Below are 60,948 nucleotides of genomic sequence, written 5' to 3'. Positions count from 1 at the left end.
ATGAAGCCATCATACTTCATCTAGAATCATCCCTACTCATCCTTGAAGAAAACTCGTTCTTTCCCAATTTTCTTTCCTTGAGATAGGATGTCTTAGGACATGCTTTGGTTTTCACTCTCCTCATGTTCACCAAACCCATGTGGCACAGTGGATATTTCTGTGAGAGCTGTATCTGCCCATGGTCTTTGATGAAAGCCTGGCTTGGGTGTCCATGTTTGTTTGGGTTAGGAGGCATTGGCTTTAAGTGATAGTAAATCCCAACTGAAATTAGTAAAGCAATAAAGAAGGTAATTATCATATATTATGAAGAGATCAGAGATGGGATGTCTGCAGGTGAGGAAATAGTCCAAACTATTGAAGAACAAATATTCAACTGTATAAATTTGAAGATCTAATTGGCTTTATTCAATAATTGATAGTGATCTTATCTTTAGTGAAAGAAGCTTGCATATAAGAAGCTCAAGTATGTCCTGGAATGGGTGCATCTGTACGGAGTACCTACCATGAAGCCCTACAGTTTCACTTATTTCAGACAGTTTTTCTCTTTCTTTGATGATTAAAAAAATTTCTTCTACATGATTCATAAATATTGTATTTTAACAGCAAATTTTCTTTATGTTGGTGTAAAATAGACATTAAATACATATTTATTCAGTAAGTGAGTACAGTGAATTTTGAAAATATATTATGTGCAGGAAACTCAATTTGAAAAACAATAAATTCAGTGCCAATCCTCAGGTTCAGACAAAGGGGAGCTAGTGTCCCTATAGAAAAGAAGAAGTTAAAGGGTTGCACCTAAGTGGAGCAGTCCCATGTTCAACTTCTTTTTTTTTTTTTTTTTAAAGATTTTATTTATTTAATTGACAGACAGAGATCACAAGTAGGCAGAGAAGCAGGTAGAGAGAGAGAGAGGAGGAAGCAGGCTCCCTGCTGAGCAGAGATCCTGATGTGGGGCTCGATCCCAGGACCCTGAGATCATGACCTGAGCTGAAGACAGAGGCTTAACCCACTGAACCACCCAGGTGCCCTGTCCATGTTCAACTTCTTTTTAGAGTTTTCATTCCATAGCAACATGAATCAGAGCAGGGGATGGGAGGACAGCCAACCATGGGGCTCACAGTAGTGTCTTTATTCCTGTCCGTCCTGCCCTCTTCTGCAAAACACACCACTCAGCAGCTCCCTGAAGCTAAGCTGTCCACTGCAGGGGCCCAGTCATTCCCTTAAAACAGTCTGGCCTGACGACTGTTGCTTCAGAAAAGCTTTCCTTCCACATCCAGGAGGGAAATATGCTTAAAGGGAGGGCAGAGTTGAACTATTTGCCATTAATGGTGGTGACCAGTTGACACTCTGTAATCCTTTTGTGAAACAGTTTCTTGGTGATTAAAAGCAGAGTGAAATTAATTTCATTTCTTTTAAAATCCTATCTCCCTACAGCTTTCACATATACACAAAATTCTCTCACTATCACATTTGTGTGGAGAAGTTATTTTAGCAGGTATTTTCAATCAATTCAATGTGCTAGGCATAAAATTACTTTTTTTTCTTTTATTCTTCTAGAAGTCGAGAAGTCTTCCATTACTTAGCACATTCTGGTTGAGAACCAAAGACTATGGAATTGACTTTGTTCTACTTTGTGTCACACAAAGTACTCAATATTAACACACAATAAAGGGGAGACTAAAATGTAAGAGGAGATGTCTAACAAACTGATAGCTTGGGGACAAATACGAAATGAAAAAAGATTTTTTTTTTAAAGTTGACCTTACCCCCTAGTGTGGGACAAGACATGCAGAGAATGACCAACTGATATTTCTTTGTCTTTTGTACTGGCTTTTTTGATCATCTAGGGACTTCTTAGGAAATGCCTTTAAGATATGGGGATTGTGAGGAAATTTGCATCCTGGAAGCTTCTACTTCTATATCAAATGTCTACAGAATAACATTTTTACAATTGTTCTTTCAATTGGTTTCCAAAGTTAAGAATTTCCTGATTTAGGGGCACTTGGGTGGCTCAGTCAGTTAAGTGGTCAACTCTTGATTTTGGCTCAGGTCATGATCTCAGGGTCCTGGAATCAAGCTCTGTGTTGGGCTCTGTGCTTAGTGGGGAGTATGCGTGAGAATTCTTTCTCTCCCTCTCCCGCTTCTCCACTCATGCATGTGCACACATTCTCTCTCTCTCTCTCAAATAAAGAAATAAAAATCTTTAAACGAACAAACAAAAATAATTTCCTGGTTTAGTACTGTGTATAGGGACTGCCAAGATTTGCCAATTACTATTATACATAAACAGATATTTGCTTTTTAGTGTGGCTCCATAGAAACTCCCAGTTATGTGGGGAAGTGTGGATCACTGACAGCTGCCCAGAACTGCTGTGGTGGTTACAGTGGGAGGCTAGATGTAGTGCACTGACTGTTCAAATTCTTAGCCTAGAACCTGGCATTATACCTAGTGATATACAATGTCATATATTATACCTAGTGATATACAATGTCATATTTAATAAGGTCTGTTTCTGGTACTCTTCATTTCTTCCTGAAGATCCTAGTTTCCATCTGGCATCATTTCCCTTCAGTCTGAAAAACTTTCTTTCCTTCTTTTTTTTTTTTTTTAAGATTTTATTTATTCATTTGATGGACAGAGATTACAAGTAGGCAGAGAGGCAGGCAGAGAGAGAGGAAGGGAAGCAGGCCCCTGGCTGAGCAGAGAGCCCGAGGCGGGGCTCGATCCCAGGACTCTGAGATCATGACCTGAGCCGAAGGCAGAGGCTTTAACCCATTTGCCACCCAGGCGCCCCTGAAGAACTTTCTTGAGTATTTTTTGTAGGGCAGGTATGCTGGCATTAAATTCTCATGGTTTTCTTTATCAGAAAACTGTATTTTGCTTTCATTCTGGAAGGACATTTCAGCTGGATATAGAATTTTAGGGTGACAGTTTTTTCTCAGCACCTTAATAGTATCACACTACTGTCCTCTGATGTCCCTAGTTTCTTTTTGATATTATCCTATAAGTCCCTGAGGCTTTATTAATGATGTACTATATGTTGGCTAATTGAATTTAAATTTTAAAAAAACTCCACAAAACACCCCTTCTTTATCTCTATTTTTGGATAATTTCTATTGACCTGTCTTCAAATTAATTGATAATTTCCTGTCACCTCTATTTTGCTTTCAAGTTCACATAATATATCTAAAAACTTTTCAGACATTGTATTTTCAGTTTTAGAGTTCTTGTTTTAAAAAAATAATTTCTACTTCTCTGCTGAGATTTTCTGTCATAATGAAAATTCATTATAAGCATGTTTTCTTTTGTATGTTTAAGCAGAGTTACAATAACTGCTTTAAAATCCTTATCTGCTAAATCTAACACTGGAGTTATTTTGAAGTTAGTCTCCCTGATTGATTTCTTTATGAAAAATGGGTCATGTCATGTGTGTATCAAATAATTTTTATTCTATTCTGGGTATTGTGAATGCATGTTTTAGGAGACTATGGATTCCATTGTGTTCTTCCAAAGTGTGTTGACTTTGTTTATTTGTTTGTGTAAACAGTTAACTTGCTTATACTCTTACTACAAACTCCGTGTCTTGGGGGCATCTCAAATCTCCTTTCATTTTATTATCCTAAGCCATCTGTTTGTAAGTCAGCCCTGTGCTTGTATAGTTCAGGATTTAATCAGAGATATGGGGAAAAGTTTACATACAAAATTTGGACATTACCTCTCTGGGTCTGTTTATTCCAAGATTCCCTTCTCATTTTATGGTGGCTATGGTTACCCTAAACCCTGTTCTTTGACTCCTCAGGCCATAAAGAATGCAGGTTTTCTAACACAGTTTTAGCTGCTCTGGATCCATGCTGCCTGACTTTGGTCATTCTTTGGGCCAGAAGCCACCAAAATGGGAAACTTGCCTTATGCTTTTCCTTTCTTCCAAGTGTCACCTATCCTCCAGAATATACCTGTCTTTGTTTGCTCTTAGGTGTCTTCAGGTGGTTGTTTTTTGTATTTTTTTTAAAATAGAATTTATATTTGTTATCTGCAGGAGGGTTATTCTGACAGGAACTTTCTAAGTTGTACTAGAAGCTGAGCTGCCCCAGATGAGTTTTGGTAATAAGTTCTGTGCCATGGAAAAACCCCTAAGCCAGGAAAAACTGGGAGAAGCACAGATTTTAGGCCTTGAAGTCTTGTATACAGCATGGAATGTTGGTTCCTTTTCCTCACAGGTAATCTATTTTCCATCCTTGGTGTACAATCCGTGGCACATTCTGTTCAGTGTTTGTGGGCTAGTGAAGGCAGTATTTCTATTTCCTTTATGTAGTGAGCTCAGTTCAGGCATGGCGTCTGATGCTTCCCAAAGGAGCTTAAAACACAAACTTCATGATGCATATCTAGTGGAATCCCCCTGTGGGTCATATGGCATCAACTCCCACTCATCACTTTGGTTTTGAGTTCTTTCTTCATTTCCAGCACTTGTGGTTTCCATGCTCTAGTTTGGCTAAAGATTAAAAAAATTTTTTTTCCGTTTTTTTCCCAGCATTCCTATGTGTTCAAACTGGCTGTGGGGTGGGGTGGGCTTCTCATGTCAGCTCAGCTTGCTGCCTTGACTGGCAGGCAATGACTGGGACTCCTGAAGATCTTGGTGTCTGTGCTTAGCTGCTTCTGTCCGAGGTTGGGGGGAGGGGAGGCTCTCATGCAAGAGGAACAACACCCATTCCATTCCAGACCCTGCCCAAAATCTTATCATAAGGTCCCAGGAGTTGAGACAAAGGGCAGTTGAGGAATGCCACCCTGTGTTTGATTTTAAAATGTTCTATCCTGAATATGCTGAACCAGTGTTCTAGGACCACATTGGGGCACCTTGCCTCTCCTGCTTCAGACTGACTTTCTTCTGTCCAAGTAGAGCCCCTCCCTTTTTAATTTTGGAGACAGACTGTTCTCTCTTGTCGCTAAAGCCCTTTAAAAAAAGATTTTATTTATTTATTTGTCTGAGAGAGAGAGAGATGAGGGAGGACAAGCACAAGCAGATGGAGCAGCAGGCAGAGGGAGAAGCAGGCTCAGGGTGCCTGATGCAGGACTTGATCCTAGGACCCAGAATCATGATCTGAGCCCAAGGCAGACACTTAACAGACTGAGACACCAGGCCTCCCAAGTCTTTTTTTTCCCCCCTAAGATTTTACTTATTTGAGAGACAGAGAGCTCAAGAAGTGAGGGGGGCAGAGGGAGAGGGAGAAGCAGGCTTGAACCCAGGGCCCTGAGATCATGACCTGAGCTGAAGGCAGATGCTTAATGAACTGAGTCATTGAGGTGCTCCCTCTTACTGCTAAAGCCTAAACATTTTGTGTTTGATCTAAGCATCGATTAGTTGCACAGACATATGCAGTTTTCCTCCTAGATCTTCCTGCAAACAGATCTCCCTCATGGTGGTCTGTTCTATTGTGTGAGAATTCCCAAGGTGGGCATATAGGCTCCACTTCTCCCATCCCCACCTCTCCCCTCCATGTCCCTTCATGTCTCCTAAAGTCCTATTTTCTTCTCTAGACACACAAAATGTGGTAATTAATTTTTCCCTTCAAAGTTGTCTGAAATTTTACTTCCCTAAAGAGTTTGCTGCGGGATCGGCACATTTGCTGTAGCAAAAAGGTTAAAAGAAGGAAATTAATTTGCTCTTTTTCCCATTCCTCTTCGCTGGTGGGTGGAGTATTCACCTGGGATGGGCATGCCAGTGGGAAGAGAGCTGTGTGGGCTCCAGGTCCCAGCCACACCTGGGGAGAAGGGAAAGCCCGCTGATTACATAGGCAGGCAGGTCCTCCTGGCTGTTCTTAGTACAACCTTGCCTCTCTCTCTCTCTGCTTAGTCCTCCTTGTCTCCACTTTGTGGTGTTTTTTTTGTTTTGTTTTTTTGTTTGTTTTTTTACAGCAAAAGAGGAACCAAAAGGGAAATGTGTTGAGAGAGAACCACTGCTTTTAAACATAGTTAACTCTAGCTATGGCAGGGCTTCCCAAATTTCAATGAGCATACAAATTACTTGAGGATCTTGTTAAAATGCAGTTTCTGATTCCAAAGGTCTGGGATAGCATGGAGATATTGCTTTCCTATTTGGTTTTAAAGCTTTTAAAATAATTTTTTAAAAAGATTTTATTTATTTGACAGAAGGAGAGAGAGAGAGAGAGAGAGAGTAAGAGAGTGCAAGAGCATACAAGCAGGGGGAGCTGCAGAAGGAGAAGCAGCCTCCCTGCTGAGCAAGGAGTGGACATGGGGCTTGATCCCAGGACCCTGGGATCATGAGCTGAGCTGAAGGCAGACACTTAACTAACTGAGCCACCCAGGTACCCTGAGATTCTGCATTTCTACCAAGCTCCCTGGTAATAGCCAACCCACTGGTCCTTGAGTAACAAGGTCCTATGGTTGAGAGGTGTAGCCATGTACTAACATCAAGAGGAGGGCATCTGGGGCTGGGGACAGAATGCCATGTGAGATTTTTGTGATACTTGATGGTCTCTGCCACAGTGGGTAATACCAGCGGAGACATAGAAGGGATGAGAGGGCATGAAGATCTCTGTCTTGGCAACAAAACTTACTTTTATATACTTTCATAAATCTGGTCTTTGCTTGGGTGTGATTTCAAAGGGGGAGAAGTCCACACTGAGAAAAGAAATATCTATGTGACCAGTATGTGCTATGGAATTTTATCAGTATTAAACTCACATATATACACACTTAGCCCAGGCTTAAGAAACAGTACAGTTTTATCAGTTAGGAATACATCCAACTTCCAGCAACAGAAAATCCAGTAGCAGTGGGATTGATTGCTTTCACATAAAGGGAAGTCTGAATCATTGGGTAGTGTGGTATTACCTCTGACCTCTTTTTCTGTATGCCTCCAGAACTGGGTTCTCAGCCCTGGCCAAGCCACCTGGGGAAGTTTTAAAAATCCCAATGCCCAGCTGACTGCCTAGACCAATTAAATAAAAGTTTCCAGGATTAGGACCTGGGCTTTTGTATTGACAAAATCTGTCCACATGACGACGGCAATGGTTGAGAACCTCTGCTCTTGGCCTTGCTGCCACACAGTTTCCTCCAATACTTTTCATCATGGTCTTAACAACCTCAGCCACTGGCATTAGTTCAGGGCCCAGCATGTGATTCTCTTGGCCTTCCCAGCTTGGTTCTCAGATGGCTGTTACTGCCCCACTTGCCCACCATGTCTGCAATCTAGGCAGGAAGAAGAAAAAAGGGCAAAGACAGAGCTCAGACTTCCACTCACACCTCACAGCTGGAACTGTGCCTTATGGCTTCTGCCAGGACAAAGATAATTGGAAAAGTGACAATTTGAGCTTTTCCAGCCTCTACAGTAGAAGCGGGGAAGAGCCAAGAGGTTGGGAGTGCTGTGAGGTAAGAGAACATGTGTAGGTCTTGCAAAATGTTTATCATCATTGCAAACATAAAAACTACATTCCCATTATAGAAAATTAAGAAAAATGTAATAAGAGAAAATAAACTTACCCAAGTCTCAGCTTTAAGGCCAGAACTGTTAATAGTTTGATGCATTTCCTTTCAGATTCTTGTCTGTTTCCCCCATGATTCAGATTATAGTGTATTTACAATGATGAATTTTACCCTTTCTTGTAACAAGAAAGGATGAGATTTTCTCCATCTGTTATGATGATTTCTTAAACACAATTTTATCTTCTGTACTTATATTTCATTATGCTAGTGTGCTACAGTTTAACTTCTCTCCTGCTCTTAGGATTGTTTTTTTTTTTTCTTTTCCTGGTTTTACATTATTAAAAATAACCTTGCAATGAACTTCTTTGTGTCTTCAGCCTTTTGTCTCTTTTGTTCTATGTATATGTTTTTTTTTTTTTTTTTGGTTGGGGAGGAGAAAAGGTTAAAAAAAAAGTTTGGTGTTTGCTTCAAAGAGCTTTCCCAAACAGTAGTGATTCATTTATATTACACATCACTGTGGATGAACACTGTACCCCAGGCTTTCATGACAGTTTGAATTCAAGATAGTGTGTGTAGTAAGTGTTTTTCTGAAATCCACTATATTCATTTGCACCTATGAAGCGTGGTTCCTTGTGTTCTTGTTCTCAGATGAAAGATATTGGGATTTTGGTTCCAAGGACAAATAAAAAAAATCACAAATACAATCTATTTTTGATTTGGGTCTAGACTAATTACTAAGGGAGCATTCAGCAATATTAATCTCAAATATTTTTAAAGACTTGTGAAGCAGCAATGAGTTGAATGACTGTTGGCTTGAAGAATGAGGCAACCAACAGGGACTGAGGGAAGAATTTTAAGTTTGGACACCAACTTCAGAGCCAAACGTCAATAACTTCCCACTCACGTCTGCAATATCTATAAATAAAGTGGAGGGAGAGGATAATAAGAATTATTTGAATAATGTTAAGTAATAGTAATATAAAACAGGGGAAATGTTTTTTTCCACTTAATCTGTCACTCATTCCATTACAATAAAATGCTTGTAAGCCGAATAACAATTTAATGCAGACGACTGTATTGCTGCTGATCAGAACTTCTCTAGAGCAAAAGAATGAATATTGATCAACTTCCCTGGTTTAAACTTAACTTTATTTATTTATTTATTTATTAAAATATTTTTATTCTTTATCTGTCAGAGAGAGAAAGAGCACAAGCAGTGGGGAGGGGCTGAGGGAGAAGGAGAAGCAGACTCTGCTGAGCAGGGAGCCCAATGCAGAACTTGGTCCCAGGACCCTGGGATCATGACCTAAGCTGAAGGCAGACACTTGAGACTGAGCAAGCCAGGTGTACCTGAAGTTAACATTAACTATGTGTTTTAAAACATGTTATTTTGTGACTTGAACCACTATGTTATGCCTTCAAAAGTCCAAGAAGAAAGTAAAATCATATAGAAAGCCAGAAACTTCACAAATACATCCAGACAGACATTTATGATTGTTTTTGGTATCTGAAACCTTTCCCCCACAACATCATACTGATGTCCCTTTTGTAGGCATAGCCCTGGCAGTAATGAGAACCCAGGTAGTGCACATAACTTTTATATTCTCCAAGTGGGGAGCTTATTCTTTCCATGTGGATCGACTCCTGCTTTTTTGAAGTCAAGTCTTTATTTTTGTTCAGCTTTCTTCTACCACTTTCTGTGATATTCCTTGGACATGCAAAGACTGGAAAGATGTGTCTGGAAAGATAGTGGTATCATGTTTCTTTTCATATTCTCTGCACCCCAGCCTTCTGCCAATGGCTCCCTTAGCAGCAGGACCACAGTCAGGCTGACTTCCTTTGAGACGATTCCCGGGGATGGAACTACTGGATCCAGGAGACTGAGCCAGCCTGAGTCTTGTGTGTATGTTGCCAGAGAGGCTGTGAGGGTCATTCTGACGCCAACTCTCCACAAGCCTTCATTGGGTTTTCTCTGTTCTCTTGGCTGTGCTCCTCTGCAGCTGGATGGGATGGTCTGTCTGCATGAAAGCTACTGGTGGGAGGGCTCTGCCAGTCCTTGTGAGAAGCCATGCACTCACTACTGACATTAAAAATATCTCCATCCGTATTCTGAACCTCCCACTCCCACCCCTCAACATGTTTGTTTGCAGCTGGACATTTTTGTTTCTCTCTCTCCAAATTATGACTTAACTCCTAAGACTTGGGCAAACACTCCCAGTATCATAAGAGACCGGCTGGCTGGGCGGCCTGTGCCCCATTATGGAATTTTATTGACCCTTCAGCCTCACTCCATTGTCCTTACCAGAGCCATTTCCATGGCAACTGTCCTCCTTTGGCCATTAAGTATGGGTGGCTAAGTCTTACATGCTTAACATGTTTGGTATTTCATCTTTCAAAAAATTCAAGTTGGCTTGTCGAATAGAACAAATAAGCTTTTTATAGTCAACAAGGACTAAGGGCGGCTGCTTTGATAACAGGGAAAGACCAGAAACCTCAGGCCAGTCACATCCAGCTCCACCTGAGACAAGAGAGGACTGGGAAGTCTTTAGAAGGTTGGGGGAGACTGACTCAGACCCAGTGTTGGGGCTTCAAGTTAAGAGTAGTGCTGAGATGACATGGGTCTTGGCCTAAGCCCAACCTCAAGGACCTTTGGGTGGCTTAGCTATCATCAGTGGAGGAGTTCACTGGCAGACAGTGCAGTTTGGGGACCCCGGGGTTTCCATACCCTTCGCAGAGCATCACACCACAGTGCTATCTAGCCCAGGAGCCCTTAAAAGTGCATACATGTTGCGTAGCACCCTGAGAACTTTGTTGAGGTAGATGTGTCAGCTCAGGAGGGACCAGTTGGCCTGATGGTCTCCTCCTTTCCCACCATCTGTCCACCATTTACAATACATTTGCTCTTGTTCAACATTTTTTTTTAACTTGAGAATTAAAAGTTGAATTTACAGTATGTTAAGTATTACGCTTCTTGAATTCATAGGCAAATACCCTTATCTTTAAAGTAGATTTGTTCTTTCCTCCCTTTGCTGGGGGCTGGAGGTTTCCTGGAATGCAGGACTTTGAGTCTAAATTGAGGACCATCTTGAAGAAACCAGGACAGTTATGACCTTACACGGGCAAGACAGAACCTTACTGAGCCTTGGTTTCTTTATCTATGAAATGGGCATAATAGTACCTGACTCCTGAGTTATTCTGACGATTTGAGTTAGTATTCATAAAGTATGTGAAGTTATATCGGAGATCTCCTAGATCTAAACAGATGATAATGAGGTAGTATTAACATTCATAATTGTCTCTCTTTTTAAGGCTCAAAGTGATCTTTCATCATCATTCAATGCTTTTTTCTTCATTTCTAATGTCTCTTCAGGAAAGGAGAATTTATTCTGGGTATGGGTATAAAGTGAAGATATTCTTTATAGTGAAAAGTATAAAAAAAAGTATCATTATCATATCCCTAACCTGAAGCAACCACTTTAAAAATAATTTGGATTCAGGTTTACTAGTCTAAACAATTGATATATATCTTTGGGCGTAAATATTTTTGATTATTTCCTTAGGGGAAATTAAATAACAGGGGTTTGCTCGATTAAAAGACAAATATTTTTAGCTTTCTTTTATATTAGATATAACATTATATTTACATTCCTCCAAAAATCTAAGTCTACAGAACAAAATATGATGTTTTCTATGAAGGGAATTGTGTGTTCCTTGGCTCCACACAGGATTCAGCTGTCCCTAAAGGCTCTCTAAGGAAGAAGTTTGATTTCTTTCAGCAACCCTGTGGTGGTGGTGGCTAACGGATATCATCTTATCTCATCATTAGGTAGTACTGCTTTTACTATTGAGTATTAGTTTAAAATGGAATGTAATGTCGTGGTCAGTTTTAGGTCTTAATTATCCATTTTCTGGGAGAACTAGAGTAATCGCTCAGATCCTCCCTCTCTGTACTATAAATACTATGCTGTTTGGTAATTGGTCAGAGAGGTTTAGAGGTTGTGCCTCTGAAGCTTTTCCTGGAGATCAGGTTTAACCAAAGGGGTAACAATGAGGCAAAGCAATGAATTTGCCTGATTTCTAAGGACTCTGAGTCCTTTGTGGGATACAACAAATCTCCATATTTTGACTGTGGGACCCAGGCTCAGCTAAGCTAAATATGACTGCTCTGGTTATATGAAGATGTTTAGGGGTGGCTATGACTCAAACAGTGCAATAAGTTTTATCAGAATTTTTTTTCTCCTACAGATACCAGGAAAGAGATACCTCCTTTTGGCAAGGTACTCCAGCTGAAAGATGGCATATGCCTAGAGATATGAGCAGCCATCATTGCTATCCTGTGGGGACATCCTGCGTGAGAAGCAAACCAACAGAGAGGAAAGGAGAACTGAGGTACGGACAGAAAAAAAAGTAGAATCTTGGTCATATCCCTTGATCTATCCCTTGATCTATGCCTGAAACCAATGCTGGCCTCAGATATCCTAGTTACCTAAGTCAAAGCCCTCTTTGTCTTAAAGTTATTCAAGTTGAGTGTTTGTCACTTAAATATGTCCTTTACTTGCATTATACCATTATGGTTGTTATATTCATTCTATAGAAACCAGGACTCAGAACGATTAACTGCTTTGCTCAAGCTAACACAGTTGGGAAGTGGGGTGGTCTGGGTTTGTGGTTGGGTTGTTCTGACTCTACAGGTCATGTTTCTTAGCTTGATTCAGCCTCAGTGAGTATAACAACTTGAGCTGGTGAAGCCAGCCCTTGACAGCATTAAGATAGGCATTGGCTCTCCTGTTTTACTAGCTTGTGGGCAGGCCAATGACATTAGGCACTTCAGGCTGGTGCACTGAGGGTCAGACAGGCTAAATGTGGCCCTGGATTACATGCTGCATGCCTGCCTGCTCTGGAAAGTCCTTTTGATTCAGGCTTCTCAACTTGCAGGAACCACTGAGTGTGCGGAATCAGACCTCATTGGCCTCTAGTCAGTCAGGCTACTGCTGAGCAGGGAGATTCGGCAAGCAGAAACATTCCAGAAGATGCCCTCAACTTTGAGGTGCTGAGACACGCCCCCTCCACGTCCTGAAGCTTCGGACAAAAAAGCAGGAGCTATTCAAATGTGAGATAATAGTAATTTTAATATTTAGTTCACAAAACATGCAGGTCAATGGTCAATGCATATATAATAGGCTAGAGCAACAATAACAAAATTACAAAGCACAGTCTAACTCACGGAAGCTTTCATACAACAAAGTGTTGGGTAGAGAATGTGCTGATTAAAAACCCAGCTGAGCCACACCTCAGTGCCTCAGACTGGACCAGTGACTTTCTGGTGGTAGCAAAGAAAGCTCATTGTGCCCATGGCCTTCAAGTCAAATCCTGAGAACCCTCACAATCTCCATGCCCTTGGTTGTTCAGTTTTGTCTTCCCCCATCTCTGCCTTTTTTGTTGTTGTTGTTTTTTTCCTTGAATTATCTATCCACCCTTTATCCCATCTCAGGCAATGAGTTCCATGAATACTGTATCTGATGTAGCTTAGAACCATTGCAGTCTCAGTGAGAAGGGTCTCTGAGTTTGCTTTGTATGTTGGTGAACAAAATTCCTCTCTGTTTAATGGGCTGTGATCTGGTTTCTCCCAGACATACTCTGTTGAGTCTGAAGACCCCTATGAATAGTCACCCAAATCCCTGGAGGCCACTTTCACATGCACTATTGGTGTAGGGACTTTTTCCCCCAAATAATAACCCAATGGTGAGATTCCCCCAGTGCCAGTGCTGCTCCCTGATTGGGTAGTTTTGAGAGACTGCTCTTATTTTACTTCCCTGGGGACCTATTCTGGCTCTGGTGCTGAGATAGAATTCTGGTGGCCTGGGAGGAATTCAGGCTTTCTGCAGCAGGCATGTGAACACAGGGAAGGTATATGGCTGTCAAGAGCTTTCAGTTCTTGAACATCCAATGGTCCAACCACTGTAGGTAAAGTTAGTGAAGGGAAGAGCTCTCTGAGTATCAAAGCTGACCACAGTGCCTAGTAAGTGCTCCTGTCAACTGACAGTGACCTCTAGCCATGCAAGTGTGCATAGGGGTTACTTGCGGGATCACATTACATCCAAGCTCATCACTTTGTAGTTGTGCTTGTCTTTTGAAAGAACTGGTTTCAACTCATTCGTTCAGCTTCATCATTTAGTTTTTACAGAGTTACACTGTATCTATCATGTGTAGTCATAGTCCTGGAGAGCTCAAAGGGAAATGCTTAGGATCAGTGAACATTTAATGGAATTCAAACTTAAGGCTGATTTTACAAAGTCAATATAGACAATACCAAAGCAATTATTTTTTCATTTTCTTCTACTCATGTGCAGGGGTGAGGCTAACTCAGTGTATTGTTTCACTAATATTTATTCTAACTATATTGAGAATACCACATATATTCAGATTACCCACAAATATCCTTTTCTCATTCCTCGAGGGACACTTTCTGGCCTGTGACAGAAAGAGGACCTGCAGTGGGGAGCCCAGGAGACCCCTGGGCACATTATACTAGAATTAGCAGTTGCCAGCAAAAGCAGAAAGCTTTCCTTAAACTGAAATTGCTTTGGTCCAGGTAATGTCAAGATCACAGTGTAAGAAAACTCAGATAATGAGCTGGAGACATAACAAATATCTTTCCCTATCACCTCTTCTCCAATCAGTGTTTATTAGTAGCCAAGTTGGCAGGGGAGGTTAAAATCAAATAGCAGGAAATGATGTCTTTTGATGGACTCTCCTTTTTTCCTTGCAGAATTGTTCTGGGGGATGAGTTGGGAAATAGATCATCGATGGGCTATTGTCTGATAGGAATTCAAACCACAGTCTATCATCAGATTAGAAAGGTTAAATTAAAAAAAAAAATAGGGGATTGGAAACTGTGAACGGTAGCCTCTAATTCATATCTGATAACTCAGCTGTTCTTGTGATGGAACATTAGAGACATAGAGACATGTGGCCCAGACCATCTGGCCACCTCATGGGTGAAATCAAGTTTTTTCTAACTTTCAACTGTGAGTCAAAAGCAATCAGGAGTCAAGGTAAAATTTCCTTGTTTTTCAAGTGCATTCTAACTGGGGGATTCTTTTGCCCATGCCGAGGTGTCTTGGAGTGCTACACGTAGTCGTACTTGGAAGGATGAGACTGTACCTCGTCCTCTGTGCGGGCACCCCCATCGTATATCTTCTTGTTTTTGCTATTGGGCCCAAAGGCAGTGCTGGCCTTGAAGCCTCCGGGCTTATAGGCGACGTTGTGGCCTGAGGCATGATAAGACACAGCTTTGTAGCTGAAAGAAAAAAAAGAAACATTCTGACCACAGATGTATTTGGTAAGAGGATAACCCACTCCATTTACCCCGGGATATCTTGGTTTTAGCACTGAAAGTCCAGCATCCCAGGAAACCCTTAGTCCTGGGCAAACTCAGATGGCTGGTCACTCTAGGCTTTGAGACACTGGTTTTTCTGCCTCTGCACTGGAGCAGAATTTCTTGTTTTGTATTAGAGCTGGTAATTAATGACTAGTGAGTTCCTCTGTTAATCAATTAAAATGAAGCTGAATCAGAAACAATGTCTGGGGAAAACACGGTTATGCCAGAAAAAAAAAATCACAGAATTTATAAGCTGGAAGGCACATACATGGAGCCACTCTTCTCTCATCTGCTCAGTTTATGGATGACCTAACAGAGGCCCAGGGAAGGCAAATGACCTGCTAGAAGTCACAGGACTAGTTAGCAGTAGATCTGGCCCGGGATCCAGGTCTCCCAGCTCCAGTACAGTGGGGTTTCTCTGAAGCAAAACTTTGGCAGTTTGAACAGAGGACTCTGTCAGGAGGGCCTCTCCTGTGTGTCGCAGGAAGTTTAGCAGCACCCCCCCCCCCACGCCCCCTGCACTTGATCCCAGTATCACCCCTGCCCCACTGCAAAGCTGCTGCAAGAATCAGGAGTCTTCAGCTGTTGCCAAATATCCCCTGGTGGGCGGACTGCTTTCAGCTGAGAACCATCGAATCCTGAAGTCAGAAGGAACCTGGGGGGATATTTTTTTCTCTCAAGCAGGATCATTCCTAAATCCACTCAGCTGAAATGTTCCTATTCCGTTCTTTAGGTTCCCCATAAAAGAGAGGGTTCAGGATCCTTTAGTTAATAAGTTCATCCATAAACCTAGACTGATCATTCTGGCTCCAAATTATACTTTAAAATGGACTTGGATTAAATGTTTGATTGCACTGGGATGGGGAGACTCACTTGGTTTCCTCAGGCGCCAGGCCCCGGCAGGCAATGCACATCATCACACCCCCAATTAGTGTGAGGCCTCCAGCGACCCAACCCACGAACAAAGCCGAACCAAAGGTGTACCTGAGGGGGGAAATGAAGCAATGAATGTGGGCGACTCAACCTTCCAGACTCCACCCACTGCACTTGGCCACACCCATCCTCTCTTGTCCGTTCCTGCAGCTTCCACACCCATCCTCGCTCATGCCACTGAACACACACACACTCCTTTGGGTCTTGGCCAAGTGAATGAGGTGCCTTCGAGAGCAGAACTGGGACGGAAGCTAGTCAGCCAAACGGCAGTGGGATTCTCTGGCCCCTAGCATCACTCAGGCATGGAATTAATTATAAGTCTCTAATCTCAGAAAAACATCTCTGGAAATCCACCTCCCTCCCGACTGGCATTAGGGAGTGTCTTAAAGGTTTGGCAAGAGGAATTTGAGAGACGTGGAATCAGTCTGAAGTTATTATTTCTGAAGGTATTTTGGCCCCTTGAGTTCTTCCTGTGATACGCTGTCATCTTGCCTAATTCAAGTACCCTGGAAACTGCCCATGCAGGTAGGAGCATTATCTTCAGAAAGAACTAGTGTGAAGGGACCATTCATTCTTCCATTCATTGTTTAGGCATCTGTTCAACACGTATTTATTGAGCTCCTACTATGTGCCTGACACTGCCCTGGCACTGGGACATAGGGAACACAGATTCTACCTTCCCAGTGCTTCTGTTCTAGAGCAGACACTGAAACTTTAACCTGTGTCATCTGACTCCAAAGCTGGTACACTTCTCCTAGGAGGGATGCCTCCATGGGACTGGTTACCTCTGAGCAGGATTGTCTGAGAACAGGTGTCCTGAAAATAAAATAATTCTCATTCCAAATGGACCTTTGTGGGTAGTGGAGACTGTGACCAAAAGCTGTTAGGAAGTCAGTGGGTATTTCAGTGTTAGCTGGTAACTTTCCCTTCATCTCCAAGAATCTCACAGGAAGGGAGAGCTCAGCACAGTGGATGCCTGCCCATGGAGGTTTTCCCCTTGGGCTCATTAAGGATCATGGGGATGTTTGTAGAACACTGTGAATCACTCGTATGTTTACAAATCACAAAATAAGAACATTATACCAGTACTTGGAAGACAGAAATGTATGCAGACCTAAGAAAATAAGATACTTTAGATGTGGTTAAAAAGTATACACATAGCAGGATCAAAGTAAGCAATATAAGCTGGATGACCAAGTGTAATGTAAAGGGCAGAGCTGGCAGACTTAGCTCAGGGCTTGAAAAGGTTCTGGGAGAACATTTAGTTGTAGGCTATTTTTATTTCCTTTGGACTAGGAAAAGACAGGCATTTGATTTGAGTGCTGTTGGCTTGGAATGAAGAACCTCATCCCACCCTTGGTCCTCCCCATTATAGCTAGGGGTTTAACAGCTGACCTCTTCCTAGGACTCCTCTTCAGCCCCTGGGTGAATCTCCTGGGGGCAGTCCTGGTCCCTCTGCCCTGACAGAAACCCTGTCCTTGATACCTCTACGGATGTTTGAGTGACTGCACAATGTTAATGATGACAAAAATCGCTCCAGTTATTGAGCCCTTACTGAGACTGTGATGGACTCTTTTATCACAATTTTATTTAATTCTTCCATCAGTCCCATTTGGCAGGATTTATTATTCCCATTTTATAGATGAAGAGACAGAGGCTCAGAGAGGCTAAGCAACTTCTTCAAAGACCCAGGAAGGAGTTGCTGGGATTCAAATGCAGATCCCTCTGTCTCCCAAGCCCTCATTGTTAGTCATGAAGCTAATTCTATCTTCTGTGTAGGGGGAATGAGGTCCCCTTCTTTAACTTAGACCTCTTGGTCAAGGTCAGCAAACTTAAATACTTAACTGGGATGGCTATGGGATTTAAATGAGTGAAGTGGGTTGGGTATAAGAAAATATTTCACTTTCTTAGCTCTCTCTTTTGGGGAAAAAAACCCACAAGCCCAGTGATAAATGACCTCAGAGCTGGGACATTTGATAAACTGGAGAGGGTGAGTCCTTGCTAAGAGGGCGTTCGTCTCTTAACTCTAGAGATTGTCGTCATAGAGGATGAGGGCCCAGTACTGTCAGATCTGTTTTTTTTTTTCTTGCAAGAAGCTGGGAAAACAGGGTGTGTGTGTGTGTGTGTGTGTGTGTGTGTGTGTGTGTGTGTTTGTGTGTGTGTGTGTGTTGTGAAATATCCTTGTAGAGAGCACTAATGGTGCTCCACCCAGGTCCCCTATGTTCCTTTAATCATTTCTTCAGCTCCTGTGATCTTTGCCTTTGCTTGCCAGCCCCCATGTTTCCCCCCTGGAGCTTTAGCTTTGGTACAGTCCCTGGAGCCATTTCACCCACAAGCACAGAGGCTGACTAGTGCAGAAGTGTGACAATTTGAAGTCAGGGCAACTCGGAGGTTGTCTTGTTCACAGCTCCCCAGGATTGGGTTGAGTCCCAGACTTCATTGCAATTACTCCCTTTTCTATCCTGGGTTCCTCTCTCCTACCCAGTCTCCCCTTCCTTAATAAATCGCTAAACAGAGCTTTGGGATCTGTTTCACAGGATCTGTTTCTGAGTAACCCAATCTACGACACACTTCTACTTTTTAAAAGTTGGTGATTAATGCAGGTTATAAAATGCAATGTGTAGGCTAATACAACATATCTCACAAGCTGTGTATAGCATGAAGGCAGGCAATTTGCAGCTCAGGTACATTCAGTGCAGCAATAGCAGAGGAAGGGATACCAGAAAGCCCAATTGGGTACCAGAAAGTCCCTTCAACTGACTGCCAAGGCCTTTCTTGGAAGCTGTACTGTCCTGGGTGATTTCTGGGTAGATAGGATAAGAAGACAGAAGAAAGGGAAAAACTGCTGCCCATCCATGGAGGAAGGCATTCAGGAGGACTCTCAGAATACTATAGTCTTGATCTCAGAATATAAGTTGGCTGCGAAGGGATGGGGCAGGTTTTAGGGAGATGGTGTGGGAGAATGATGGAGGCATTAATCCCAGGTGCCATTGGGCGGATGACCCCTCTAGGCAAGGACAGTGGCCCCAGGCACCCAGATACTCCAGATAAGGTGGGCTCTTCTAAGTAGGCTGACCAACCGTCCTGATTTGCCCACGAAGGAAGAGTAGCCCAGGATGTGGGACTTTCAGTGCTTAAATTGGCAAAGTTCCCAGAAAACCAAAATGAGTTGGTCAGCATACTTCTAAGTTGTCCTTGTAACCAAGAGATAATGGAAAAATCATATAGGAGGATGGGAAGAGCTTATGGGGATCATTTCCTCCTCTCTTGAAACAAAGCAGAGCAAGGATGGGGACTGGAGTTCCAGGGAGTCAGAGATTAATGGATTCATCCCAACCTCATCCCCTCTTTGTATCCCACGATGGTGTGACTGGAGGAATACCAAGTGTATCCACTCCACAGATGACAGGTCACTTAGATATAATATTTACATGACTCAGTACAAGATCTTTCTTCTTTAAGAATTTGCTGCTGCTTCTTGCTTTGAAATACATCTCTTTGAAGTGGTTAAATGAACATCGGTTTCAGAATTGCTCTTCCATCATTTAGAAGTTCTATCCTCCTTTAGACACCAAATTATCATGGGGGTTCATCTCCTTCAGCTAGACCACAACCTCCATGAGGATGGGGACCTTGTCTTATCCCCAGCACTCAGAACAGTTCCTGGCCCACAGCAAGTGCTCCATACATTTGTCGAATGAATACATGTATGAATGAAATGAAGATGCAGCTGTACAAGGAAGAAACATAACATTACTCTTCACACCTGTACCGCACTCTGCTCAGTTCTACTCAAGCTTTCACCTGTCCCTAGCCAGGTTCCTGTCATGGCCTGGAGATGCAGGTTGAGGTTCATTTACATGCCTGGGCTAATAGTGCCTGTTTCATTGCCACCACAATGGGGCCTGTGTAAGCGTGTTAGATAAATACTGTGTACTGTCACTGTATTTCAATGCAAATGTCAGCTCAGCCTCAAGTCATAGCACCAAGGATATTTCACTGAAATGAAGTTTATGAATTTACAGATCATTGTTGATTTACGATATGGCATGGTTGCCTCTGATAAATTTTTGCTATTTCAGGCACTGACAGTCACATTAGGCATATGTGTTTAATAGGATTTTTACAACTGTACTCACCACAGAATACTAAGACTAGATTAGGAGATTACCTGGTCTGAACGGTCTGCACCATCCCACCCATGCCGGTGTACATGTTAGCTGTAGACATCCAGAAGTTGGTAACCAGCATGTTGGCAAATACAGATACTCCAACGATTGCACAGAGACCTGTGGGCCAAGAACAAGAAAGCTCCAGAGTCAGCTTTAAAGGGATCACAATGTTTCTGAGGCAATGTGTGCTTAAAGGAGTTTAGCTGAGCAGGATGCAGAATATTCCATTCCTGTAACAGAATGGCTAATCCAATCCTTGATTCTTGAATTCCCACTATGTGCTAGACATTGTGTTAGGTGCTTAGACTCTCTTATCTTGCTAATTGTGGAAGGATTTGTATGTGTGCAGAAAGAGATTTTCCAGTCATCTTAGGACAAGGGATTAATAATACAAATATTTTGGGCCTGGCCCTTTCTTGATGTTAAGTGCTCTTCCCTTAAAATCATTTTTCTAGAGTCTTACCAAAATAATGCCTTTAGGGACTGAGTCACATGACTACCTTAGGATTGATAATCTCTTCTAATAAAGTGGGGTGGCAGTTAAGGGGGACCTTAACACTCATGACAATTCTATACAGCATAACTGGGCCCTAATCTCAGATCTTGAATCCCAGTGTGTAAAGCTCTGATTCATGGTCTAGTCATGTTCAGTAGAGAGAAGTCGTGTTTCCTCTGCCAGAATGATTTAGCTTTGACATTCCCAGAAGCCCATTTCAGAGAGGGAACTTTAGCTCCTTGTTTACCTGAGATGATGAACATGATCCCAGAGGTCAGTGTCATGTTGGCTTTGGCGGCGTCCTCCATGCTGCCAATGCGGATACACTTCAGGGCAAAGATGGACACCAGGAGGCTGATGGCACCCAGGACAATGCCCACAATCATCAGGGCTCGTACTGCTTGCAGCATGGCTGCAGAAGGAGGAACAAGAAATGAGCTGCAGGTAAGGCCACCTCACATGACTGATTAGGCTTTGGCTCAGTAAAACAAAGCAACCACAATCAACCAGCACCAAATTCCCAAGAAATAGCAAATCCATAAGCTGTGACCCTTGCCATTGCCAGGGGACGTGGAGTTGTGAGAGATGCAAAACCATATGTACAATCCTCTGATTGTTGAAGGACCTGGCCATGGTTGTCTGTAGAATGAGGACATTGTGGAGCTGGGACAGCCAGTGGAATTGATCTATTCTGTTTCCTCATTTTAAAGCTTGATAATTTGTGGTCTACTTAGAGGAAATGGCTTGACCAAGGTGACATGAAAAATTATTGATAGAACTTACAGTAAAACTGTGTGACTTTGATTTCTAACCCCAACTTTTTCTCCTTTAGTCTCTTCATAATGGGCTCAAAGCTTCGTATTGTTGTGTCCATTTTAGGAAAACCCAATATTCATTTATAGCACATGATGAGCAAGTTTACTAGGTGATATACCAAGGGCACCGTATTTTTGTCTCTTTGCAAAGGGACTATTACAGTCAGGATGAGTCGTAGGCTTTGGGTGTATAAGAAAAGCCTGATGTCTCAATCACAGGCCTTTCAACACAACCAGTTTATCATCAGTTCCCTTCTCTGGAAGCAATGGAAACTGTAGGTCCCTCCAGCAGTGACCTCCCTTCCAGATATATCCACAGTGGTTTCTAGTGTGTCCTTAATATGCAGTGACTCATCCCAACAGTTTTTTTTCTGAGCCCCTATGATTAGGCACAGGAATGACCTTAATTAATAGGTCAGCATGGCCTCTGCACTCATGGATCTTATGCAAAAGTGGGGAAAAACAGTCATTAAACATGCCCTCTACAAGCATAATGCATTTTACAAAAGAAAGACAAATGAGTCCCTGGTGTTCTCCAGAGGAAAAGGACTGAGCATGGGTATTTCTACTAGAGTAGAACTGGAGAATTGTGGGAAGCAATTGCAAATGTAGCCAATTGCTACATTTTGATTGAAAGCTATCAGTGGCTTTTTAGACATTAAAAACCTTAATCCACAGTAAAAAAAACAAAACAAACCCTGCAATGTGGGTGATATGATTACCTCCATTTTATAGTTGAAGAAACTGAGAGTCAGAGGTTAGAGAGCTTCAAGGACACATACCAAGGAACAAGCAAGACCTGGGGGTCAAACCCAGAACCATCCCAAAATGGTTACTTTCTCCATCACAGTACATCACTTTGAGGTACCTAATCCTGGAAAAGCAGGCTGCCATCAAGGTCAGGTGATCTGTAAGCACCTAAGAGAATGTATCCTCCAAACATGGAGACTCAGCCGTGAAATACCATCCCCTCAAATGGATGCTAAGAATGTACAAGGAAATAGTCTCTAAAAATCATCTCAGGGAATAACCTGTCCCAGGAGATTATTTCTAAATGTGACTCTCAAGACAAGGAATTTCCTGGGAACAGTTTCTCTCTAATCTCTTCAGGAAGATTTCTGTCTGAAATATGGCCTTTATCACTGGACCTGCCAGCTCACTCACTCTGAGGTGCATATCACAAAGCAGCTGGTCAGATGGAAGAATTGGCAATCGATGAAGTCTATTGAAAAAGGAGAGGTAGATCATGCGGAACTCATTCAAGAGCCTTCTGCATTGTCTGAGGAATGGAAGCCCAGGCAACCTTCTCACCAGGGTGTCTTCTTGCATGGAGATGATGGTATCCAGCCATTCTAGTTCTACTCCATTTGATTCTGATTCTCTTCTCCCTGAACAAACTTCTGATTTTAACTTTGCTTCTCTACTGAGAAGAGAATTCTACATGCAACCATCATCAGTCTTGGTCCCATTGGCAACTATATTAGCAGGGTAAATGTTTTGGTTTATGGTGTGGGTCAATCCTGTAGGATCTGACCATTCTTTCCTGGGAAAACTGAACTGATTAACACTGGCATCTTGAGATTACAGCTGAGTTCTCATGCCAGAGCCGTGGTGACCCCAGTAGGGCAAGGAGAGCTCAGGAGGGCCTTTAGAGTGGCCCTTGGATCCACTCTTAATACAGAAGGGCTTTACAGTGTCACCTATGTTCTCTGAAGCTTTGCTCAAGGGCTTGGCTGGCCCTGTGGGAGACTGGGAACAAACAGCCTATTCATTCCTTTATTAACAAATATAAGCATGTGTCATCTACTTGTGTATTCCTTTACATTTTTGTGTTTGCACCCAGCATATGTTGGTATATACTCATAGCCATATGTCACATAATCATACAACTCATCAATGAGTTCAGTCATTCATTCATTGAATATTTTAAAGCTCAAATTCTCTACAAAACCCTTTGTCAGATGCCATAGGAGGTATAAAGTTTCACAAAAAATAAGCACTGCCTTAAAGCAGTGTCTGTCTTGGGAAGGTCATATTTTTAAGGAAATCCTTAATCCATATTTTCAGGAAATCCTGAACCTCAAGTTTCTTTTCACTTTGGGAGTACCTTGGCTAAGTAATAATAGACCCACTTTCTAGACCCACAGTTGCTCATGATATGGTTCTAGTTCTCTTTAACACATACAATTACACTACAAGCCTGGTTCAGGACAACTATGGAGAGAACATCCAGGCAGCAGCCCTAGACTTGAGAAAATATCCTTCAGGCTCTACTAATATGTATGTTATTACCAGGAAACTGGACATATGAGAAGAGAAAGGGAGTTGACTTTCCCTTCATCTTGTCCCCATGGGCCTCTCGTGAGCTTCAAATCCACCCAAAATCCGGTTGGAGGTTTTAAACACTGCTCTCATTCTGACATTTTAAGCCTTAAGCTCTTCAGAGAACAAAATCACTTATCCCTTTTGAGAACCACCTAGCAGGGCATCTGGTTAAAACAGCCAAAACCCAATCAACCAACCAACCAAACAAATAAAAACCAAATAAACAATATTAATGAGGCAAGCTAAAGGACGTCCCTTCCTCATTCTACATTTCTGCTGGACTCTTGGTGAGGGTGGAATCATGGACTCTTTTGGCTGAGTAGTTTTAATGTTTGTTCTGGAAAACATAACACCAGGTGGCCATGGCTGAGGCACATGATCTTGCCTGACATTGCTGGATTAGAATGGCGGTGAGACTGGCAAGTGGGAGGTGAAAGCACGGTGGGCTTGCCTCATGGGGAGAGTTGCCGCTGCTATGCCACGGGAGCCCTTGGGTACAGGAGCCCTGGGCAGCCTGTCCTGGTCAGCCTTTGCCTTCAGGCTCTCAGAGGTCCTTTTGCCTCTGTGGAGTCACGTTTGCATGACAAGGCCTCGTTTCTTTCCTGCTCTCTTGATCTCTGGATTTTGGATGAACAATGGCACCTGTGCTTGGAAAAGACACAACATTGTTTCATGTTTTATGTTTTATATCTTGTGGGATGACTGTCCAAGTCCCAACCCTGGACCTGGATGGATGGACCAAAGACTGCCTTGCTTTAGAGATTCCTTGGGGGGTTCTTCTGAGAGTGGGAGCTGTGGTGGGGGCAGGTTCCAGAAAGTAGGAGGAAATGTTCTCCACCACTCATTGCTAGAAACCCCCTAAGCCTAGAAATGACCATGGACATGCATGGGGGTGACCTCTTTTCTAGTTGAAAGATTCTACCACCTGGAGTTCTAATTCTTCATAGATAGGTAACCAGAGAAACTGCTCCCAAAGGAGGTAGGTTTCTCTTTTAGCCACTCTGTCTCTTATTTGCTATTCTAAGCAAGAGGCATATAGCCTTATCAGCTGATAACAGGTGAGTCAACGACTCTGTAGACAGATTCCCCGCACCAAAGGTGTGACTACAGCATTCTTTCCAATGAACAATGAGGCATTATCAGGCTTGAAGGGTGGGCAGGATTCAGGGCTGAAAGAAGCAAACAGAAAAAATGGGAACTCAGTGTTCCCTCCCAGTTGCAAAATATCTAATTCCCCCAAACCAGCTATGGACTTACAGGCAGGGCAGGGTGCCTTTGGGTGTGGTTCTCAGCCCTGGTTGTACCTTAGCATCTCCTGGGGGAAATTTTAAAGAAATGTTAATGTTTGCCTCCACCCCTAGAGATTTTCATTTAATTGTTCAATAACACAAAATTTCAAGGAGTAATCTTGGAAAACAGCCCTCCACAGGGCTCAGGAGGAGGTGCTCAGAGTGACGAGTTGAGAGGAAAGAGTCCCTAGTGGCTGTCATCCCTGAGCTAGCTGGGGTGTTGGGGAGTGGGGCTTACAAGACAAAGGTGTGATCTGGGGCATTTGTTAGTGGCAGTTAGAGAGGACGCACACCTCAGACACAAAGTGGCTTCAAACTGGAGGCAGGGAGGGCTGATGGAGGAGTCCAAAGGAGGGGAGCCCAGAGTAGGGAAGTCTGAGGCCAGACCTCAGAGAAAAGGTCCTTCAGAATAAGGTAGAAGGGCCTAGATTCTCCTGAGATCTCAGGGAACCAATATGGAAGTCCTTTGTATCTCATGAAATTCTACAGAACAATGTGAAGCCAGGTAGGTGTTGTTAGGCCAATCTTTTAACCTCACTGAAGATGAGTTTCCTCAGCTCTGGGGTGGGACAGAGCTATCTCTTGCAAAAAGATGCTGTGAGCACCAGATGCTACTTGGCACCAGCACAGAACTAAGCCAGGCTCAGCAAATATCAGAAAAAAAGAGAAAAGAAAAGAAGAGAAGAGAAAAGAAGTTCTCTCTCTTCAGCCCCACATGGCTTTGGCTGGTACCAACGGTATAAACCTGAATCCTGTCACATGCTGATAAAATACGGTTGAGGATTTGAGAAAGCCATGCATGCGGGAATATGAGGGGCCAGGAGGGGATATGATTTGAGACGAGAAGGAAGAATAAGACCTGGACCAAGGTGGGGGGTGTTGTGGGGGAGAAGATCAGGAAAAATGGGCTCAAGATCTGACTGGCAGTGAGGGAGGGGGCAGGTGAGGGGTGAGGGGGGGTGGCATCCACCTTCACTGCTCTTCCTTTTCATCTCTCAGGTGGGGTCCAACTATGTGACTCTGGCCACGTGCGTCCCCGCTAAGAAATGGTGCCCACCACTGATTGGCCTGTGCTGGAGCATGATACTTTTTGTGTGGCTGCCCATGCTCTCCAAGCAACAGCCTTGGCAGTCACAAGCTGGGGAGGCATTCTGATTCCTGGGTCTGCATGGGGCGGGCAGCCTCATTTCATGCTGCAGGCACAGATTCTCTCTGGCTTTGTAGATGTGTGCTCAGTTCTCTGTGGGATCTCCTTCAGACACACAATAGTGTGTACACGTTTAGATATTTGTCCACATATTGAAAAAGGCATGTTTGGGCTAAAATATGTTTCTTTTGGGAAGAAAGAGAAAGCATCTTGAGCAAAACCAAGAGGCTCCCCCAGATTTAATTTCAAGTGTATAACTAACTCATAACCACTTTCCCTCTTGGGGCCAGTTTCTTCCACCAGACATTGGAGCACACCTGGTTTCATAGGATTACAAATGCTATTATTACTGCTTCATGTGAAGCAGTCAGCCAATAGGAAGGAGAAATAAACCAGGTGGCTCCTTTGGAAAGGATGCTGAAAAGCAGTTTCATATTTTTTCCTTTGTGGATTTTTGCTTTAGATTTTGTGGAATTGTTTTCTGGGTTAAGGGTGATTTTGTGAAAAAACCCCATTCCTGTGTGTGTAAATAGATCAATAGGTTAATGGGAAACTCCCTAGCTTTCCAGTGGCTGTTGTTTTTTCACATTGCAATAGAAAGGGGGCAAATGCAGCCAGTTGTATGAAAAAAGAAAAAAAAGACTCTCAGTGCCTGCAAAGGGGCTGGAAACCAATGATGTGCCCAGAACATAGTTAGAATGGAGGACTGAAAGGAGAAAAAGAAGGTCCCTAAATAATCTTTACTTTGCATAAAGATTCATAAAAGATGCTTGATTTTGGAGAAGGAGAAAACCCCGGAAGATCAAGTGTCCTAACTGTTGTGGGTGTTGTAGACAGGGCAGTAATGATTTATTGACACCAAGAGCCAGATCTTGTAAATGGTTCGCAGAACACTTTCATACAGATGCCTTATTGTGAGGCATTTCACAGATGGGGAAAGCAAGGTCAGGAGATGTACCTGGTTAAGCTATGCTCTTAATCCCAGCTCACTTGCCTCTATCACAGGGCCCTACCACAGCACCATATTCAATCCAAATATTTGCAAACACATTAGAAAAAACATTACTTGGGGTGGCTGGGTGGCTCAGTTGGTTGAGTGTTCGACTCTTGATTTTGGCTCAGGTCATGACTTGGGGTGGTGGGATGGAGCCCCATATCAGGCTCTGTGTTCAGTGGGGAGTCTGGTTGGGATTCTCTCTCTTCTCCCTCTGCCCCTCCTTTTGCCCTCTTTCTCAAATAAATACATAAATCTTAAAAAAAAAAAAAAGAAAACGTTACTTGACCATGATGCCATTATGGGACCAGGGCCATGGTCCTTGCCTCCTCTCTACCCTGCTCTTGGACTGCCCTTTCCCCTACCCGCACTGTCTCCAGGGTGGGGGAAAGGGAATGATACACAAGTCATCCATTCTTTAAATTTGATACTCCTAATTGTGCATTTGTGATGATAAATGGGTCAAGGCGCTGGTGTACAAGTGCAGAGCACTCTCTTCAATTCTAAAGGCAGACTCTTCTAGCTGGAATGCAGAAGCAGACTTGGAAGGTTTACGGCCTCATGTTCATTTCCCGCTTCTGCCATCTTCCATCCATGGGAAATTGGGCACCTTACTTTGTCTCCCTATCTCAGCCTCAGTTTCCACTTTTATAAAAACAAAGCTAATACACATTTTGCTGTACTGCTGTGAAGATTAAACTGGAGGGTCTATGTGCAGTCCAATAAATGGTAACTGTTTTTATTTCTGGGCACTGTCCTTGGAGAACTACATGCTGCATTAACTGTTTGGAATATAATGAGAAAGAATCTTTGGCTATTCATCATACAGAGCTGGTCATTTACAGGTAAACAGTCCTGTTACCACCAACACTCATGTCATTGGTCTATCTTTGGTTACATAATACAGCCAGCTGAATGGAATTAAATTATTCTGTGGCTGTAAGTTCTAAATAAATGTGATACATTTTAATCAGATGAATGAAGGGTTATGTGACATTTTGCAAGAAAAGAGCTTGTCCTTAGGAAGAAGTGGATAATTTTTAGTGATTTTATTATTGCTAACTCAGGTATTACAGGGGTACCTGTCTCATGCTTTTATATACCTTAAAGCCTACTTTTCTGCTAGAGGGTGGTACTCCTCTGAGTTCTAGGTCAAAATTAAACTCTCTGCAACCTTCATTTCTGTTTTAAGGCATTTCACTCAGATCCTCTGCTTCAAGTCTCTCTTCCCTACACACCTTGTCATCCTCAAGAAAATGCTTTCAGCAGTTATTCTTGATGGCCAAGTTCCCCCTAGGTGCTAAGTCCTGGGTGGTTAATATTACCCATTTCTCCTTCCTCAGAAGCCCCACAAATGTCCACCAGCCACCCACTGGACTCCTCTCTGGCTGCTCCATCTTCTTATATTTCTGCCTTTAGTTTTGGAGTATCTTTTTACCCTTTTCCTTATGACAATCTACCAGCCCATCCCTTACTTTAGTGAGCCAAATATTTTTTGTTTTGTTTTGTTTTGTTTTATTTTATTTCATTTTATTTTTGAGAGAGGGTGCAAGTTGGGGGCAGGGGAGGGAGAGAGAGAATCTTAAGTTGGCTCCAGCCCAGCGTGGAGCCCATCTCTGGGCTCTCGATCTCAGGACCCTAAGATCATGACCTGGGTTGAAATCAAGAGTCAGATACTTAACGTATTGAGCCACCCAGGCACCCCAATTCGGCCAAATCTTAAGTCACCAAACAAATATATATATTATGGGATTCCAGTTTACATTTTGGTCACTTCTGCTGCAGGAGACCCAGCTGTTCTTAAATCTGTACTGTTCTCCATGGCCATACATTATCAATTATTTAAGGTATCTCCTTTTTGGCAATTCAGGCTCAAGAAATGTCTTTCCTGGCTTTTGATGGAATCCTCTTACCCCAATCCAGGCAGGAAGGACTGGGGGTATACCTGTGTGAGGGCTGCCTGGAGCTTTTCAGCTTTTCAAAATTGTGAGCAGTGTCACGAGGGTGGATACGCTCAATGCTGTCCATGTGCCCTAGGTCTGTCACAGAGATTTGTGGGATCCTATTCAATTTGAGCATGTGAGGAGGCCTCACAGTGGAGGTCATATTTGAGCTGGACCTTGCACATGAGAAGATTTGTGAGATGGCAGTGGGGCGGTGGAGGGGGGCTTTTGGCATTGGGGGCAATGGATATCCAGGACCAAGCCCATGGTATAGTAGATGGACAGGGAGGAGCACAGCCTGGGGGCAGAGGAGTATTAAGAGAGAAGTCAGGCAGGGTGAAGCATGTAGGGGGCTGTGGGCATCAGGCTGTCAATTCTGCCCCGCATTTATGTGAACGGGGAATCCATGGGAAAGTTTGTGTTTTAAAATATCTCGGGAGATAAGAACTGAGAACTAGAAGCTGGTGACTGGAAGGTCTACCTGACCATCTGCCGTAGTCAAAGGAGTAAACACTCCAAAAAGGGGAAGGATGGAAAGCAGACTGAGAAAGACAAAGAGTGAGAAGGGAAGTAAAAGTTATTCTTCTAATTTGGTTTTCAGTGACCCAGGGAGAGACAGAATTTGAGAATGATCAGAATCATGAGATCTTCTAGGAGAAAAGAATATAAGCCTAAATAGGGAGGAGAGATGAAAGAGGCAAGAAGGACAGGGGCTGATCAGAGGGCATGATGAGGGAGGATGGTGTGGGGCTCCATGAGTGGAAAAGAAACAGAACGAGAGAGAGACTGGTAATGTGTGGGGCCCTGGTTCGAGGTTTTTCAGTATGAAGTCATAGGATGTCATCCCTTAATTTTGAGTATGAGGTCCATCTTTTTCCTTCCCTTAATAGTTAAAATAAGGTGAGGCTAGCAGCTCAGCAATCCATGTTTGTACCGTCTGCCTTCTGACCTCTCCCCTCGCACCACAGTATAATACCTCCTCTGTGGCTATCTGCCCTGCGGCCAGGTCCTACCTGCCTTGTTTCCCTAAGCAGGTCTCAGTTGGTGATCCTGCTGGACCTGCAGTGCAAGTGACTTCCAGAGGTGCCTGGGTAGCTCAGTTGGTTAAGTGTCTGCTTTCGGCCCAGGTCATGATCCCAGAGTCCTGGGATTGAGTCCTGTTTCCAGCTACCTACTAGGCAGGGAGCCTGCTTCTCCTTCTCCCTTTGTTGCTCCCCCTGCTTGTACTTTCTCTCTTCTCTCTCTTTCTCTCTCTCTCTCTGTCAAATAAATAAATAAAATCTTTTTAAAAAGTGGCTTTCAAAATGCAGCAATTATTCCAATTCTACTCTGTTACACATCTTCTATTTCTTTCCAAAAATGAAGACACATTAGTTGCATTGCTTTTCATAATTCAATTTCAAGTGCTGTATAGGTAGTGTCGTGAAAATTTATTTCCACCTACCTGCTTACAAGGTGCTTGTTTCAGAGTGGAAAACCTAACATTTCCTCACCAAACTCATATCTTTGGGCATTCCTTGGAGCCGCTAGTTAGAATGGCCTTTTATTTTCTTTTTTCCCTCCCTCTTTCTTTAAATACAAGTAGATCTCAGGATATCTAGAATGCAAAGTTCCTATGAGCACGTTTGAAATAATAATCTGTATTAAAAGTAGGGGTTTAACGTACTTCATCTTCAGGGGTGAAAAGATGTCACATTTATAATTGTATTTATATTGTGAGATTATTTTAATTATAACTTTATAATATTCTGGCATATGTTGTTTTTTAGGAGTGCATACTAGAACTTCTCAATGCAAAGCAAGAAAAGGGGTATTTATAATTGAATGGCAATATATATTTTCTGGCACTCACAGAGACCCCAACTTTTCTTTTCTTTTCTTTTTTAAAGATTTTATTTATTTATTTGACAGACAGAGATCACAAGCAGGCAGAGAAGCAGGTAGAGAGGGGGGAAGCAGGCTCCCCGCTGATCAGAGAGCTGGACGTGGGGCTCGATCCCCAGGACCCTGGGATCATGACCTGAGCTGAAGGCAGTGGCTTTAACCCACTGAGCCACCCAGGTACCCCGAGACTCCAACTTTTCAAAGAAAAATTGAATTAAATTGAAAATGAAAGGAAGTGAGCTCTCAGTCAACATTTTTTGGCTAGAAGAAAATATTCACCATCCTACTTCCTTGCTTCCGTGTCTGTACAGGCAAGAGCAAGTCAGAGGCACATACATACCCATGATTTCCTCCTTTGAAGACCATTATGCTAGTATCCCCTTTTCTTCATGCCCTGTACTTCCTTTGACTTGAGTATGAATTCTCCAAATTTTCTCCCATATGATCTAGCCCTCTCTGTCACGAGGTCAGCTTCTCTTATTCACACCTTTTATTCCGAGCCAAGGCTTCAAGGGTCACCCCTGGTGCTGCAGGGAGCGCCGATCAGTCCCTGCCCGGCCCTCACCAGCCGGTCCCCCGCCCGGCCTACCTGGAAGGCCTAGGATGGTGAAGTAGGGCCGGCACTCGGTGAACCCTGAGCTCTGCCTCACGCAGCTCCGCCAGAGCCCCTCGTACTGGAACACAGAGGTGACGGGGTTGTCATACAGGTCCTGGGTGCTCCACATGTCCATCCCCGTGGCGGCAATGCAGCCGGCCAGGCCCAGGAGGGACAGGAGGAAGCCCACCACTTGGCATGTGGTGGTGGACATGGCCTTAGCCCGCGCACCCTCCGACCACCTGCTCAGGACGAGCTGCGCCTTCCTCCTGAGCCGGGTGTGGGCGGGCAGACGGGCGGGCAGTGCTCCTGAGCCTGGCTGCCCTAATCAGATGGTTTCCCTAAGCTCTTGGTATTTGCTCACAGTGTTTTCCTTAGATAGTTCAGTTTCACTCTTGGTTCAAGGGCATTATTTTTTCATTTGTAAGGTAGCAGCCCCAAGAGGCACTTGTCCTGTCGAGCTGCGCAGGCCCAGGTGGTTTGAGAGCTGAGCCTTCCGAATGGACACCTTGCGCAAAGGCCGTGCCAGGCTCTTCCGGGTCCCTGGCTCTGGCTCTGTCCCTTAAGCTCACTGACCACCACCTGGGGAGAAAGCTGATGAGTCCAGCACCCCTACAAGCTTTTCCTTGAGGCTCTGCTCGTCACAGGAAACCACTTTGGCTGACCTCACTTAAAACAAAGGCCCCCGGAGACTGCACCTTGAATCAGACTTCCACATTTTCTCCTCACAGCTCATAAACTACTTCCCATGCACATCTTTCCATTTTGCTCTTACAGAAATGGGTAGAGTAGGTATTATTATCCCAACTCATATCTATTTTGAGGCAAGGGAAGTAAGAATAGATTGGAGAACTTGTTCAAGTGCCTTGGATCACACATGCATTAAAGTCAGCAAGGATTGAGCTCCAGTCCCCACTTCTGATCTGATATTCTTTCTCCATTTCTATGTGGAGTGGCAGAGGCAGGCAAGGTGTCCCCACTTTTGAGAACAGGAAGGCAAATCCTAGAGATTTGCTTTTGTTTTACAGGTATTGGAAATAGGAGGAGAAGAAGCGAGATGTCCAGCTGACCTCCATGTCACACTTTCATTCACACCATGAGAACCACATGGAGACCACATGGCAGACACAGAAGGTTCTAGAAAGGCCAGAGAAGGGCTCAGGGCTGGCTGGGCCCAAGTGCCTGATCTGGTTACTGAGAGCCCTGGGATCTGCTCCTAACACTGTCACTAACATGCTGTATGCTAGATGATTTGGGGCAAACTGCTCAGCATCTGCAGGTCATGGTTTTTTCGTCTGTAACATTTGCATATTAAAGTAGAATACTTCAGTGCCCTTTAAGATCTCACACTCTTGTCTTCAACATTTTGCAGAAAAGTTTTCACTATAATTGGTCAAAATATCAGGAATTATATAATTACAAAAAAGAGACACCTGGCCAGAAATTAGCCATTGCATTTTTCCTACCCAGTTCGATTTTTTTTTTTTTTAAAGATTTTATTTATTTATTTGTCAGAGAGAGAGACAGGAAGCACAGGCAGACAGAGTGGCAGGCAGAGTCAGAGGGAGAAGCAGGCTCCCTGCGGAGCAAGGAGCCCGATGTGGGACTCGATCCCAGGACGCTGGGATCATGACCTGAGCCGAAGGCAGCCGCTTAACCAACTGAGCCACCCAGGCGTCCCCCAGTTCGATTTTTAAGAGAATTGACTGACCTGCTACTTTCTTGGGGTCATGTGTGTCTTACCTCTGAATTCAGAACCATCTTTTTTTTTTTTTAAAGTTGGTTCTACACCCAGCATGGAGTCAACATGGGGATTGAACTCACGACCCTGAGATCAGGGGGAACCTGAGCTGAAACCAAGAGTCAGACACTTAACTGACTGAGCCACCCAGGCACCCCCCGAACCATTGTAATTACAGCTTCCCCAGCTCTGGATTTCCAGGCCTGGAAACACATCCAACATACCAATCTCTAGCCTGTACAAGTTCTCCAGGAAATAAGCCTTTGCATCTGGACATTTCAATGTTATCTTGAGTACACCCAGCCACTGCTCCCATTCCTTTTTTCTCCTCAGCAAACACAGAAAGCAAATATGGATGGTCTCCCCCCTAGTTTGAATAGACACCACACTCCCCTCAAGTGCTTATCTTGCTCTAGGTTCTGTGACCAGTGTAGAGAGTGAATCATGAGCCAGAAAACTAAAAAAGAGAGAGTAAGCAGGAGTTACATCCCTTTTGGTGAAACAGCATTGGTGTCCGTTTTCCCTGAACTGAGTTACAAGGCCAAGTACAAAAGGTGAGGAGGAAGCAATTAGAAAAAGGGCCTCTAGTATCTGCTCCTGGATGGGGGTTGACCAATTCGATTAGAAAGTACTGGAATAGTTCAAGAATGATTCTGCCACTGTTTCTATGGAGAGAGTCCATTTTGCTCTTGTTTCAACCAAGAACCAGTATTTTTATTCATAAAGAGCTTGGTTTCCAGTTGTTCATTTTTTGACCTTCATCTAACACCCACCCCATATCTTGACTATAATGCCACTGAAATAGTAGATGGAAAACAACAACAACAACAACAACAAAAGAAATAGGTTATTACAAGTTACCTATTCTCGCTCATTGCTGTTTCCCTCCCCCTTCCCTATGCAAATACTTTAGGCAAAATTATAAGACCTGGGGAAAAACATTATTCAGGTAATAATGCATTAGCTTTCTTTCTGGTTTGAAATGGTGACATTCTATGGCCATACCACCATGAACATGCCCGATCTCGTCTGAAATGGTGACAGTGACTTCATTTTTTAGAAGAAGGAAAAATTAATTTTAAAGGATAAACTAAAGCTACTTCTATCTAGTAGAATACTGAACGAATATAGAGAAAATGTAAGTCTCCATATTTTTAAAAAAATATTTTATTTATTTATTTGACAGACAGAGATCACAAGCAGGCAGAGAGGCAGGCAAAGAGAGAGAGGGAAGCAGGCTCCCTGCTGAGCAGAGAGCTTGATACGGGACTTGATCCCAGGACCCTGGGATCATGACCTGAGCTGAAGGCAGAGGCTTTAACCCACTGAGCCACCCAGGCACCCCATCTCCATATTTTTTTTAAAAAATGTAAGTCTATGTACTTTTTAAATGTAAAATAAATATTGATAGACTTAAAAACATCTGGAAGATGGAATCTGTCACTTCCTGGTGGCTATAAAATGAGTGGACCATGGCTTTAAGGGTAACTGCTTAAGAGTGAATGGGGGTCCACAGAGGGTTCCTCGCTCATGCGAGAGGCTTTGTTAAAATACATTAAATGTATCTCTAATAATAATAACAACTCATGGTCTGATTATAATAATATGTAATAATAATAATTCATGGTCTAATTCTGTTTAACACTAATGGGGTTGGTATAACTTTGTTCAATAATCTTTAAAATGGAGGAAAATTTTTTGCTGATTTCTTCAGGGAAACCATCCCTATATTCAGGTTTAAATGTGGTCTGGTAGTGCCATTTTGGGTCATAAATGTTCAGCAGTTCATATTATTTTACTGCTATTGGAGAAAAAAATTTCTCCCACCCTTTCCTTACATCATTTTAGGAATAATAATATGTAAAATGTCTTCTGTGGTAATTAGGAAAATACGGTGATTGAATAGCAACATAAAATATCACAGCTAGGAATACAGGAGGAGTAGAATGAATATACTAGCAAGACAAATCACTGATATGTCTGTTAATTTCTTTTTTAAAAAATATTACCACATGGTGTATCCCTAATTTCTGATTAGGGATTAGAATAGATTTTTTGGTGCTCATAATTGAAAATTTGGAAGTAGAGGAAATTTTACCAAGTCACTCATAATTTTAAATACTAGGGAAACTATTTGGCTTATTTCCTTTTTATCCTTTCTCTGTATATGTATTTTCACATGATTAAGAGATTATATGACTTGATGTTTTGCTCTTTTAACTTAATTGCATACATAGACAATTAAAGCTCTTTGTAAACATCACTGAATGTGTGTAATATTAAACATTTATTTCAATATGAGCAAGTTAGTATTTTAGTACTAGCAAATTAATATTCTGTTACATAGAGGTGCTATTATTCACCTAAACAGCACCTATTCTTATGCAGTTGGATTACACCCCTCCCCAAGTTGTGTGTGTGTGTGTGTGTGAAAAACAATGTTACGATGAACATCCTTGCAAAACTATTTGCCAGCATTTCTGATTAAATCAGTTAGAATAGATTCCTAGGAGTAGAATTAAGATGTCAAAGGGCATGAAGTTTTAAAAAATCTTTTTTATATAGAACCAGATTATTTTCCTATGAATTTTATTCTAGCAGCAGTATTTGAAAGATCTTGTCTCATTGCACCCTTATCTAATTTGTGAATTTGGTAAGTTATACTCAATCATTTGTTTTAATTTGCATTATTTTGATTACTAATGAGTTTGAAACTTTAAAAAAACCAAACGCTTATGAAAATCTATTTTTTTTCCTTTTCCTGGATTGTCAGATTATACTCCTTTCTCATTTATTTACTGGAATTTTAGGACTTTGCCTATTGATTTATTGAATAAATTTTCTGTTTAAGATCTTAATATACCATTATTTATTTATTTATTTTTTATTATGTTCAATTAGTCAACATATAGTACTGTTATAATTACTAAAAAGATATTTTCTCATTGATTATTTGTTTTTTAAATTTTTTCATGGTTTTACATATTCTATTTATTGCTTCATAGTACCTGGTGCATAATATGTGCTTAATAAATATTTGTTGAATAATGTAGTTAGATGAGTTTGCTTTTGCGTTTCCTCCATCATTTCTATGCTTAGGAGTATATTTTCTATTTAGAGGAAGAAAACAATATTAGAATTACTTTAGAATTTTAGAAGATTTAAAAGTATTTTTTTGTTTTTACATTACTTAATCTGGAATCTAGTTTGGTATTTATTTTGGTTTTATCCCTCAAAAAAGCTAATCAATAATTTCTGCAATTTCTTTATTGAATAAGCTTTCCTCTCTCCATGGCTTTGTAAACCCTCTCTATATGAAATTCACATATATGTGTTTTTAATTTTAGATTTTGTTCCATATACCTTTCTGTCCATCTTTGGGCCAAAATACAATTTTAACTACCACAACTTTAAAATTTGGTTAAATATCCAGTGGAGTTAGCCCACTATTTTCATTTTATTCTGTAAGAAAACTATTAAAAGTTAATTTCCTCTGCCTCTTCTTATAGATAAACAACTTTGTCAAGTTCCTGAAGGAAAACTCTCAGTGGTATTTTGATTAGAATTCTTGGTATGTAGCCTAGGTTCTGGAGGAAGTCTGCCTGGTTTTAATCTTCCCCTATCACTTACTATTACAGTATCATCAGGCAAATTCTTTAATTTTTCTATGCTTCAGTTTCTTCATCTATAAAATGGAGATAATCTTACTACTTAACATCATAGTGTTGCTGTGAAAATTTAAGTATGCATAAGTAACTTATGTAAATGTATACAATTATGTAATTTATGCACATTAACATATGCTAGTTTATTAAACAAATACCTATACATAGTTAGGTATCAATAAATTTATTACTAATGATAATAATAAAATAATAAAGGATTTATTATTATACATTAATTAGGGACAAATTCCCATCTTCAAAAATTCATATCTTCATAATATTATTATCTAGGAAACTGTAGTATATATTGTAGTATATATTTCCATTTAATTAAGACTTAACTTTTTCTCAGTAAAGCTTCTTTTTCACTCCAAGAGGGACACTTGTCCAAACCCGATCAGCCCAGGACAGGCTAGCTTCCAGTTATGTGGCTAGTGAAATGATTTTATCTAGGAAGGTTGACTACCAGTCCTACGTCTCAAGTTTCTCTGGAAGCTTTGATTGGGCCTGACTTCTTCCCTCTGAGCCTGAGTCTGTGCTTGCATTTTGGGGTGTGCAGCTTCTCAGTGGACATTTAAAAATTCTGTACTTTTATCTCAGTGACAACGAAAAGGACATTAAAACAAGTACATTCCAGATCCTCAGGCTGGCTCTTAGGGTTCATGTTTGTGTTGGTGGTAATTATCACGTTTATACCAGAAGACAATTAAATATTCTCAACTGCTATGTGAACAAAGGGTTCATTCTTGCTCAAACAGAAAATACAGTCAGGGGAACCTCTCCTCGCTTTGTGGTACTGATGCTCCAAGCTAGGGCACCTGTGCCTTGGGGTCCACACCACACCAGCTTCCCTGGCAAGCATTGCCTTGCCGGGTCCTTGCACATACATGACAGCAGCAATCAGTGGTGGTAAATATATAGCAGAGAACGTTCCCTCCCCAATTCCAGAAATAATTGGGTTGATAATTTTAGACCCACATTTCAATACAACATTACTTCAAATAAACAAGACCACTGCAGAGAGCCATTGAGCCTCAGAAACCTCATTACCACAGGAATGACAGGGTTGTGCTTGAGTGTGAGAGGTGAGTACCTCAAACTTACTAACACCATTTTGTAAAACTAACCTACACAAGTAGAGAATCTCTGTTAATGATACTGAAGTTGAAACACTGAAATAAATAAAATGCAGCAATGGCCTGGAGGCTGTATCTTTGTTAAAATCCAAATGCAAATGAACACTATCCCTAACACCAAACTAATTTTGAACTTTGGATTGATTAGCTTTTCAGTGTTATTTATATTACATTTGCAAATGTGCCTTTTGTACTTGTATAAGACTTACATGCATTGGGAATTTAAATCTATTGTTCTACTTGGATGCGTTAAAGTAACATTAAAATAAGTATGATTTAAGTGAACATTGAGGGTCTGTAAGAATTTTTTTTTCCTTTAAAAGGGATTCCTATAAAATTCTTTATAAAAATGGTTCTCTAAACTATCTACTGACAGGACTTATATATGCGTGTGCACACACACACACTCGAAGTTTCTGAGAGAAGGCCTAAAGGGCAGTTTTGGTCTGGCCCAATTTTAGCTCTGTGAGCCTGGGCGAGTTGCTCTGCCCCTCTCAGACTCCATCTGTAAAATACATATGGGGCGTGTTTATAGCTGTTGTTAGTCCAGGACAGCTGCCCAAGGAGAAGTCTGTGTGGGGCTGGGGCACCAGGCTTTGGCAAGAGGTGAGGCTAGGAAGACCCCTTTGCACTGGGGGCTTTTGCTTTGGATGAGGTGAGATTTCTGTTTGGAGCCCGAGTCTCAGGTCTTCATATTAGGGCAAACCTCTGAGGCTTAGGTGAAGGCACAACAGGGTCTGAGCCCTGTCTCCAGCTGTATTTGACCTTGGGCAAGTCACTCAAACTCATTTTTCTTGTTCCTAAAAGGGTGATAATAATAGCCCCAAGCTCACAGGGAAGTTTGCAGAGGTTACACAAAATGTTGCAAGCCAGTTGTTTACTCAAGTCCTAGTACATGAGCCACCATTTTTATCCTCCCTTTGTGGAACTGTATGAATGCCTCAGATGGGCGCTCTGTGCGGCTGAGTCCCTCCACCAAGGCCTCTAGCTCTGCATGGACGCAGGTCCTTGTCTCTGGAGAGACTGAACTTTTGCATTTGAGGTGAGGGAGTCTCAGAGCTAAGCCTACGTCAGCAGGATACAAGGATGTGGGAGATGCTCATCTTTGCTCTAGTCCCTCGTGGAGAGAGACCCCACTGAATCTGCGGTTGGTCACCCACTGATCTGACTCATGTCTGCTTGTTTATACCCAGTCCCCACCTCTGAAGAGAACATTCACTGCCTTCTGTGATTGTGCCCACACGAACCCTCTTCTCCAGCCAAGGTCACTCTTCGGTTTTCCCCCAAGTCATACTTGAGGGGTAGCACCCTCATGTCTTTGCTCATGCTGCTTTTCCTTCCATGTCCCTGCCCTTTCCAAACCCTACCTGCCTTTCCAGGCTCACTTATGGTTTTTCTTCCTCAGTGGAACCTTTCCTGAGCAGTTCCATACTCCTTTCATCTCTGCAGCACTGGCCCTCTGGCCTCACTTGTCACCCGGCCATACACAGCCTGGGGTGCACTTTCATCATTTCAAGGGTGCTAGCCCCAAGAATCTTGAGGTTGCAGTGAGCTCTCCATCAGTAGGTGTGGAGTGTATAAAAGAATGATTCACTGAGTGACTTAAGTCTTTACTTGTTACCTTCTGTGCATTTCTAAGCCTTGGCCCTATAGTCAGATGGCAAGTTCCTGGAGGGGAAAGCCCTGTTTTCTATTTCTGGTGCTCCCTCCAATGCCCTTCTTGGATCAGTGTCCCTCTCAAGACTTTGATGTATATTTACGGAAGGAACAAAAAACTAAAAAATAAAAATGACAAGTTTATTCAATGTTTTACTCTGTTATATGAGTGAAAGACACTTCTAACATTTCCTCTTTTTTAAAAAAAAAAACAAAACACTTTTAAAACCTATTCTTGAGACTTGAATTTTTCTTCAAGTTAAAATGACCAAGCTACTAAGCCAACGAACACACAATCCTTGTGTGGTTCATACCAATCTGGGGAATCACAGCCACACAGCTTGCCTCCATGGTAGAGATCCCTTACCACAGAAGACCCCTGTACAGAGAGAGCACCCAGAATCTGACTCCATGTGGCCAGTATTTTCTGGAGGGCAGGAGCCGAGAGCCCAGAGAAGGGGCCCATTCGGCACCCCTCAGAGAACCATGGCACTCAGTTCTTTTTCTGTATGAATCTCTTTTCTCTGCTCCTTTCTGTTGCTGCTGCGGGCTCAGGCTTCCTGGAAGCCGGACCCAGGAATAAAAGGGCCTGGAGATGAAACTCCGTTTATGAGATCCACAGTCCCCATTTCAGGGAGGGGGAATTGGGGGCTAAAGTTGGGCCTCTTGAGTCCTGTTCCTCTGTGTGCTTGAGTCTCCATGCTGTTGGTCATATAGGAGTTGTGAAACGATGGACCCCTTGGGGAAAACTGGGCACTAGCCAGTGAGGGGAACAGCAGCCCTGACAGCTCAGGAAGAGCCTCTCCCTAAGGTTGCTGCACTCCAGTTCTGACTCTGGTGTTGGTCGCTGCTGCTCCTCATTCCTTAGCCATCCCTCTGTGGTGCCCCAGGCGGCGGCCTCCATCTCCCTGCCGGCCCACAGCACAGACCTTACCTGGCAGTCCCAGGAGGGTGAAGTAGCCCCGGCACTCAGTAAAGCCTGAGCTCTCACGGACGCAGGAGCGCCACAGCCCTTGGTAGTTGAAAACAGCTGTCACTGGGTTGTTGTACAAGTCCTGGGTGCTCCACTGGTCCATGCAGGTGGCGGCAATGATGCCAGCAATCCCGATCAACGAAACGACGAACCCCAAGCCCTGACAGGCAGTCACGGCCATGGTGGAGTGCAGCCTTGACACACAGCACCACACGACAGAGGGACAGCCCGGTTCTGAGTGTGCAGGGTGTAGGGATGGCGTTTTCTCGGGGAGGTTGGTGCCCACGTCACAAATGGGCCATGCAATGGAGGAGGGGCTCAACAGTGCCACCTGAGCTTGTCCTCCTCCTTTATCTACCCCAGTGAGATAATTTCCACAACATGGTACCAAGACCCATTTGTTTTCTACCATATGTACACTCTACTCACTGTTTACCTTCAGAGGGAGTTTCTTTCCTGATTAGCCAGGTTCTCCTCTGTAGAGGATAAAGCAGGGGTAGAGGGCACTGCCTGGAAGGGCCTGCAGGTTGTCATGCCTCAAAAATAGTTGGAGATGAAAAGGCTTTGTCTGTGAGGCCCTCCCACGGCATCGATGCTGCTCTAGTTCAATAAATTAAATAGAACTATATATATATATAACTGAGAAAGTGATGCAAAAAATAGACAAAAATCAAGGGATAGAAAACACGAACCAGCAGTAAGAAGCTTGGAGTGTAGAATGAGAAGCTCCAACATATATCTAATAGGAGTCCCAAAATGAGAGAGTAAAGAGACTGAGAGAAAGACACTATTTGGTAAGTGATTGCCTAGGAATTTTCTAGAATTGATGAAAAGCATTAATCCCATATTAAAGATGCCCAACATTTCCACAAAAGGTTAGTAAAATAATCAACATCTGGGTGCATTGTAGTATTGCAAAGTACAACAGATAAAGGGAAAAACCTTTAAAAACTTGAAAGAAAGAAATTATTGTCAGGATATCAATTGCAGCAATAGAAACCAGAAGATGACAGAATTATATCTCTAAAAATCGAGATTAAAAGTAACTACCAACCTCAGAATAATGAGAAGAAAAGCCACAGATAGAAAATATTTGCAAAAGGAAAATATTTTCAAAGAAATATTTTATATCCAAAAAACCTACCTGGATAAACGACTCTTGTCCAAAATCTACTAGGACCCTAAAACTCAACAATAAGAAAATAAACAGCTTGATGAAAAAATAAGCAAAATACCTGAACAGTGCCTCATCAAAGACGACACACGGATGATAAATAAGCATAGGGAAAAAATGTCATTAAGGAATTACAAATTAAAACAACAAGGTAATAGGGACGCCTAGGTGGCTCAGTTGGTTAAGCAGCTGCCTTCAGCTCGGGTCATGATCCCAGCGTCCTGGGATCGAGTCCCATATGGGGCTCCTTGCTCAACAGGGAGCCTGCTTCTCCCTCTGCCTCTGCCTGCCATTCTGTCTGCCTGTGCCTGCTCTCTCTCTCTCTCTCTCTCTCTCTGATAAATAAATAAAATCTTAAAAAAATTATAAAAAAAAACAAGATAATAACTTCATATTTATTAGAATGGCTAAAATCCAAAACACTAACACCAAATTTTGACGAGGATGTGGAGCAACAGGAACTCTCACTCATTGCTGGTGGAAATGCAAAGGTACAGCCACTTTAGAAGGTAGTTTGGCAGTTGCTTACAGATATACATATTCTTAGCATAAGATCCAGTGGTTTTGCTCCTTAGAGTTTGCCCAAATGAGCTGAAAACTTACATCCACACAAAAACCTGCATCAGATGTCTATAAAAGATTTATTCATAATGGACCAAATTTGATAGTCACAAGATATTTTTCAGTAGGTGAATGGATAAATAAACTGGTATATCCAGACAATGAAATATTATCCAATGCACAAAAAAGTTATCTATCAAGCCTTGAAAACACATGGAGGAACCTTAAATGCATTATTACTAAGTGAAAGCACCAATCTGAAAAGGCTTCTGTATGATTCCAACTATATGACATTCTGGAAAAGGCAAAACTGTTGGGGCAATAAAAGATCAGTGATTGCAAGGAGCTCAGAGCTCTGGGAAGATTAATCAAAGGAGCATAGACGATTTTTAAGGCAGTGAAGTTATTTTGTATGAAACGATGATGGGTAAACACGTGACATCGTATACTTATCAAAATCCATAAACGTATAACACCAAGAGTGTATACTAATGTAAACTATGGACTTTGGGTGATAATGATGTAGTGTTGGTTCACCTGTTGTGATGGATGTGGCACTCTGGTGCTGGACATTGATGGTGGGGGAGGCGACATATGTATGGGGGCAGTGAGTATGTGAAACTCTCTTTGCTTTCCATTCAATATTTCTGTGAACTTGAAACTGCTCTAACAAGTAATATCTGAGGGCCGAGTTCCGTATTTGTGTTGATACTTGAGTGCATAGAGGAGCACAGCTCTGGAAGGGCAGAGCAGAGAACAAGGCTTGAGTATGGGCCGGGAGTTGGAATCAGCAGTGGGTGTGAAAATGTAAAATTTGGAGTGGACAGTAGACTTTCCCAAAGTGGATGAGGGTTCAAAACAATCTCATTTAGTTCTTCAGGGAGAGGGGAACTGCCCAGGAGAAATCTCATTACATGACCAGCAGAAAAAGCGGGCCTCTTATCTTGGTGATGTCCTCTGTAATTGGGCAACTGAGAGGCCTCAACTGGGAGAGGATTCTGACCCAGAATGCCCTTCAGTTGACTGTGAGGCTTGTTCCTTATAGCTCTGCCCTTCTGGCCACTGGAGGTACACCTCACATGGGAGTCAAGAGAATACTTCTATCTAACCTTCTCTCCAGATGGTCAGTGGTCCAGGGTTCTTGGAAACTTGCAGGATTTTTTTTTTAACCAGATCTGGGGATCAGAGGCAAAGCTATCTTGGTATGAGTGATAATATGTGAAGAAGTGTATGTCTTAACTCTCACATTGTTTTACCATTTCACCAAAACAGGTGCTCTGTTTTCCAGAAAAATAAGGAATGTTTTTTACCCACTGTATAGGAATATTTTGAAAACACAGGCTGCATAGCACTATGTCCAGAAGTCCTTAGCACTGTGCGTGGGCTCCAAAAAACAAAACAAAATAAAACAAAAACCCAAATTAAAATTTGCAGAAGTGAGAGAACCAACCTGCTCTTTCCAGGTAAAATGTCCATTCCAGAATCTATAGAAGAAACTCAGCATGTTCTTGTCTTCAGCTCATGCTGCCAAGTCAGCTATGACTCAGGAAAATGACCACTGAACCCCGAGTTTCAGCCTAATGTGGATGTTCTGTGGACAGAATTCAGGCACTTGGTGACTCATTTCCACTTGGTTTGGTTTGTGGGAGTAACAAGATAATAACTGACTGTGGACAGGGGGTATAAATGGTTCAAATGTCCCATGCCATTTCAGTCTTGAGATTTAATTCTAAAGCCTATAAGTATGGCTATCTGATACTGCCCAGTGTTCCGTTGGTTCTTTAGATCTGGCCATATTTTTGAGTCTCAGTTTGAGTGACTAATAATATGTGGATTTTTAAAAAGATTTTATTTATTTATTTGACAGAAAGAGACACAGCGAGAAAGGGAACACAAGCAGGGGGAGTGTGAGAGGGAGAAGCAGGCTTCCCACTGAGCAGGGAGCAGGATGCAGGGCTCCATCCCAGAACGCTGGGATCATGACCTGAGCCGAAGGCTGACACTTAACAGCTGAGCCACCCAGGCACCGCAGTATATGGATTTTTAATAAAAATACACATAGCATATTTGGAAAAGAATTTGAACATTATGCATCCTTTCGGGTAAGAGAAGAATTAGATCCCTATTTGTTTGCTTAAGAGTTTTAGTTGGGAAACCCAAACACTGCCCCCTTTGGTGATAAAGAAAGATGCAGAAGGAATATGGACAATCCACTATGTCCAGATTTTTCCTGTTGCCAGCACATGTCAATATCAAGGAGTACCCTAAAATATAGGAGGCCCCTCTAGGGCAAGTGTTTTAAGACAGAATCAGCCCTTGGCACCTGTGATGACATCATAGATGATTCTGACTGCCCTATCCTCACCTGTCTTTCTCTGAGAGCATCCCTTTCTCACTGTTGCTCAGTGTTCCACATGCTCCCTGACTTCCCAGCTCTAAACTCTGCTACTAGGAAAGAGGTGTGCTAAAACCTAATGGTTGAAAGGCATGACTTTTTTGGTAACCTCTTCTGAACTATTCGTATTTCACCCCATAAATCAGCTTCTCTTTTCTCTACCTTAAAAACAAATCAAACAAAACCTTTCGTGTTTGCTGATGGTTTGGTAATACCCAGACTTTTGAATTGTATGAATGAGAATATTTTCATACAAAGGATTCCAGGACCCAAAGAGGACACCAGGTTTTGACTTTGTCTAGTAAAGCAATAACTGATTGCAACAATCAGTCTCATTTATAAGAACAAGAATGTTTTCTATAACAGAAAAATATAGAAAACCACAATCTGAGAATAAAGCATAGTCATGGATAGCTATGACATATGTATTCATATTTATATTCCACATTATCCTCATTTTTTCCCTCATTTATTTTCAGATGGGAAAACCATTGCTATGGACCAGCCCAGAGTTGGAGGATGCTAGGAGATGTCTTATAACCAGTGAGGTGCTGGCCACTAAGATTGTTGGAGGGGAGCAAGCCAGGATATAGGGGCAGAGAGATGCCTCTTGAGCTGAAGGTGACACAGGGAGAATTTTGGTGATCCTGAGGGGAGGTATTGACTTTGGGAGGAGATGTTGATGGACAAAGACAGGAGATCTTGAGGACTCAGGATGATCTGGTTGAGAGGACAGGGGCTAAGGTGGGTGGAGGGAGGGGGTGGTGAAAAATCATTTACCTCAGACAATGGAAGATAAAGTAAGCAATGAAAAGTCCCTAAGTGCAGTGACTATGACCTTACAAGAGACTCATCTAGAGTGCTTTAGGGACAGAGACTAAGAAACATCATTTATTGATTGATTGATTTGATTCATTCAGGGATGCATTTGTTTAAAAAGCTATTTGTGAGCCAGGCAGTACACCAAGCACTGGGAATATGGAAATAAATAAGATACCATCCTGGTCCCCAGATACACATAATCATAAATGATCTATATGTGCTAAGATTTTTAAGTATTATGTTGTAAAACATAGCCTAACATGGAAATGAAAGGAAGATAATATAAATGTGATTGTAAATAGAAGTTCTGAAATTATCTTTCTGTGCCCCAGTGGATTGTTTGATCTATGTCTGGGCTGTGTACTTTCCCTATTTGGAAAGTATTGGCCAAGGCAGTTGTAAGTAAGTTGAGGGAAACTGGAAAGTATGAATGATGTGAAAGCAGCATTACTCTAAGGCTGAGAATAGACATGGGCTTCAAGAGAGAGTCGCCCTCATTCTCTAGGATCAAAGAGAAAAGAGGGAAAAAGTGAAGAGAAGCGGAATGAAGCAAGAGAAGAGAGAGGAACCTGGACATGGGCCTGGGGGGAGTACAGTGAACAAGAAACATAATGAGTGACCTTCAAGGCAGAGCTTACCAACAGAAAGGGCACTTGGAACTCTGGTTGGAGTGTATCAGGCTCATTTGGATCTAGCATGAGACTGAGTCTGCAGTTTACCTATCTATCCCACACTGTAATACAGTGATGACTGAGAGTGTGTGCTCAGCCACAGAGGATAGGGCAGGAAGGGCTTACATGAGATCCGAAAGAGGGAGAAGCATACATTTTGATGGAGAATCTTGTACTGCTCCAGATACATACATACGTCACAGGGCACTGTGGCTCGGTGTTAGCTTTTTGAATCATTTGATACCAGCATTAGTGTGACCAGACATTCTGGTTTGCCTGAGATCATCCCACTTATATCACTGAAAGTCACAGGACCTGGGAAAACCCCTCAGTATTAAGCAGACTGGGATAGCTGTCACCTAAGTTATTGCACCTTGCCTGCTCTTTTGAGGAACAACCCTGTGTCCTTCTCAATCCACTAGGTTCCGGGGGATTGGTTTCCTCTCTGGAGGCAGACATGTGACTGGGTGCTGGCCAACCAGTGTCTACCTCCTTGGTTGCTGTGGTTGGATCACAGATGGGCACATGAGGCAAACCAGGACAGTGAGACTCAATTCTGGATATTTTGTTAGGACTGTTGGGAAGGAAGAGGGGCTTATTTGCTGGGCCTTCTGGCACTGAGTCTGGCAAATGCTCGGAGATGCTGGCGCCTCCTACTGGAATCTGGAATAAAACTAATTTTAGAGAAAAATAGGAAGGGGAGATAAAGATACTAATTCTTTTTTTTTTTTTTTTAAGATTTTATTTATTTATTTGACAGAGAGAGCAGGAGAGCCCAGGCGGGGAAGCAGCGGAGGGAGAGGGAGGAGCAGGTCTCCTGCTGAGCAGGGAGCCCAATGCGGCGCTCAATCCTAGGACCCTGGGATCATGACCTGAGCCGAAGGCAGTTGCTTAACTGACTGAGCCACCCAGGCACACAAGAGATGCTAATTCTTGATGATGTCTGAGTCCCTGTACTAGACAATGCCTGAAGAGAGCTTTACTCTCAAATTTCTTCAGTTATATGAACAACCAAGTCTCCTTCCAGACACACTGTCCCACTTTACCCTTTGATCAGGCCAGTTTGAATTGGGTTTTTCTACCTTTAACTGATGGAATCCTGACAAATGCAGCTTGTGCTGATCAGATAGAGAGAAAGAAATACATGTTATAGTACCCAGAATCCATCTTTCATAGATGCATCTTTCTGCATCTTGATGCCTGGGGACAGTCTTCCCTAAGATAAAGGAGATAATCAGTAGTTGCATGGAATTTAATGGGCAGGGATAAAAGTGGAGAACTGATATGTAGTGGGACTTGGTTATTATTTCAGAAAATGGTAAGGAGTGGTAATACAGAACTAATAATGTAAGAGGCTTGGAAAATTTCAGATTTTTGTTTTTATTTTTTGTATTTTGTATTTATTTTTTTATTCTTATTTATTCCCTTGCCTAGGGTGATTAACAGCAAAATTTTGAAAAGCTACACTAAAGTGGGTTTGTGAGTGTCTTTTGGGGAGCACCTAAGCTAGGGGTAGACAAAATCAAGGAACATTTAAGCAGACTAATAACTTAGAGCCCTCTGTCCAAACTAAAATCTTTAAATATTTGTTCAACATTTATTTAGAAGTGGCAAGGACAACTTATTTTTATGAATAATTCTCTCCCATTGATTAAAGCTGTCCTAAAAATATTCCATAAAATATTCTTCACTTTTTTTTTGAAGTTTTCATTCTCCCCGTAATTTTATTATTTTCCGAAGCAGACATTTCCTTGGTAGGCTTATTAAAAAGTTTAAAAATTTAAAAATAAATCTCAGGAAATGACCCTATGCCATGCATGATTCATCTTTGTAATTTCAATTCTCTATAACAGAGAGCTTCAGCAACCATTAGCAGGCAGGCTCTGGGTTGGAGAAGTTCAGAGAAAAATATAGGTGCTGAAGAGATGTGTTTTAAAATTTTTTTTCACCACAGGGCATATTCTGCTTTGGAGGGAGTTGTCTATTTAACTTTTCACCAACAAGGTAAGGAGTTGTATAAGGAAACCTCAGCTAATTGATATTATATTTCCAGTGTATTCAGTGATGGTTTCATATCCCATATGGACTGCTTCCTGGTTAGCCTGGCCCTAATCTAGCTATGGAGAAAAAAAGTGGTAGCACTGAGAATTCACTGAATAGGAGAAGAAGGTGGATCTTTGAATCTTCAGGAAAGGATGCTTTGAAAAGTATAGGGAAAACTGTTCTATTACCTTTAGGATGGGCAGTAGAAATGGTGAAAATGTCAGCCAAGTGGGGAGGTTACCTATTTTTAGGAATGGTGGGCAAGCTAATTTGATCAAATCTCCTACTAGGAACTATTTAAAATTTCAAAAAGTTAATAAAAATCTTCTTGAAAACATAATAAACTGACAATATTACAAAGAATTACCAGACCAAAAGTGAAAGGAAAGTGGAACTCTGAGATGTAATTGAGCATGGAAATCACTTTTAACTAAGGACATTTGCTGATGCTTCAAAATTAGGACATTTGTTTTAACAACTTGGTAGGATATGTACAGAAGAAAAAAATCAAAATTCCATGAGAACTAGATGTGGACAGACAAGACACTACCCCACATTAAACTGGGATCCCAAAAATGTAAACGCTTAAGATAAGGATGATTCAGAAGTCCAGAATTGTAGCTTTAAGAAATCCCTAGTACTAGAAAAAAGAAAAAAAAAAAAAAAGAAATCCCTAGTACTAAAGATAATTTGGTTTAAGGTAGTTTCATGCTAGCAACAACCCGGAGCACTTGACATAAAGGAAATTCAAATTCTCCCTTGAGCACTATCTCTTTATTGTGGGTCTCAAATTATTCCTTTAAATAATTAAAAAAATATAATATACAACATATAGCCAAAAATAACCAGGTATGCACATAAATAAGACTCCATGAGAAAAAGCCAGCAAAAATAAAATCCAACACAATAGCAAATATTCAAAGAAGTCATTAATGAAGTGATAGATCCATCAGAAGAAATTAACCAAAATATTATATGTGGATAAATGAGAGAGGGGTGGCAGCAAGAAAGGAAGGAAGGGGTGGGGAGGAAGAAAGAAAGAAAGAGAGAAAGAAAAGGTTGTAAGAGTCATAGAAGATACAGTGATAGGATACAAACTTATGTTTAATGAAATCCACAAAGGAGAGGTGGGCAAGAATGCAGCAGATGCTGTATTTGAAGAGATAATCTCTGAGAAATTTTCAGGACCGATGAAAGACACCAATGCACAGATTTAAGGTCCCCAAATTCCCAAGCAAGATAAATAAAAAGAAATCTATTCTTAGACACATCATGACATTGCTGAAAATCAAAGATTAGGAGAATTGTTAATAGCAGCCAGTGAAAAAGAGATGACTTTCAAATGAGCAGTAGTTGGACAGTCAGCAACAATGGAAGGTAGAAGACAGAGGGATGATACCTTCAAGGTGCAATAAAGAAATAACTGCTGGCCTACAATTTTACATATATTTGCCAAACGTATCTTTCAAGACTGAAGATAAAGAAAAAAAACATTTAAAAAGATGAGTGAGTTCTTCATCAGCAGATGTGTAACAAAGAAAGTTCTAAAGGATTTTTTTGGGAAATAAAAATAAGATTCCAAATGTCCTAAATCTGATATGGGACACCTACGAAAACCCCACAAATAACAACTATCTAGTAGTGAAAGACTGAATGCTTTCACTCTAAGATCAGGAACTAGACAAAGATGTCTACCTACTTTCATCATTCCTTCAACATTTTACTGGAGGTCTACACAGAGCAATTAGGCAAGAACATGAAAAAAAAAAAAGGCATCCAGATTGAAAAGGAAAAGGTAAAACTATTGCTATTTTCAGATGGCATGATCTTAAATATAGAAAATTCTAATAATATTAAATTCATGAAAAAACTAATGGAGCTAATAATAAGTTGAGCAGGTTGCAGAATACAAGGTCAATATGCAAAGATTAATTGCATTTCCATATCCTTGCAATGAAAAAATCTGAAAATGACACTAAGAAAATAATTCCACCCAAAATATCATCCAAAAGAACAAAATACTTTGTAATAAATTTAATGAAAGAAATATGAAACTTATATTCTGAAAACCATAAGACATTATTGAAAGAAATTTTTAAAAAAGATTATTTATTTATTTATTTAATTGACAGAGAAAGAGAGAGAGCAAGAGAGGGAACACAAGCAGGGGGAGTGGGAGAGGAAGAAGCAGGCTTCCCACTGAACAGGGAGCCCAATGCAGGGCTCAGTGCAGGGTTCGATTCACAGGACCCTTAGGTCATGACCTCAGCTGAAGGCAGAGGCCTAACTGACTGAGCCACCCAAGTGCCCCCAAGAACTCATCTTATTTAAGAATTTAGAATCAAAATCTCAATTTTGAGGGTGGAGGCATGCTGAAGGAAAATACACTGCCAGTCCTCCTGGGCTAATAAAAGGGAGTGCAGTGATGCTGCTTTCCTAAAGAGTTGGTGTACATGAACTGGGGAAGATTGTTTTCCTCCTGACTTTTGATCACTGGAAATAAAAAATACTAAAATATAAAATTAAATCACCTTTAGCTAATGTATGCAATAACCCCCTATATGGTTGGGGTGAGGATCACTGCAGTTTTCCTTTACCCAGCAGCACACACCTTATCTGAATCACCACTCAGAATCAGGAAGCTGTGGTACTTCGTGTCTCATGCTCTCAGGAGAGAATGAGGCAAGAGAGCAAACAAGGTGGGGACGGCTGGTTTCTGTTTGACTAGTTGTAGGTCCTCAAGCCTCCCTGCCTTCTCCTGAAACTCAACACAGAAACTGCAGGCTCACCTTTGGGTGCTTTTGTTCAGGGGAGCTGAACAGACACCCAAAGTGTTTCTGAGTCAAGGGGAAATGGGAAGCTTCAACTTGCATTTACCTTCACTAAAGGGTTTCTTTAAATGACAGTATTTGTTTTTCTCTTACCATAACAGTGATATAAAATGGTAGAAAATGTTAAAGAATCAAAAATTTAGGGGTGTCTGGGTGGCTCAGTTGTTAAGCGTCTGCCTTTGACTCAGTTCATGATCCCAGGGTCCTGGGATCAAGCCCCACATTGAGCTCCTTGCTCCGTGGAGAGCCTGCTTCTCCCTCTCCCTCTGACTGCTGCTACCCCTGATTGTGCTCTCTCTTTCTCTCTGTCAAATAAATAAATAAAATCTTAAAAAAAAAGAGAAGAGTTTAAAGATCCCAAAGAGGGACAAATAGGTGGAACATAGGATTTTTAGGGCATGGAAACTACTCTGTATATTACTATAATGGTGGATACGTGTGTTGTCCTATATTTGTTTAAACCCAGAAAGTGTACAATACCATGTGTCAAAGCAGGTTCATCATTTGTAACAAATGTACACCCCTGTGGAGATGTTGATCATTGGGGGAGGTTGTGAATGTGTGGGCAGCAGGGAGCATACAGGAAATCTCGGTATTTTCTTCTCAATTTTGCTGTGAACCTGTAACTGCTCTAAAAAAAGTACAATAAAATCTTTATAAAAATAAAATAAAAGTAAATTTTTAAAAAATCCGAGAAACAAAAACAGAATAAAATGATAAACTATGATTCTACCTCTAACATTTGGCTTTATTTTGGTTAACATTTGGCCAACATTTTGGCTTTATTTCCTTCTAGTCATCTTTCTTTGAATATGTATCTTTTTTACATAATTGAGATCAAACTAGACACACAGTTTTTAATCATGTTTTGTTCTTTTAACTTCGTGTTTATCAAAAAATATTTCTTACTTCATCCAAAATTCACTGCAAGCATAAATTTTCACATTTTATTATATGTAGCTGTATCATGTCTGCTTAACCTTTCCTTCCCCGTTGAACATTTATGTTATTTGCAAGATTCACTTTTTATGTGCAATATGAGTTTTGAGAAACAGAACTTCTCTAATTTTTGAAAACTTGAGGAGGGAAGTTGAAACAACTGGCATTTAAGCTGTAAGCACTTTTCTATTTCATTAGAGATTGGAACTCTACTGCTCCTTCATGACAAGCTGTACCTGGAATGAACACTACAGTTACACACATGCAAATTACTTACACACTTAACTCTTCTTGGGGAAAATGTGATGTCACCACCCACCGTAGCAGAGTTGTTTGTAGGTTGAGAATTCAAGTATCCTGATGGCTAAGGTACATTGTTTTGGTGTATGCCTGAGTCAGATTTGTGTCTGCAGGGTTTTTTTGTTTTTGTTTTTGTTTTGGAAGGAGAAGTGAATAGAGTAAAAAAAAAAAATTTTTTTTTTCTCAGTTTGAAATGAAACTACTTTTTGCCTAAAGCTTGTTCTCCTGGGTATGGATATATGTCTGTGTATATGCCACAGTTACCCAGAACACTTGAGATCTAAGTAAGACCGGTTTTATTATTCATTCTGGAGCTCATGGGTCTCCAAAGCCCTGTTCAAGAGTTCTGTGTTTTTCTGAGGGTCTTACGATCTCATTGCTTTTGCCTCTGGGATCCTGTGCCCCTGTAGCGGTTCCTGTTCTGTACCATCTACACCCAGATGTCAAACTCAGCTGCTTCCTCAATTTCCACAATACTAACTCACAGAGCACCCCTAGGTGGAGAAATAATAATGACCACTGACATTTATGAAGCACATACACTGTACCAGGCATTATTATAACAACTTTAGACGTATTGCCCAATCTAATCTTTGTAACAACTCTGTAAGATAGGAACTTCAATATCTTAACAGATGCAGAAACTGAAGCACTGAGAGATTAGGTACAATTTAGGCGCAAGTATGTTTAAAGCATTCACATATTTAAAAAGTTAATAAGTGTCCTAATCATTCCGTGAAGTGCTAGGGACTCAATGGTGAATAACACAGATATAGTCTTGCTCTGTAGAGAGCTAAGTCTAGAGGCAGGAAACAGACAGAAGAAGTTACCAAAATGAAAAAGTAGTTGAAGTACAGAGTGATACTCCAGAGAATTTTTTTTTACCTCTGTAGTTATGGAAATTTCCTGAAAAAAACTGACAACTAATAAAGGCTTGCAGGATGATTGGAACTGAGCCTTAAAAGAGTGGGAAGAATCAGGTAAAGAATATTCCAGGTAGAGAGAAGTTCTTGCAAAACCTGGGAGTGAAGAAGGGATCAGGAGCTAGGGGAGGTTGGGAATGGCTGCAGCACAGAGTGAGGCAGGGTAGACAGGGGGAGAGTGGCTGGGCAGAAGCCAGGACATGGAGGCCTTATAGGCCATGGAGGGTCTTGAAGTCTCATTAGGAATTTTAGACTCCAATCCAAGGGTAAAGACAAATCAATGAAAGGTTTAAGGAGGGGAGAGCCATGATCACATCTGCATCTTAGAGGGTTACTTTGGTTGCACATGGAGAATGTAATTGACTAGTGGGTGAGGACTAACAGCAGGTAATCGAGCAGACTCTTGAGTGGGCCATGCAAGAAGTTATGGTGGCCTGCACTCAAGGAGTGGCAATGCCAGTGGAGAGAAGCAAATGGATTTGAGATTCACTTAGAAGGTTGTATTAGCCTGGGCTTTTAGTTATAGAAAACAGATTCCATTCTAAGTGATGTAAGCAGGCAGGGGTTTATTGTTGGGTATTTAGGAGATTATAGTATATAACGTGAAAGAAAAAAAATCGAGAAAGAAATGTCCATTTTAGAAAAAGAAGTAACTGACTAAAACCTGACCAATTTACAAAATTAAAGGAAATCTAAAACATTTCCTGTGATTTGGGGTGTGCTCTGAGAGGACATCAGTGACTTAGATCAGACCAGGGGCCAAGAGGGGCCCCTGGATGAGCAAGGGGTTATGTGTTTAGGTCCCACAAAAGTTCCAAGTCAGCTGGCTTGGAGAGAGAAGGCAGTGCTCCCCACCCTTCTTAGGCTACAGTTGGAGAGACTTGAGCCCGGAGGGGTGCACCTCCTTTCATGGGATCATCCTGGATCAAGGAAGGGATAGCTTTTTGGGTGGCTTTTCTTTCTAAGCCATCTGCCTCCAAAGTCCAGAGTCCATAGGTCACTGTGAATTTCGCCATTCAATCATCCTAGTTGCTCTGGAATTTATTCACTATCTCAAAGATGCATTCACTATTCATTCATTCATCCACCCACTTACCCACATACTCACATTGTTTATTCAACAGAACTCTTATGTGTTGTATATGGTGGGGATAGAGGAGGAGAGAGGTGGGTGGCTTCAGAGTTTGAAATATAGGACTGTCTGCCTTGGCAGAGGGCGCTGGGCAAACTCACCTTCCTTTCCCTGTACCTCTCCACGTCACTGGTGGCTCTCAATATCAGTGCTTCTAAAACACTGAGGTCCTCATGAATCATGTGTGATCCTGTTAAATTGGAAATTCTGGTTCAGTGGCTATGGGTGAGGTCTACGATGCTGCCTTTCTGACAAACTCCCAGGTAAGACCCATGCTGCTGCTCTTCAGACCACATTCTCAGTAGCAGGAATCTAGGCTGGTGTTGTCCAATAGACGTACCGGGAGCTCCATATATATGAGATACCCAGTTTAATCTGAACTTTAGATAAACAATGAATTTGATTTTTAGTCTAAATGTGTCCCAGGTATTACATGGGGCATATTTAGACTAAAAATTTACTAAATAAAGACTTTATTTGTGTTTATCTGAAATTCAAACTTAACTGGGCATCCAGCATTTTCATTTGTTAAATTTGGCAATCTTACATATGATCTGAGCTACAAATGTGAGCCACATACGTAATTTTACATTTTCTTGTAACTACGTTTTTAAGTAAAAAGAGGTAAGTGAATTAATTTAAAGAACATACCTAGCCCAGTATATCCAAATACCATTTTAACTTACAGTTAATGTAAAATTATTAATGAGCTATTTCACATTCTCTTTTTTGTTCTAAGTGTGTGAAACCCAGTGTATATCTTACACTTAAATCTCCGTTCAAACTAGCCACATTTCAAGGGCTCAATAGCTACATGTGGGTAGTAGGTACTATGTGGGACACGGTAGGTCTAGGTCTCCCCAAATAGTCTTACCTCATTGGCTTGGGGAATGGGTATATTCTAATTGCTTCCCCGTGATTCCAATGAACAGTCAAGTCGCCACGGGCTCTCTACCAGATTGCTTGGTCCCAGATCATTCCGCCGTGAGCGGCCGCTGCCACAAGAGGGAGCCAGCTTCTTGGAATAAAGGCTTCTCCAAGCCAGCTGGTCTTCACTGGGCAGGGACTCTGGAGATGCTGGGTGAACCCATAGGCACAGCACCTGGACCGGTTCTTCAGTTTCCCTCCCACTTGCTCTCCCAGCCAAGGTGTCCCCCAGTCTGAGTCACTACTGCGGATCTGTCTGCTAAGTTGCTCTGTAATTATCTCTTTCATCTGCTGTATCTTTCCATCTTCCTTCTACGAACATAAGGTCTTCCCCACCACAGCAGGGTGGAAAGGTACAAAGACTGGGAGCAAGATTGAGGTCCAGGCCCCAGCTCTGCTACTTACTGGTTAAGGGCTCTTTAACAGATCACATAACTGCTCTCAGCCTCCTCACTGGTGTGAGGTGGTACCAATCTCATCACCATGTCAAGGAAGGACAACTTGTGATGATATACTTAAAGCAGTACACAGGAGATGCTCATAATAAGGTAAAGAAGTAGGTGCTCAGGAGATCATGGTTCATTCCCCACCTCCCCCCACCCCCCCGCCCTACAGATATATATTGGAGGTAATGTGATACGCCTAGTATATTAGTTGCCCAACTTGGCAGCACCACCGGATCACCTAAGGAGCTTATGGATATATCCTATTTCTTGATCCTCTCTCCCAGGGATTCTGATTCTGTAGGTCTGGGATGAGGCCAAGGATTATGGATTATGACGTTTTCAAAAGTTCTCCAGGTGATTCTGAGCAGCCAGTCTGATACTGGTTTTGTGGGTTGTTTGGGAACCATTGATGTGTGGAAGGAACAAGGGATTTGGAATCAGGAGTCCTGGACTTAACTTCTTGCTTTGTTGTTGACTTAACTTCTCTGAGCCTCAGTGGTGCGATTTGTTCCAGGACAAACAAGACAGCCTGCTCAGGAGGTGGTGATGCCCGTAACGTAGAATAAGGGCGGTGGTTATGGTTTTTCCCTTCCTCACCCACTCTCTATGCTCCCTCTTTCCTAATTCCCAGAGCTACCTACTGTTTCTAGCACAGGTCATTCTATTTCATCTCCCAACCACTGTCTAGTCCTATCTTGCCACTTGGGCTTTCCTCTGCTCCTTTTTCCCTCTGTCCCTCCTCTATCAGAGCTGGGCCAGCTAAACCGATAGCCCCACACTCCCCGTGGACTTCAGATTAGATTCTCTTTGGTGTCCCATTGCTCTATTGTTTCTGATTCAATGTTTTTGACTGAGCAAGGAGTTTACCATTAGACGAGTTCAAATAAGGCCCTTCCCTATCCCCTCACCCCTCCTCCTGTCCTACCCCAAGGAGCCAGACTTAGCTGACAGTTCTTCTTGGGGAAGGATGGGTGCCAGAGGAGTGAGGAGAAGGGAAGTTCTGTGTGGGGAAGAGCAAAGAAGACAATCCCATCCTCCTTTGTAATAATGGGCTTCTGACCTGAAACAAATTTACTTTATAGTAAAACATCAAGAGAAAAGCTAACAGACAAATGACTAATATCTTAATAGGTATCACACATAAATGATATTAAAGCAAGTTTGGAGTTTTGATTAATATCATGGACTAACCATTGGACTGAGACAGTAATTATAACTTAAAGTGGTTGCAGATTTGTCTAACCAAGAGTGAACAGAAAAATCAGGGGCCTGCAGTTGTTGTCCTCTAGTCTCAAAGAATATTTACACACACTGACCAAATTTTAAAGTGATGAGAAAAGGCCCAAGATAAAATTGAATTACAGTCATGCCTATTCATTGGACTGGTCTTTTCCAGTATTCTGTAACCTTTAAATTTTTAATATATCATGGAATAATTTTTTATGTCATTACATAAAAATATTCCTCAATCTTTTAAAAGACTGCATAGGATTCCATCGTGTGACTATATTATATTTAATCAATTCCAGATCAACATATGTTTAGTTGTCAATGTCTTTTATTAGAAAGAACAATGATCTCTTAGGACATTAATCTTTTCCCACTTGTTTCATTATTTCCTTAGGAAAAACTCCCTGAAGTGAAATATGTAGTATAAACATAAAAAAAAGAACTTAAAATTTTGATCATATTGTTCTCTCAAAAAGTTAGATCAGCTTATACATTTGCTAAAAAAATTACGCTTGTTGATAATTTTCCATAGCCTTGAAAACTAAGGATTATCAATATTCTTATTACTTTCAGGAGAGAATAGACAGACATGATGTCCCATTTTAACTTGGAATGCTTTGGTTATTGTCCCCCAGTGAGTACCTTTTCTTGTATTTGTGGACATTTTTATTTCTTCTCCTTTGGTTTGCTTGTTCATGGTGGTGAGTAAAATTTTTATCAGATTAATAATTCCATTACAAGATTGTGTTTCTAATATCTTCTTTTAGTGAAATTAATGTCAGATTGGTGGGCAGAGGTCTTTACCCTCCAATTAAAAAGATTAATGCCTCCAATTACAGTTTCAGATTAGATACTTTTCAAATTCTTATCTTCTGTGCAACTTGAGGTTTTATGGTGTTTCTGTTTTTGTTTTTAAAGATGAGTTTGAGTGTAGCATGAAGCTTATTTAGAAAGAAGTAAGTTTGTGAATGTGGCCTCGAGTGGGGGCAGGTGCTGCTTACCTTGTTACCTCTCCACAGGACTCTCTCATGGATTCTGGAAGTCCAGGCATTCGGATCTATTTGAAACAAGCTTGGGAGATGTTTAGAAAGACTAAAGTGGGGTTGTTAATGAGACTGAACTTATTTATTTATTTTTTTTAACAGGACCGTTAAATTGAAATGTTATTAAGCATATGCAGATGGATTCTATGATCAGTTTTCTCTTCACCAAGGAGCTAGTTCAAAGTCTCCTCCTGGGAGGATGACTAGAATGGTGGTTTCTGGTCTGTTGGCAGCAACCAGGTTTCTGGAGACCAGCTCTGTGTGTCTCCGCATCTCTTGCTGTCTTCTGGCACATCCTTACGTGAGGGGGTCGTTGTAACACCTGTGCAGACATTTCCAGCTCTTTCCATCATGTTTCAGTTTGGTGTAGGGGCCCAGTGTAATCATGAGGGTAAAGCTCAGGATTTTCCTTCCTTCCAGTATGTTTTGCAAAATACAGTGCAGGAGCTGAATCCATAGGTACTTTTTGAAGTTAACTTCTATGTAGAAAATGTTTATTGAGGTGCCTGGGTGCCTCAGTCAGTTGAGCTACTGGCTTGGCTCAGGTAATGATCCTGGAGTCCAGGGATGGAGTCCCCCATCAGGCTCCCTCCTCAGTGGGGAGTCTGTTTTCCTTTGACCCTACCCCCTCTTGTGTTCTCTCTCATTATCTCTCCCTCAAATAAATAAATAAAATCTTAAAAAAAAAAGAGTTTATTGAAAGTGAAGTAATGAAAATGTGCTGATTTGAAGCCCATGTATATATTATTAATACTTAAGGGTAACCATAGCGATTGTTTAAACATTAAACCAACAAAAAATATTTTTGGAGAAGAATTTTTTCATTGACATAAATTATATAGAATTGTACATGATAATACTTAAAAACAGGCTGATTTTGAATAGATTTTATTATTGCTTTTAAATTTTCTACAGACAGTGCTTCTCTAATGCTTTGGTACCATATAAGCTCCCAAGTTTGGCTTCCACATTCAGGAAAACATAAGGAATGAGGATCCAAATTTCTGTCATCGAGTGCAATATGGCTCAAAGTAGAACTTACACTCAGTTGTTAAAGAACAGACAAACTTGCTTTCTTAAACATCAGAGTGTGTGACTGGAAACTTGTCAGTAACTTGTTATTCCGGAAACTGCTTCTTGGTGCTGTGGTGTCCTTCCGTCTCATCTCAGAAGAACCCTGGGCCTTCTTCCCATATGGTACACTTTCTGTTGCATGGATAGAAGAGATTTTAAACTTCTAATTTGGAAAGAAGAATCACTTTGTGAATAGGATCCACACTGAACACTGATGTTTTCCCCGGGGCAGAAGTGAAGCTGTGAACCCTCAGTGTACAACCTGCTGGAGTTTAAGGGACGTCCATGCTCAATGGCAAGTGTCTTGGAGGACCCTTTCATCTTCACTTCCCTCTCCCTATTCAACACGTTCTACGCTCTCATCTGCTTTGGCACTTCCTGGCCTTAGACTATTATTCTAGGAGGCTGAAGGGGCAGGTAGGCCACTGCCTGCAAAAGTCTTCTTTCTGAAAAGCACTGATCTGAATGTCTGTGACAGCGAGGGAAGGCCTGCTGCTGTGGAGTAGGGGCTCTCTTGTAGGGCACAGAAATTCCTCTGAATAGTGAAATCTAGTGTGGCTTTGCAAATGACCCCTGCTGAGTGAATCGTCAATCAGGATGCCTCCTCAGTGGTGTTTCAACTTGCAATTATCTCCGAAGTCCTCAGGGGGAGGCACAGTTAGTGTGGTCCCTCATTGGGCCGATAACGCTCCAAACCCTCCCTGGGGATGTGGTACCCATGCCAAGAAGGTGCTGCAGCAATTAAAGAAGGTTTTCTCCCTGAGCTCTGGGGTATATTTATCTTTAAGCTAATGGTACGGTTGGTGCTTTCTTTTGCCAAGCTTCAGAACAACTGGGCCTCCTATTCCTTCACCGCCTCACAGTGAAAGCAGAGTTCAGACCATCTTCCTTCTGGTGAGCTGGGAAGAGCGCTCACTGAATATCCATTAGCTTCAGTGAGTCAGCCTCATTTCAAAGGCATCTTGTCGACCCATCTCTGGTCCTGCCGAAGCTGTGACCTAGAAGAGGCAGGCCCTGGGCCTTTTGTCCCCAAGGACTGGTGGGAGGGGGGCTGGGCCACCTGGAGGATGCCCTGCCGGACGCCCTGCCGGACAATGGGGAGCATTGACGAAGTGCTCGCATTTATTGGTTGAGCGGCCATATCAGTCATTCATTCACAGGCACAAGGTCTAAATTGCAGAACCAATTAACAGCACTAATAGCCCTTGCCTGAATTAATCTTTGAGACAAAAGGGAGGAGAAGTGGAAGTGCTATTAGCAAATCAAGCTGTACCATCCCTGCTTTATTGCGGAAATCTCAATGTCTGTATGTGGCTATTGTGCTCTGACTGCAATTACAGCCCTCATTTAAAAATGATTAAGTGGTTATAATTATTTTTCAATTAAAACTTGTATCTTCCATTTATGCAACATTTCAGACTTCAATTAAACTTCTTTTTAAAAGTGCCACCGAACCAAAAGATTCCTGTTTCCTCTTTTACCAGGAAGCCCTAAACTCAACCCAGACAGGATTTTGATTTCCAGACTTCAGGAATGATTTTGTGAAATTTAGACATTGTGTTGAGGGTTACCAAGCAACACAAAAATGTGTGGTGCCCACTGGCAGTGGCCAGCAGGACCATGAGTGTAGGGGGAAAGAGAAGGCTCCTGGAAATTTGGGAGTGCTGGGAAGAGAAGTGTTGTTCTTGCCAGTGGAAGGTGGCATTCCTAGAGGAGTTGACTTCTGAGGCCATGTATGTAGATTAGCCCTCACCTTTGCTCATAGGACAGTCATGATTACTACAAGAAAACCACAACGTTTTGAGCAATTTAATTTATTTAAAAATTAGAGCAGTTTCAATGTTTTCCCTT

The 60,948-nt window shown here is 41.9% G+C and overlaps 1 protein-coding gene and 1 long non-coding RNA gene across 2 annotated transcripts in view; one reads left to right on the top strand and one right to left on the bottom strand.

Annotated features, from left to right (window-relative positions):
• Positions 1-12,550: 12,550 nt before the first annotated feature.
• Positions 12,551-31,821, bottom strand: CLDN18 (claudin 18). Its single transcript, XM_032334014.1, has 5 exons — positions 31,410-31,821; positions 20,671-20,835; positions 19,927-20,044; positions 15,696-15,806; positions 12,551-14,741 (listed from the first exon to the last, which is right to left on the bottom strand). Exons 1-5 carry the CDS (start codon positions 31,627-31,629, stop codon positions 14,570-14,572), a joined length of 786 nt encoding a protein of 261 aa, XP_032189905.1. The 5' UTR covers positions 31,630-31,821; the 3' UTR covers positions 12,551-14,569.
• A 24,250-nt stretch (positions 31,822-56,071) lies between these two features.
• The window catches only part of LOC116584949, a 19,247-nt gene continuing 14,370 nt past the window's right edge, over positions 56,072-60,948 (top strand). The window contains exons 1-2 of the long non-coding RNA XR_004283394.1: positions 56,072-56,290; positions 57,554-57,614. This is a non-coding gene — a long non-coding RNA (uncharacterized LOC116584949). The remainder of the gene's footprint in view (positions 56,291-57,553; positions 57,615-60,948) is intronic.

This window comes from Mustela erminea, chromosome 1, assembly GCF_009829155.1.
Source record: "Mustela erminea isolate mMusErm1 chromosome 1, mMusErm1.Pri, whole genome shotgun sequence".
Lineage (NCBI taxonomy): Eukaryota > Metazoa > Chordata > Mammalia > Carnivora > Mustelidae > Mustela > Mustela erminea.
This window is presented reverse-complemented; position numbering and strand designations above follow the sequence as displayed.

What these genes read in the sequence shown, in the direction of transcription:
- CLDN18 (XM_032334014.1), bottom strand. Translation starts at nt 31,629, where the DNA reads ATGTCCACCACCACATGCCAAGTGGTGGGCTTCCTCCTGTCCCTCCTG. An exon ending in CACCATCCTAGGCCTTCCAG is followed by an intron (nt 20,836 to 31,409) that starts GTAGGCCGGGCG and finishes CTCCTTCTGCAG; the next exon opens with CCATGCTGCAAGCAGTACGA. An exon ending in GATCATGTTCATCATCTCAG is followed by an intron (nt 20,045 to 20,670) that starts GTAAACAAGGAG and finishes CTTGGCCCACAG; the next exon opens with GTCTCTGTGCAATCGTTGGA.